The sequence below is a fragment of the Patella vulgata genome, chromosome 6 (genome assembly GCF_932274485.2).
Source record: "Patella vulgata chromosome 6, xgPatVulg1.2, whole genome shotgun sequence".
NCBI classification, from domain to species: domain Eukaryota; kingdom Metazoa; phylum Mollusca; class Gastropoda; family Patellidae; genus Patella; species Patella vulgata.
In genome coordinates, this window is record NC_065884.2 from 62,215,949 (window position 1) to 62,288,037 (window position 72,089).

General features: G+C 36.4%; 3 protein-coding genes and 1 long non-coding RNA gene across 14 annotated transcripts; all 4 read left to right on the forward strand.

The window, feature by feature from the left end:
* The first annotated feature begins 406 nt into the window (after positions 1–406).
* On the forward strand, positions 407–16,170 carry LOC126825641 (cell cycle control protein 50A). Of its 10 annotated transcripts, none has more exons than XM_050555377.2 (10): positions 407–488; positions 1,983–2,116; positions 2,910–3,050; positions 3,686–3,890; positions 4,633–4,734; positions 5,418–5,639; positions 6,009–6,174; positions 9,499–9,526; positions 11,291–11,358; positions 14,067–16,170. In XM_050555377.2, exons 1-9 carry the CDS (start codon positions 425–427, stop codon positions 11,312–11,314), a joined length of 1,086 nt encoding a protein of 361 aa, XP_050411334.1. In that variant the 5' UTR covers positions 407–424; the 3' UTR covers positions 11,315–11,358; positions 14,067–16,170. The 10 variants fall into 10 exon arrangements, with proteins under 10 accessions (XP_050411334.1, XP_050411335.1, XP_050411330.1 ...); XM_050555378.2 differs by having other exon boundaries at positions 11,291–11,342; XM_050555373.2 differs by lacking the exon at positions 11,291–11,358 and adding an exon at positions 11,503–11,521.
* A 4,038-nt stretch (positions 16,171–20,208) lies between these two features.
* On the forward strand, positions 20,209–35,552 carry LOC126825652 (uncharacterized). Of its 2 annotated transcripts, none has more exons than XR_007682084.2 (4): positions 20,209–20,588; positions 29,896–30,048; positions 31,124–31,537; positions 32,703–35,552. It is a non-coding gene; the product is annotated as an uncharacterized LOC126825652 (long non-coding RNA). The 2 variants fall into 2 exon arrangements; XR_007682085.2 differs by lacking the exon at positions 20,209–20,588 and adding an exon at positions 27,868–28,121.
* Positions 35,553–37,554: 2,002 nt separating this feature from the next.
* LOC126825649 (PHD finger protein 23) lies at positions 37,555–49,164 on the forward strand. Its single transcript, XM_050555396.2, has 5 exons — positions 37,555–37,968; positions 38,235–38,284; positions 40,303–40,404; positions 46,068–46,185; positions 47,304–49,164. The coding sequence occupies exons 1-5, from the start codon at positions 37,929–37,931 to the stop codon at positions 47,525–47,527; spliced, it is 534 nt and encodes a 177-aa protein (XP_050411353.1). The 5' UTR covers positions 37,555–37,928; the 3' UTR covers positions 47,528–49,164.
* Positions 49,165–59,939: 10,775 nt separating this feature from the next.
* LOC126825642 (aggrecan core protein) lies at positions 59,940–67,661 on the forward strand. The gene is made up of 5 exons (XM_050555386.2): positions 59,940–61,199; positions 61,713–61,800; positions 63,086–63,274; positions 64,572–64,707; positions 66,193–67,661. Exons 1-5 carry the CDS (start codon positions 60,825–60,827, stop codon positions 66,404–66,406), a joined length of 1,002 nt encoding a protein of 333 aa, XP_050411343.1. The 5' UTR covers positions 59,940–60,824; the 3' UTR covers positions 66,407–67,661.
* The last annotated feature ends 4,428 nt before the right edge of the window (positions 67,662–72,089 follow it).

Consider the following 72,089-nt stretch of genomic DNA (forward strand, 5'->3'; position numbering starts at 1 on the left):
CCCCCCCCCACAACACACACACACACACACCCTCCGAAGACAAAACATAGGCATACCCACCCATAAACGCATTAGTAACTTAATTCGTATTGCAAAATTTTTATGTTATTTGAAACCAAATTTCATCAATTTCCAGGGAGCTCGCATAGATAATACCGTACGTTATTATCTATGGTGAGTTATAAGACGCTGGCTCGCTAACCGGGGGGTCTCGGTTTCGCTCCCGGTGTTTGCCGAGAAAAGTCCTCGGATTTTCCGGCGTGCATTCACTTTGTCAGTGGTGTAGTGGGTCTCGGACTCTCCTCTGGTATTGCGGAGAAAATAGACCCACTAGCCATGTATTGTAGTAGTGTGAACCCAACAGGTAAATATTTAGATTTGTCTCCTCTTGGTAATAAGAGGGCGCCACTGTAATGTTTTGACGATGGCGCCTGGAACACCATCAGGTAGTCCCCCGGGCGAAAAAACTAAAAACAGACGACCTAAAGGTGATTATTTTTAATCAAATTCCACATAGAATTAACAATTAACGTTTCTTCTATATTTGAATCAGGTATTTGATCGATAAGTGCTAAAGATAGTCGTTTCAAATGGTCAAAATTGACACGGAACTAGCTCGCCTCGGTTGTGGATTGGCATTTTGCAATAATAATAATCAACCAACTTACATGTAATCAAGACTATTTCGTAATTAAATAAATACATAGATCTACAAGCTTGATTATGAATAAATAATATTGAATGACCTATCACTTTGAAAAATTGAATCAACGTTTTTGGTTGTTTGATTAAAAAACAACATTTGGCACTCAGTTCAGCTCTGAACGTAGGTCTCATTACACTCGACCTCTACGTTCAGGGACTGTCCTATTGGATCCTTGTCGAAAATCTAATCGTTTCCCAGTCAATTTTACTGGGCAACTTTTTACCGCTAACCGGTCGCGTGTCAGTCCCTGTGAACGCCTGAACAATATAAATGAACATCTTAGGGAGAAAATAAGACCTTGCTTACCTGGCTAGAGTCAGTATGAGTGACACAACACGCTGTTAAAAAATATGTCTCCGTCTTCTAACCGACTTGGCGGACATCATTGAAAGGGTAACGCACAAATTTAAGAACTTGGCCATATAAGATGAAACGAAATTTAGGTAAGTCTGGGAGAAAAAAAATGAAATCTTTGAAAAGTTGAGAATCTTCAGTGATTTATTGCTTTGCCTAGCTAAATTACAATAATTTACAATCAAATTCTTTCAAAAATCCCAATTTTTTCGGTCCAGCGTGTTGTGTCGCTCATACTGACTCTAGCCAGGTAAGCAAGGTCTTATTTTCTCTCTAAGATGTTCATTTATATTGTTCAGGCGTTCACAGGGACTGACACGCGACCGGTTAGCAGTAAAAAGTTAACCCAGTAAAATTGACTGGGAAGCGATTAGATTTTCGACAAGGATTCAATAGGACAGTCCCTGAACGTAGACGTCGAGTGGAATGAGACCTACGTTCAGAGCTGATCTAGGCGTTCCCTAATTCAGTCATTGTTTTGTTTGGGGTTTTTTCTCTTTACAACGAACGATGACAGAAAGTGTCAGCATCATGATGGACATGTATTATATAATAACAATTAACAATGTAGCTCTGTACTTTGGAACCTTAAAGATAGATAAAAAAAAATCACATATAAATAAACTGATTTACATTCAATTTTAAACATTTTTATTTTAATTTTTATGCAATTATCTATGTTCTGTGAAATACTGTAGCCACTGTAGGCCTACCCAGAAAAATTTAGACAAAGACCAGTGCGAGCAAGTTAATTTTTTGCTAGAAATTAATATAATAATGTAAGGCGACTTGAACTAATACATTTTGATATATATATTATATAATTTTTTTTCCCTTTGATATCCTTAAATTACATTTAGGTATGTTCAACAGTAACACTTTATTATCAACGACCGTAGTATTTTTTTTTTATTTATTCCAGACACAAAGTTTAAACAGCAGAAACTACCTGCTTGGCAGCCAATTTTAACAGCCAACACTGTTTTACCAGCATTTTTTGCTATTGGAGTTGCCTTCATTCCCTTGGGTGTTGCCTTATTGGTTACATCTAATAACGTAAGTTTTTATAGAGTCCACATTACGACACATTGAGCATCTTTCATTGAAGTTGGATTTTAGTCACATTGTCAAATTAAAAGATTTATTTTTATTTCATGCCATACAAAATTGATTGAGGCATATTGTTTCCAGAATAACACGTATCATAAACCCTTCACGGAACCTTGTAACTTGTACTTACATCACTCTAGTAAAGTAGTTGTGTTGTGCCTTTTGCTAATTAGAAATTTCTCAGATTTAGTTCCACAAGCCCAATACTACATGGTTACAAATATACAGTAGCCAATCACAGAGGCCAGAGGACTTTTATTTCAGCAAATTCATAACAAATAATGAATGTTACCGAACTTTCTCTATTAATTTTGTAGACACAGCATCCTTAACCTTAGCAAACAAGACACCAACTCTTCAGTGCCACATTTGCTCAGTGGATTGGCTATGGCTCTTATTCATTAACCAGGAGGTTCCAGGAGTTGGTCGAGATTTTTAAGCATGGTTTCCCTTTGCAGAGGTGCAAGACAAAAAGCAGGTCCCCTGTGTGTTGGCATGCATGTACAAAAAACCCTTACAGATAAGAGTTGGAAAAGAGGACATGTAGAAACACTGCTGGCTGGGCGTTTTTTTTTCTTTCATAATGTGTATACCTGTTAGTGTAGCCCTGTAGGAGAGTAAGGCATTAGACCCCATTTAATTTTTTCCTTGAGCGTGGAAAATCTGGGTTTTTTTTAACAGATTCGATCATGACTTTGAGTGATTGTCTGATGTTTTATATAAATTTATTTATTTACAGATAACTGAGTTTGTTCTTGATTACACAAATTGTGAAAATTCTCAACAGCCCAATGAGACATGTGCTGAATTTTTTGAAAATGTAAACAACACTGGTAAAATCTGCCAGTGCCAAAAACAGGTGGATTTACCTGAATTTAAGGTAAGTTTAGAAATTTTTTCAAGGTGTTCACATCGAAATCCTTGTATCAAATTTTTGCCAAAATTTTGTCTCACTTGATCAAGATCAGTGCATTTGGAATTTAATGAAGTTTTGCAGAAATTCTGCTGTGCAGGAAGCATTTCCCTCTCAGCGCATGGCATATACATGCACCTGTTTAAATTAGCCCAATTGGAGCAGAAAGTAGGTTATTAAACCTCATTTCATTTTTGGTTTCTTCATTTTCCTTCTACTAGGGGGTTTGGATGGCGGAATGGTTAGCACGTGCGCGCTGTATCATAAAGCCTGTCATTGAGTCAACTGGCGTGGTTTCGAATCCCTGGTTGTACGTGACAAGGAGTAGGGTCGCCTGTCCAACCTCGTGGGTTTTCTGTGGGTCCTCTGGTTTCCTCCAACTGCTAAAGACCCCTACGTGCAATTGAGTTATTGAAATAAAAAATTAAAACTATATGTTAGCCCCAAAATGACCTATTTTGTGTCAAGTGGACGTTAAACCCCATTTCTCTCTCTCTCTTTCCTTCTACTGTCACAGAGCTCTTATTACAAGTGAAATATTGATTTAAGGACATAAACAAGATGTTAGTTTTGAAGTGGATGTTATTATTATATTTTTTCAGGGTCAGGTGTATATGTATTATGGTTTAACCAACTTTTATCAGAATCATCGTCGTTATGTTAAATCTCGCGATGATAATCAACTTAATGGTCAGAGTGTCGGTGTCAGCAGTTTAAACACTGACTGTGATCCATATCGTACTGTCAAGGGAAATGACTCTGAAGGTTATGCACCATGTGGAGCTATAGCTAATAGTTTATTTAATGGTGAGTATTTATGTTACTTTTTGGCATGGTTTCCCCTTGTCACTGGTGCCTGGCAAGGAACATTGTCTAGTTGTTCTGATGGGACCAAAAAACAGGTCACATGTACATGTTAGCATGCAAGTAAAACAACCCTTGCCTGTTTGGACACAAACGACAAGGGACAACTCATTGTAACCCAGATATCATTTAAATTTGTATATCTAGCACTAATTTCTTTCACATTCGTTTAATATCAAATCTTTGTTTAAAAAATCGTTTAAAATCACCAAAAATCATCTAATTTGTACTTGTGTCCAGTTTAAAGCTGACTGATTAATTTTGATAATGAGTGTCCAATTTACAAGTATTTGATTTCCTGACCACTGTTCACAAATTAAACACTTGTAAATTGGACACTCATTATCAAAATTGAATGGTCCGCTTTAAACTGGACAGAAGTACAAATTAAACGATTTATGGAGATTTTAAACAGTTTTGACAAATTTTTAAACAAAAATTGGATATTAAACGAATGTGAAAGATACACAAGATTAAATGATACCTGGGTTACAGTGACTGCTGTTTAACGGTATGATGGAGACCTAAATCAAGCCAGAGAATAAACGGATTAACAAAACAATACAGGAATGTATATTCCATTAGAAAACGAGGTATGTCCGTCTTCATAAGCCCTAATCAGGCAGATATGTAGAAGAGTCGTTAAACCCCATATTATTTCTATATTCCACTTCCTTTATTTCAGATACTTTCACAATGACCTTTAACCAAACTGTTCAAGTAAATCTGCTGAAGACAGGAATTGCTTGGGTATCAGATAAGAGTGTCAAGTTTAAAAATCCAAGTAGTAAGTCTATTTATATTTTGAATTGTGCAGCAGGCATCAGAGCAAATGTGCCAAATGGCTCAATATTTTATAATGTTAAACAAGTGCAAGGAGTAAAAAGACCGGTTGCCCCGTAAACAAAGTATAACATACTTTTTTAACTCACTTGAGAATCAAAAGAAATTTTATGTCCAGCCCAACCATTCGTAATCCCTGATAGTCAAAATATGCAGTGGTACAGAGAAGATTCTTGTATTAAGCCATTGTGGCTCTGTGAGTAAGGCTTTTGTTCACAAATACCAGGAGGTCCCAGGTTCCATCCCATGTACATGTTTTGGCCGAGAAAGACATATTGGATTTTGCAGCATTGCCCCCCCCCATCATAGTTGTAGGAGGGAGGTCATGGAAAGAAACAGCATCCAGTTGTATGGATCTAATGATAAATCAAGGTCCTGCGTAGCCTACACATTAGCATTTACTTAAAAGAAACCTTGACTGTTGGAATTAGGGAAAGAGTTACCCAAAATGCTATCGTCATGGCAAACTTTTCCTCACAGCAGTGTTAGGTGTATGCCCATGTTCCTTATCCCGCTTTGTGGAGAATGGAAGATGGGAAATCCCATTTCATTTCAATTCCAGCCCTTCTCCATATAAAAATATCTAGTTATTTTTGGTATATTTTGAACACGGTTTCCTCCTTGCAGATTGGGACCATATGCATAAACCACCCAACTGGGCACGACCTGTGTGGGAGCTGGACGTCAATGTGACTAGTAACAATGGCTATAAAAACGAAGATTTGATCGTATGGATGAGAACAGCTGCTCTGCCATCATTCCGTAAACTCTACCGACGTATTGATCACTCACAGGCAGAATTCAAAGATGGTCTTCAAGCAGGAACTTACAACATAACCATAGATTATTGTAAGTACTGTGAAAAACGAACTCATGAATAGTAACGTCAAACATGAACTCATGAATAGTAACATCGAACATGAACTCGTGAATAGTAATATCGAACATGAACTCATGAATAGTAACGTCAAACATGAACTCATGAATATTAATGTCAAACAAAAGCTCATGAAGTAACATCAAACATGAACTCGTGAATAATAACATGGGGGGTGTCCATCAAGTGGGCACAAAACCACACCCAACTTTTCGATAGTAAAATTTTGCGTTGAATGTATTGCAATAGTCGTCTTCAGTAGACTAAAGTAGAACATTAAACACCATTTTATTTTTATTTCTGTCGTGTAGATATATGATTTTATTATTTATATATTACAGCCTATCCCGTGACGGCTTTCCAGGGTACTAAAAGTATTATCCTCACTACAACATCATGGCTTGGAGGGAAAAACCCATTTCTTGGTATCGCATACCTCGTAGTGGGTAGTCTGTGTATTATACTAGGTGTTATCTTCTCCGTTATTCAACTTAAATGGGGCAAAAGGTCAGTATGAATATTCATATATTTTACATCTACTGATTGGCATATTGAAATGTATTTAGGGTCATGATTTTATCAAAAGAATGGCCCATATTTAAAAAAGGTATCAATTACAATGAATGGTTGGAAAATAGCCATGTATTCACTTTTCCCAGTAGGTTTTAGTTAGTGACCATCATTTAGTACCCGACTCAATACAATACATGAATTGTTTTCAGTTCACACACAAATAATGTGTGGACTAATCGGTAAGCTCCATTTCATGGAGTTACAAGACAGTCCTTTTATGGGGTTATTTGAAGTTTGCAGGACAGAGGACATGACAAGGAACGGTGTGTAGTAGTTTGGATGGAACAGAAAACCGTGGTCCTTTGTACCCATTAATGTGCACGTAAATTCCCACTGACAGATGTAAATCAAAATAAAAGTAGACTGTAGCACCATTGTCTGGATAATTTCCCCCATAGAACACAGCATGGCGTATGTCTGTCTTCACTAGCCCTGTTGGAACGGTAAAGTACCATGTTAATCCCGACTACTTTTCATTTTGTGTTCGGTGTTATCCAGGTTACCAATTAGTAAGTTTGTTTCATATGCTGATGTTTGACCTGCCTATACCACCATCATTTTCCCCCTAATATTTGTACTGCAACGATGAATCGATGAACCGCCATGTTTTGAAAATCCACAATGCGCGATACAATCAATGCCCATATCGCGATTCGTTATCCAAATAATAATTTCACAAAAATAGACTGACATTTCTTTAAATGCGTAAATAAGTGCATGAGAAAAATAACTTTTTTACTTTCAGCGAGTTTTAAGGCCTTTTTGACACATAAGTAGCTTATTATAACTATTTCGTCAAGATTAAAATGTCAGTCTGGTTATGTAAGTCGAGCTGGAAATTAAGTTGCGTTCAAATTACACACTTGAATAATATGCAGAAAATAACCCCATACAACTTCAACATATTAATATATATATATATGTGTGTGTGTGTGTGTCAGTAATATGCGATTTTTGATAATATTACTGTATAAGAATGACGATTTGTTCATACTGCATACATTGATCAGCACATTTTCAATGTATATTAATATATGATATTAAAATCTTCGTAACGTTATTTCCATTGCTGTTCCGTAATCTATGACTGACCTAACAACAAGAAAGCTTTTCATTGGCTAAAATTGTTGTGGCAATACAAGCCATCCAGCTGAAATTTGTTTCATAATGAATTCACCAAATTCAAGTCTCATGATCGACAAAAGCAATATTGAGATCGAAATGCCCCATACCAAGTATATAAGTCACACGTAAAGTATGGGAGTTTTAAGGATTTCCCGTTAAGCATGACAGCAATGAAATCTGTTTAGTTGACCGAGAAAACACCACATTTAAAGTAAATGATAAAAGTAGGCCTTCGAATTTTCACAGTGAGAGACTTGTCAAAATTTAACAACATTTTTTAAATTGATTTCCTATATCGCGATATTAATCGTAGACTATGAATCGTGATGTGCATCGTATCGTGGCCTGGCGTATCGTTGCAGCCCTACCTAATATTGACAGTTATTTTTAGAAGCTATGTTGTTTTCTACACTAACTGTGTTATTATGTACATAGAATTAAAGCTGAATTTGATAAAAACATCTACGAGGGAGGCTATAGAATGTAATAAAGATAGCCACAAGCAAGTACTAACAAATATTCATAGGCTTTATTAACCCTTCTATATATAATCAAATCCGTGGTGGTTGTGTGCTTACATGAACAGATCCTCCTCCTTTTTTTTGCATCAAACTAAACAGGTTTTGTCCTTTGCAGTTACACCAGCTTTTGACTAAAATCTTCCGCATGGATTACAAAAACACAATTTTGCTTGTATTAAAAATAACTTTATTAAAGGTAAAACCTTCATACTAATTTATAAGGGGGGGATGGCCCAATGGTTAGCATGTGCGTGCTGTATCATAAGGTCTGCCATTGAGTCAACTGGCGTGGTTTCAATTCCCCAGTTGTATGTGACAAGGAGTAGGATCGCCTGTCCAACCTCATGGGTTTTCTGCAGGTCCTCCGGTTTCCTCCCACTGCTAAAGACCCTTATGCGCAACCATGTGTTAGTCCCGAAATGACCTAGTTTGTCTCGAGCGGGCGTTAAACCCCATTTCACTCTCTCCCTTTCATACTAATGTATCAATAACTATTGATTTACAACAATTTTATATACAGTTGTTTGATGAATACATGTAGGTAAACTATGATGATATATGATGTAAAGATATATGTAGGACTATAAATAAGAGAGAAAACATAATTTTAACAATTTACGATTTGATTGAAGTATAATTATTGAGACGTTAATCTGCCTTGGGCTTTTAATAAAAATACATAAATAAATAGAAATCTGGAACAATCAATCAATCCAAACCAGTGGTCTTAATCCTTTAAACTCACCATTATCAGGGTATATCTCAAATCGACCAAAGTATTGTGTTAATGTGATATTAAGCCAAATTCCATATAGAACATAAACATTCTCTCTAATACAGCAGCCATAGAACCGGTTTGACTCCATCTTGATTGAACAACATCCCTGTGTGGGTTCCAGCAATCTTCATCAAATTGAGGCAATAAACAGCTGATTCCATTCACAAACGAACTATCCACAAAAAGAAAAAATAGAACCCTGCATGGTACTAGCACCACAGGGCAATAATAACTCTTAGTAACATTGGCACAAAGCATTCTACATACCAAGTTTTTTTTTGCAAAGTGTGTTTTGTAATCCATTTGGTGGATGCAGTAGGTTATCGGGAGTTTTAAAATTAAAAGATTTTAGTCCACAACTTCTATTCTTCTCTGAATATATTTTGTCTGAACTTGGGTTACATGGAGTTATGTCCCTTTTAATTTATTATATTTGGTTCACTTCTAGACAGGTGTTGGCACTCTTCTTTTCAGGAGTATGTGAACCATGTTCAGGGCCCTTAAGATACAATCGAACTTTTAAGAAATACTGCAATTCGATTGGCTGACCAGTAAAATCAATTTGCATATATCCAATGAAGTTGCAGTATTTCTTAAAATTTCGGTTGTAACTTAGTTTAAGTTTTCGTGAATAAGGGCCCTGCACATGATCAGCCAATCATTATCAAAATTTGCGACAAAATACAAAACATTTTTTACCTTGCCGTGAAAAGAACAAGAGACACATACATGTATTAAGACATGTGTATACTGAAATCATGAAACAAATTCGTCTTCTACTATTATTTTGGGGATGGTTTATGGATTGTTTTTGTATTCGTATTTGTTTTTCAGAGTTGGTGATTTTGGGAAAACATTTGCGGTAAAAAAAAATATTAATTCCGAATGTGCCCCAAAGTTTGTCTAAAAGGGTCATGTGGTATAGAATATGGATTGGTGATTCCCAGCAGCCCTAAATTTTGATACCCTTTTTGGTATAAAATCCAATCAAGTATCAAAGCTTATAACACCTATGAATGAATGTATTAATTTGTCAATTAATATTAAATAATTTACTTATTTTGTTATAGCAGGACTTCCAGAATAAGTTTGTTCTTAATTCCTCATTTTCAAATTAACCACTCTCCCCTCGTCCCTGGGAATCACTGACACGTTTACCAGCAAGCCATGTTGCCTCTATTGACCATAGAGTTAAATTCATCAACTGCCTCTTTTAGACAAATGATATAATACTTAATTGTGATAACTGATAATTCTAACAGTACATGTTCATGTTTACTTAATATGCATTTTGAATCACTACAGTTCTATTTAAAAATACCTGAGGGGAGGGAATTGGGGTGGAGCACCAACAGTTCTGTTTAAAAAACCTGATGGTGGAGGTTGTCCCAACCAGAAAATTAGATTATTTTATATATTTATCAACCCTTTTTTCACACTATTTTTTAAAACATGAAAGGCAATACCAACTCGAGCATTTAATGATTTTAGACCAGGTTCAGAATCCTTCAGGTATTTTTAATTCGAACATTGCTAAATGAATAATATTACACTATGGCCTTACTATATTTTTATTGACTGTGACTAAAACTATAACACAGAGTTGTGTGGATAGAATACAATACTACATATAACCTAGAGCAGTCAGTGAATGCCAACCTAATATAGTGAAGCTCTAGTGTATTAGCACATGTTATCAGAATATTAAAATAGCAGGAATTTAGTGCATAATAATTATACAATATATCATGAAATTGTGTCTTTGAAATGTGAAGATGCAGTATTGACATCCTAATACATTGTACCTTGACGTAGGTAATTGACCTCATGTTATATTGCATTTCTGCAAAATGTGAATATATAGTATTATGGCATATGCTAGGTATCGTGACTGCTTTATCTAACCAGATATTACAAAGGGATGTTTGTTAGTGGTGGGCAAATCTTGTTCCGGATTGAACCAGTCATACATAACTGTAGCACTTGTTACAAACCTTCTTTACCAGACATTATTAAGTGTTCTCTCAGAAATTAATATGCAGCTATTGTACTCAAGATGTCAGATGAAAGTTGTCCGACCCTGCATTAACTATAGTATTATCATATTTCAAGAACATATATTTGGAGAAAATCATAACATATTAATCTTAACCAAATTTGTTGAAAATAGATTCATAGAATTAGAACTGTAAATCTATCGAGAGCATCTTATTTGCCACCTACATTGACTGTAAGATGGAATGAAAACATGATCAAAGTATGTTTGTTATATAAAAATGATCCCTGTGTGCCATGGGATTTCCCAGGGCAGTTCCCCTTGTTAGTTGAGCAGGACGAAGGGAACAGCACCTAGTCATTTGGATGAGGCAAAAGAAGAGACACTATACTTGTTGGTGTGCACATACAAGAATCCTTAACAGTTGAAATTTGATGAAGAGTATGCAGGAATGCTGCTGCCTGGACAAAATGTCCCTCGGATCACACTGCATAGTATATATACTATACTTCACTGTCCTGATCAGTACAACAAGTTAGGATGTTAACACCCATTGTATTTTCATTTCATTTCCAAACAATGACAGTTCTGAGGAATTTAAAATGTTTGCATTACGATTTTTTTTTACAGCATGATACACGTATCAAGATATGATGCTCATTCTGTATCAGAATGACAACTAGTAAATAACTTAATAGGTTCATTGAATTACTTATTTGCATTTTTGATCGTATTATAAATTAACTCTGTTCGATCCAAGTTTACATTTAGCCTTTATTTTTTCTTTAGTATTTGATGCGTTTGGTTTAATTTTTTCTTTTGAAATTTTCTGTTAATTTTAGAAATCAGGCTTGGTAAAAGGTAGGACAATCAAGATGCACGGAAGATTTGTCTTGGAAATTTTTCTTTTTAATCTTTTTGCTTCCTGTACAAACAATTTTGATGTGTCTTTTGAAAGATTTACAGCACAATTTGAAACAAATCTGTTAGTTCTGACTTCATGTGTCTCTTTGTCATTTTCTAAGATCATTTTCAGCATGATTTAATAAAACAGCCCTCTTATTTTTGACGCTCTGTAATTTTTTTAGATAGATCCTATATGCATTTTTTTTTTCAACTTCTAGCATTTTGAGCGATTTTTTTTCTGCTGTGTAAAATCAACCTTGTTTTTATAGGACAGACTTATGGTACATCGTCGGGCAAATATGTACAAACTTATGAATTTATTTTTGCTTTAAATGGATTTGGTCATCGAATCATTACATGTACCTAAAGTTATGGAAACATATATGCTTTATATTGACCCAGTACCTTAAATTATTAATTATTTTTGCATTATTTGCATTTTGTCTTCGACCCAATACCTAATAGTTACATATTGCCCAAATTCAGGTTTGATGGGATTTTTTTATGATATATGGTCATATAAGTCTCATCGCCCCAGTCTGTCGGTTCATAATTAACAAGTTACAAGAACACTTTACCAATGACATGTATCATGGAACTTTACATATGTTTTCATAATGAGATGAAAAATTCTATTGAATTTAGCAATTTCTAATTATGATTTTCAGACCTATTGCCTTTGATCACTTCATAAAATCTGTTGAATTCCAACAACAAAGGTTTTGCCAAAACTCAATTATTTTATATCTTTTTTTTTTATCCATGTGTTAATATTTAAACCATTAGGAAATACCAGTGTCTTAAAATTTGGGAAAAACAATCTGGTACTATAGCATGTAGCCAAGAATTTTCAGGATTTTTTTTCAAACTTGATTCCAACATGTCAGGGGTTAGTGACTGTGGACCTGACATGGAAAATGTGCTTAGTCGATCAATCAGATGTGATGACAACCTGATGTCTACCCTTGACTTTTGGAATCCAACACAGTAGTAGGTAGAAACATCTACCTGTTTGTATAAAAATCTAGAATGTTTCTGCAAATTTTTATTTTTTGTTTGTTTTGTTTTTTTGTTAAATGTGGTTTTTTTTTTATTCTACTAACCTTTTTTATTCTAACAAATTAGTTTCAATATTGTGTATAGTTAGAGGGTAATAATTGACACGATTTGTGATGTAAAAGGCACAAAACATTATATAATTTATAAAGTTATAAATCTGAACTTTTAAAATTATACTGTATAGTTTGTAATTATTTAAATGAAATTGGTGGTCCTATGTAAAATCCCTGCTCTCTATAACTGTTTTAATGGATAGCATACCTTTTAATTCGTTTTGGGTTATCGTATGAATAAGTGGTCAAGTGATCCTAATGTTTTACTGGGGATATTGCAACCACCATCAATGTTATTGTGGACTTAATTCCATGTTGTATAGAACTTTTCATATACATGTACACGTAATCTGTGGGGTTTTTTTATCTTTTGCTGCCTCTGCTCTATTCCCCTGCAAGTAAACAAATTACACAGATTAAATATGAGACTTGTCCAATGTTAGTCCCTAAATGACAGTGGACATTTAAATCCATTTAAATCAATGAATTAAGGTTGTAAAAATTTATCAACAAATAGTCAACTTTTGGTTTGATTCATTCCAATTCTTTTTTTTTTTTTTTTTTTCTTCTTGTTTTTGGTTGACATCTTTGTTTTTACTGTATCAGGAGAATTATTCCCGTGAAATGAATAAATAGAGGTATGTTATCCATTAAAAGAGCTAGGTCATTAATAATATTTTATCCACAACATCAAACTTAAAGATATTGTAAACTTGTATACACAGGACACGGTTTTATAGAATACAATTTCTGTTTATTAGTGAGCCCTTCGACCAGGATTATCAACCAAATGGTGCCTTGATGTACAAGTTCATGTAACAAATGTTTTGTAAATAATCAGAGACATTCCACTAATTACCTGTCCAACCTGGTGGGTTTTCTCCGGGTCCTCCGGTTTCCTCCCACTGCTAAAGACCCCTACGCGCAAGCGAATTATTGAAATGAAATTAAACCATATGTTAATCTCAAAATGACCTAGTTTGTGTCGAGTGGACGTTGAACCCCATCTCTCTCTCCAATAATTACCTTGAAAAATTATAGTGTATCTAAATTGCGCCAGTTCCATCCACAACTGCATGTACCATTTGCTTGGTAGAGACTCAGAGGCTAAAGGATTGTGTTTAAAAGTTCGCTCAGTAATAATTAGTAACTATATTCCTTAGAATCGCGTCCTGGTTAATTCAGTTCAATTATTAAGATAGATTTGTGTAAACTTATGATCATTAAAAAGGAAATGAGCTACCGTGTACAAAAAGAAATGTCATTGTTGTATTTAGATATAACAGTGTGAGACACGATCAGCTTTCTCTTCATAGAGCACTTGAATATTAATTGATCTATCCATATGTTTTATGTATATAAAAAGAAATATTTTGATTATTTTTCAGATCAGTCGATATGGTGAATATTACTAGCAGAGAAGCATACTAAAGAAAAATATCAACCCTGATCCTATTAAGAAACATGTTGAGTATATCTGTGATACCAAATTATATCCTTCAGGCTTCAAAATCTCAATTGTTAAGCCTAGCTTATGTCGCCCTACGACTCGACAACACTGACGGCGACTCGAAATCGACGACTAGTTTATGATAAATGATCGGTCGTGACTACCTGAGTAGCCTGAGCGCTCTTACGACTGGTGTAAGTCGGACGGCAACCAGTCGCCTCCAGTTTCTCGGAATCACATGTTCTACTCTTACGACTGGAGACGACTGGCAGGTTATCACTTGACAGTCAAGTGACCAATTGTGGCTTCGATTCTGTAACTGACGCCAGGCGACATGAGCGCGCTTGCGACTATGATCAACTGGTTGCTCGTGGTTGCGTCCAGTCGTGGATAAATTCAGTCATAGCGACATAAGCTCTCAGTTGCCGTTAGCCGCCGTCAGTTTTAACACGTCGTAGGGCGAGATAAGCAAGGCTTTAGCCACCGCGTCAAGATTTTCATTTTTTTTTTAAATTTATTGAGAGCGCCTGATACTCATTCTCAGTCAGCTGGCAAGATCACCTAACAGATAAGTTTTATATGAGCAGTTGAAAATTCAATAACCCATAATTTATTTCACATTTGAAGGAGGACTTTAATTATTGTGCATTTTGCCAACACTATTATATTTGTTGTTATTGTTGATTAATTTATATCAATGTATATAATTGTAATTATTGATTATGTATGTAAATGTGAACGATATACATTGTATTTGTATGTTTTCCTCATCGAATGTATGCATCTACGCTTTTTAAAAATAATTTCCTTTGATGTTTTTCACTAAATTCTTTTCACGGTGTGTGACTTTTGGGTTGTACAATGCCCCTATTAATTTTCAAGGTTGGCCGATAGTAAGGTTTTATTGGATTTGTTTTTTGAAACAATATTTTTATTTAGGATATCTGAATGGGATTGGATGTGATGTTCTACCTTGCCCAAAAAACCTTTAAGATAATTTGATTTGATGTGCCATTGTATTCATGGCAGATTTAATCTATGTATTTTGGTTTCTGCAATGCCCCTACCTAATTTCGAAATGATTATTTTTTACATTGAATTCATTTAATCTATGCTTTTGTTGGTAAAGTTGTCCATCACTCGTGTCTAAATATTTTTTTATGTTCTTATTTGGATTCCCATCACAGTTAATTTATTCTTTTTGGGTTCTGCATTAGGCCATTAGATTTTCAGAAACAATGGATTAAAAAAACAAGCATAAGAAAACGATATACTTGTTGAACGAAAATGGAAAATGTTATGTCTGAGTGCATTATTGAATAGTGTTTAACTTTACCTAAATCCATTTCTCCCCAAAAAATAGTTTAATTGTTTTGAGTAAATAGTGCAATACCAATTCATGTATAGTGTCTGTGTATTTCAAAATATTATTAATGGTGCGACATGATCTTTGATCAACTTCATAGTTTTTTGTTTAATATGTATTTCCCTTCTCAGCAACTATATATTATGTCACAAGTTTGTATTGTCTGTATTTTTAGCGCAGTTTTTTTTATAAGCTCAGGTCGGTCGGTGCACGCTCTAGAGGATAAAGTTATTGTCCGATTGACTTTAAATTTATACACAGTGTACATGTATATGGTCTTGAGGCGAAGAAGGCTATTAGTTTCCAGCAATCTCTGCCAGGGCTATGACGCTTGAGCCCTTTGATAAATCTTGTGGTCGCTTATGTTTTTCATGTTGTCCCTCTTCTCGTAGCACTATGACCTCACCTCAGTAAGGATATACCTGGATGACTCAGACTATAGACCTGCATGACCTGGACTGAACCCCATGTCCACATTTTTAATTAAGAAAAATTGTAATCTATCCTTACCAAAAGTAGCATAGTGGACAAAGGGGAAGTTCGAGATGTTCTTGAATTTAATTAAAATGTTTTACAATAACTATTCATATTTATTTTATTCTAACTACTATCCATTCATTTCTTATTCTTTGTATATCTTCTTTTTTTTTTAAATATAAAGTCATTCCATACAGTATCAGATTTGTTTTTATTACAAAACGCTGTAGGGTCTACACGTCTAGCTGATTACGTGACGTTTAATCCTACATCTGTAGACATATTGAGTTCAGGGGGCACTAAATAATCGTCATCATCTACCAAATAAGCATCGTTTCCAGCGCGCTACTTAACGACTTAAAGTTGCGGTCATGAACGGCTGATTCCAGTTACAAACAAACTATCCAGAAGAAAGAAGAGAACATGGTAAAAAGAACAACCTAGAAAGGGTTATTAAAATGTTGACAACTCACAACATGTTTACAGTACTGGCTAGCTGTAGTTTAATTTATAACCAGTGTCAACTCACCAGATAATACAGCGTATGATTAAGCTACAAGATTTATGAAGACATTTTAATTTAGGGTGGAGCTGTTTTTCCTTAGGACTTGTATATCATCTACTTAAAGAATACGTACTTCTCTCGAATATCCAGTCGTAGACTAAATGAGACAAATCCGATTGGTCATGTTATATTAAATAACACTTTGGACTGCCCCTGATCCACTATCGAGCTATATGAAATAATCTGCGGTTACGATTTAAAAGCCCCCAACCCAAACTTTCTTATTTTGGGGCGTTAAAAATATAAGAAAGAAAAACAAAAAGATTTATGGGATACGGTTACACCACCTTAAAAGAGTAGCAGAGGCTGGACATACCTCTCAATTCCACCTAAGTACTGCTGTTGTGCGGAGATACTTAAATATTGTTTTCGTCAATTTTAAGGTTCCAAAGAATATCGGGACCCCGGTGGCTAAGTGGGTAAGACGCTGGCGTGTTCGATCCCTGCATTGGCCGAGAAAGTTCATTGGGATTTTCCGACGTGGTTTCCCCTTGTCAGTGGTGCAGGAAGGAGGGCGTGACAAGGACAGCTGTCTAGTCGTTCGGATGGTACGAAAAACCGAGGCTCCGTGCATACATTGGCCTGCACGTAAAAGATCCCTTGGTAGTTGGAATTCGATATAAGAGTAGACCATAGTGCCGAAGCAAAATTTCCCTCAGTAACCTGTATGGGCGTATTCCCGTTTTCATTAGCCCAGTCCGAGCAGAACAGCAGGACGTTAAACCCCATTTCATTTCATTTCCAAAGAATATGTCCATACGCACTGTACAATTCATTAATATTATTTATATTATTGTATTGTTGTAGGAGTATTTACACCAGAAACCAATAAGTCAGTACTCATGGCATTGATCTGTTTCACCAATAAACAAAAAAAATCTCCTTCGGTAAATAAGTTGTTGAGTTTAAATACCGGTAAACCTATCGACGTACTACGAGTCTATTTGCTTGTCAGGCTCGTGACTCACAATAATCAATTTTTCACCGATTGTATCGAAATCTACCCCGCTGTTGCAGATTTATGTATCTGAACATCTCTCCTATACTCTTCGAAAGCAATGCAAACAGCTTGTTTTTGTTTTTGGGTGTTCGAAAGTATCTTTTAAGTATTTGTAACTCTTATAATAATCTTCTGAAACAAATGTAGTCTGTTTTCATGTGTGGTTGGTGACAATTTTCCATGCTCCACGCTATATTTGTGTCTGGATATCAGCCTATCATTCCTGGATAATTGTGGGTAAATGTCTCCGTTACATGTAAGTATTTGTAACGCTGTGATACTCTTTCGAAAAAGTACAGTCTATTTTCAAGGCAATGTGTGGTTGGCGACAAATTCCTAACTCCGCGTCATATTTTGGTCTGGATATTCATGTCTATAATCCCTGGTTAATCATGGGGAAAAGTTCCAGTTACGTGTATTTGTAACGCTGTGATACTCGAAAGAAAAAGTACTCTGTTTTCATGTGTGGTGGACGACAAGTTGCTTAACCCCGCGTTATTTTTGAGTCTGGATATTTATGTCTATAATCCCTGGGTAATCATGGGTAAACGTCTATGAAAGAGCTAAATTTGCCTATTGCAGGTCTTTCTTAGGTCTGAAATGTTATATTAATTGGACATGACACGACCATAATCAACTCTCTATTCCATCTGATTGTTCCGATTTTCATTAGATTTGAATCCGGTCTGCGGTTGATGAATAACCGTAAAACTGGATAACCGAGACTTTATTATCGTAACAATGACAACCGAGGTTACAGTGTTATTAAAATGAGTATTTTCAGCATATCCCGTTACATTATCTTTTTTTAGACTATTATAACGAGAACTGCCAGCTCATTATCTAATCTTCCATAATGTATCTTTAAGAATTTAGAACTCTTTCGAAAAAGTACAGTGTGTTTCCATGAGCGGTTAGCAAAAGTTTCCTAAATCCGTGTTATAATTGTGTCACGGTATGTATGTCTATAGCCCCGTTGAAATTAGGAAATGTTCGTGATAGCCGTGTTTATCATGAAACAGTCACACAGCCAAACAATGGAGAACAAATCCGTATTTGAGGAAAGTAAATTTTGGCGACCATTTTGGAATGATCTGATATTTCGATAAATTTTGGCGATTTATCTATAATGTATACCTTTTGAAATCCACTGCCACTCCTTTAAACCCACACTGATCCGCAGTGAATATTTGCTTGGCCGCGACAATCACTGATAAGGATGACATTGATGCGGCTTAATGAGCTAGAAATATTAACTTTATTCCTGCGACATATTAAATTCTAAAACATTTTTTGTATATATTGGAAAAATAAATAAAGGCGTTTGACGTATTTGTAGTTAAAAATTATTTCCGATTTAGTGTAAATGGGTATTAAAATGACTAAAATGCAGCATTCTCTCCGAAGCAGTTATGTCTTATGTAAACAATGTACGCGCCATTCAACCAATGATTTACACCGCGTGCTGTGACAGCACGTGTTAAGGCAGTCCTCTATAACAGAGATATCATACGAGACTCGTAATTCTCTGTGAAACAGATTGCTTTTAACCGCCAAGGTGTCGGAGCATCACCAACATATACCCAGCTTGAAAAGCACACTTATTAACCAAAGATTAATGGAAGTTACTACTATATTGACATTTGGATCATCTCAGTTTCTGTATTTTTCAAACCCCTATTGTTAAATGTATGTGCTTATACAATCAAAGGTGATTTTATTTAAAAATAATTTGATCAAAAAATTATTCAGACCAATTAAGTGGTACTTTTTTTATGGACCGGAATTTATGACATAATTCGAACTCTTAATCTTGTAATGTGTATGCTAATATGTCGTGATTTTTTCTCCATACATTGTACCTCCCAATAATAATTTGACTCCAAAAATCATCAGGCTGGCGAAAGCTACATAATCCAAACTCTCATTAAGGTAAATAATATTTCTATTTATGTTAACATTTATCTTTTAATTCAATCGTTTGAAGTTATGGCACTTCTGAACAGTGCCGGACTGGGCCCACCTGTCCACCTGTCTGTGACAGGTGGGCCTAAGCTCATTAAAAAAAAAGTGGGCCTAAGCCTATAAAGAAAAAGGAAAAAAGAGAAAGAAAAAAAAAGAGAGGACAGGACACAGGACAGGAGAAAGAAAAGATAGGAAAAAAATGACTGACAAACAACACAAAAAAAAGAAGCGTACTAGAATTCTCAAATTTATCTAATGATAGTGCTCTTAGGTCATTCTGTTATCTAATTGTATCAGGAAATCAAAAATTTTCCTTATTCAGCTTTGGTCTGAAATGCTTGGAAAATGGGTTTGCGGTTGTCAATTTTCAAAATTTTCCTGTGGGGAGAACACAGCCAGACCCCCCCCCCCCCCACGGACGCTCGCGCGCCTACGGCGTGGGCCTTGTTCAATGACCTGACAGGTGCGCACTGCTTCTGAAATCGTGACGCGTGGTTACTTCGCGAACAATATCAATTTTACTGATGACGAGAACGGTCCCCGTACGGATAATTGACAAATCTGGTTCAAATTCGAACAAGCCCGCGATCTTATTGATCTCGTGTCAACAACAAATTTCATCAATATCCAATGAATAATGACAGACACAATCTGTTTATGACGCATGCTCAGATAGTAAGTGCAGAAAGACCGCACTACACGAAAAAGAAAATCTACACGATAAAGCTGCGGACAAGACAGAACACATAGACGTTGTGAACTTGTGTCACTGTTTGGGTCTATGTTGGTGATATGATCGTGCCTGGATGAACAAGTCCACACTATGTTGACAGACTTTGTATGAGTTTATTGTTGAGATATAAAAGTGACAATTTATTTTCAACTAAACCTAGTAACGTGTAGCGGTATTTAATAGCATCTTATAATAAAGCGGAATTACAATAGAGATATAGGAAGTTACAAGACCATAAGTAACGACATCATATTATATTATAAAAGGCGCTGGATATATTAATAGTTTAATGTGTTTTTGGCTATCCATGTAAGACAGTTTTAACTGAAGGAAAATAACATAAAGCTTATTATGGTATGTATAATTTTTCTACATATATTTAAAACTGGAACAGGTGCGTATTGAAGCTGATTTAGCTGGAGGTACAAGATCCCATATAGTATAAGGGTACGGGGACCGTGCTATATGCAAACAATCCGATAAGACAAACAGTTCAGGGCATGTTATGATACACGCTTCATTCGAAATGAAAAAAATACGGTCTACTGTTATTTTGACGTCCAACTGTCAGGGTTCTTTAAAAGGCACGCTCAGTGCACGACCTTGATTTTTGGTCCCATCCGAACAACTAGGCCCTTTTCCTTGCCAGTTGAAACCACGCCAGAAAAATTCCGAGGAACTTTATATAAATCCAAACCGGGATCGATCTTGGAATGGGAAAACTGCAAAACACACACGTCGACAATATCAGCTAGAATAATACTGGATAGGTTTAACGTACAGTAAATATAAATTAGAGTCATTATTTTGGGACTTCCTCTAATTTCTATCCTGTTCGTGGCAGTGCTCAATTTTCAAAGAAAACTATAAAAATCAAAACAGAAGCTTTAATTTTCTTTTAGCTTCATTTTTTTTATATCCGCTGAGATAGAACAATGCATATATAGAGATTTTTGTATACACGTGCGGAGGGGCAGGGCGAGACAAGGTATCTTGGAGTGCTGGCATGGGGTGGGTACAGCGGAGTAGCGATATTCTGTCGTCTGAAACGCACTGCATTCCCTTTAATCCTGCAATAGAGCCCATATCTTCCCGTTCCATTGACTAATTAAATATAATACACTCCAGTTCTATATAAATAGCTTACACCACTTTACATTGTATTTACCTATGTTGTATACCATATTACACGCACGTCTTCCTGTTTCATTGACTTATTCATCTATTTATATATATATGGAAATTTCTTACAATTAGTTACATTATTATACCGCGTTACAAAGTTTAAAGGAGCCAAACTCCCAATTCAATATTTTTCATAATATTTGAAATTACCAACACGACTTAGAATTCAGTATTAGTCGTGTACTCAATCGTTTAATAATGATAAATTATCCTTTAAGAAGTGACTAATACAAAAACGTCTAGAATTGGCTAATAAGGGGTAAACGGCTGTCGTTCAATTTGGACAATTCACGTATTGCACCGAACGTAATTGATTAAACATACTTTATGTAAGAGCATAATCTGCCATTGCAGATCTTTCTTTAGGCCTAAAATGTTATCTAAATTATTAATTGAACATTAATTAACTTATCCAGACCATAATCAACTCTCGATGCAATCGTTAGCCTGCGATATTTGGCGGATTGGAATACATTTTTTGAAAAATAATTAAATCGATAAATGGATAATCAAGACTATGTTTTTATCGTATCGACTTTAGTAATGATGATCGAGGCTAGCCTAAAATTCAAAAGCTACTATCTCGGTTCAGAGTGGAGCAATTTGACTGCAATTTTCAGCACATTCTATTTACGTTGTCTTTTTGTTTTAACTATTGCAGCGAGAACGGTCAACTTTTTGTCTAATCTCCTATAATGCCTGTTTAATATAATTTACAATAATTTTTTTTAAAAAAGTTGAATATAAATCATTTTATATAAATTCATATTACATTAATATTTTCTTTTAGACCCACTTTCCAGATAATAGGGTGGGTTGGATGGCCGAATGGTTAGCACGTGTGCGCTGTATCATTGAGTCAACTGGCGATTCCCCGGTTGTACGTGACAAGTAGTAGGGTCGCCTGTCCAACCTCGTGGGTTTTCTCCGGGTCCTCCGGTTTCCTCGCACTGCTAAAGACCCTTACGCTCAAGCGAATTATTGAAATAAAATTGATCCATGTGTTAGTCCCGAAATGTCGTGGTTGGTGTCGAGTGGAGTTACCCCCCCCCCCCTCTCTCTCTCTCTCTCTCTCTCTCTCTCTCTCCAAATAGGGGGGTTGGGATGGCCTAGTGGTCTAGAGTGCCGCGCTTAGACCTCTGGCTGGCCGGTCACCTCTGGCTTGCGGCTGTGGTTTCGAGCCCTGGTGTGAGCGTATGTGGCATGGAGATAGGGGCGCCTTCTCAACCTCGTGGGTTTCCTCCGGGCACTCCGGTTTCCTCCCACTGCTAAAGACCTCTACGCGCAAGCGAATTATTGAAATAAAATTAAACCATATGTTAGTCCCGAAATGACCTAGTTGTGTCGAGTGGATGTTAAACCCCATTTCTCTCTCTCTCTCTCTCTCTCTCTCTCCAAATAATACATGCCATACACCCTTTAACCGTGTTCTTTAATTACACCATATACACTATGGTTAACATTTTTATAACGGATCCTAAAGATTAACTGTGTTATATTATATATCCCACGTATATTTACATATCTGTCATGATATACACACTATAATTAACAGGACGACCACGAACAGGGGTTTATTATGTGAGGTTTAATGGTCGAGGACTAGACATTAAGTAATATATTGAAACAACACGAGTGACGTAGTGAGTAAGACGCTGACTCTCTAGCCTGATAAGGACAGCTGTCTAGTCGTTCGAATGGGACGAAAAACCGAGGCCCCGTGTACACAGTGGCATGTACGTAAATGGTCCATTGGCAGTGGGAGTTCGCTATAAGAGTAGGCCGTAGCGCCGCTATGCGGGCAAAATTTTCCTCATAGCACACTGTATGGCGAATGTCTTCATTATCCCAGTCGGAGCAGAAAAGTAGGACGTTAAACCCTATTCCATTTCATATAATTTGATAAAATCTGACATGATAAATAAAATGTGGCACATCAACCCATCGCGAAATGATTAGCTGTCATATTAATTGACTCTGATATCAGCTACTGCATGTTTCGCTAACCTGAAGGTTTCGTGTTCGATCCCGGTGGTTCCGTCTGGTGCAGGATGGAGGGTGAGGCAGGAGACAACATATAGTCGCTCGGATGGTCCCTTGTAAACATTGGCGTGCACGTAACTTGGAAGATGGAATTCGAAATAAAAGTAGGTGTGACACTACGGTATTTTTAAATAGATGAAGGAACTTCCAAAAACAGCCCGTGACACTAGGATGACACTTATCTAGTCAGGACTTTCACGCTGCAAATAAAACCTCAAGGATCATTGACTCTGGAACACTGTGTAGTTCAAACTATTTTTATATATCAAATACAGGAAACTACAACATCTATGATAGTACATTAGGAGTTATTATAATATCTACAATCTGAGTTTAAGAAGCCTAACACTCGGATCTAATGGCTGAAACACTATAGTCTCTATCCCAGCCTCAGCTATTAGGGCGGACAATTACCATTTTTGGGTAAGTGTTTCGTATGGGAACCGTTTAACATCAACATTATTCTATTTAATTGGACTAATCTGTGCAAGAAATGACTGGACGTTAGTACCCTACTTTCAGCAATTGATGGTGGCAGAAAATGTCCGTGAGTTAGTCTAAGAAACTTGATTCTTACAAAATACCTACTCAGCCTATTTCTCGTTGTCACCCATTTGTTTAACTACTTCAATATATTAAACAGAGCACCTTTCCTAGAACCAAAATAAGCCCTAGCGTATTACATGGGCAGCAGTGAAGCGACTGGGAAAAATTTCTCTCATGCCCGTTAGTCCAGTCGGTGCAGAACAGAGAGAGAGAAATGAGGTTTAACGTCCACTCGACACAAATTAGGTCATTTCGGGACTAACACATGGTTCATTTTTTTTATTTCTATAATTCGCTTGCGCGTAGGGGTCTTTAGCAGTGGGAGGAAACCGGAGGACCCGGAGAAAACCCACGAGGTTGGACAGGCGATCCTACTCCTTGTCACATACAACCGGGGAATCGAAACCCCACCAGTTGACTCAATGACAGAGCGTATGTGTGGAAACCTTGTTGAAAATCGTCGGTCTCCACCTTTAACGAGTACACATCAAATATATTCCGAACTAAGACGTAATAAAATCCGTATCCACCATTATTTACAATAATAGGATTGTATAATCAGATCATCCGTGCGGAACACGACAAGGCTAGTTTTTAGATACGTCCACCATAATCTAGCCCATTTCTTTATCCCTTTTTTATAGTTTTCTAAAAAAAATTACATAAAAGTGAATACCGCGCCCTATAATAGCCTAAATGTCAGCCATCTTAAAAGTGGAAACATTTGTTTAGTGATGAAGGATGGGTGTAACTTCGTTTTTCTTCGCTCGATTTCTTTGCATACAAATTTTGATAATAAATTGTTTAGAATAATACGGGGTAAATATAGAATCCGTGTCCTTTTCAAGCGGAATCTGCAAATAGACATATTAAGATAATTACATAACCATTACTGAATTATTGAATTATTATCGGGGTTTCGTCTCTACAATGATTATCTTGTCGTCTTCAAGCCTTTAAGGACATTGGTACATTCAGAAAGAACTTTAATAATCCAAATAGTTGGGCTGAATTAAGAAAATAAGCATTGAGTCCAAAACATTTGAAGAATAGATTCTATTTGGTGCATTCTAAGTTATATTCTGGGCGAGAAACACAAGTTAAAGAGGCAGGTTTTTCTTTATGCCTTAAATAATATATAAATTATTATTTAGACTTTTATTAACTTACCAAGACCATAATCAACTCTCGATGATATCGGATGCTCGAGATCTTCAATAGATCTAAATACGATTGACAGTAAATGATTTAATTCAAAAATGTAACTTCACAACGACAGCAATGACAACCGGGACTACAATGTTCTTCTAACAGCGATAACTCGGCTCAGAATGAAGTAATTTGAATGAAATTTTCAACACATTCCCTTTTCATTATCTATTTTGTAACTATTACAGCGAGAACTGTCAACTCTTTATCTATATTTTGCATAAGGCATCTTTAAATAAATTAGAAATATTGAAAAATCATGGTACGAATCCCTGCCAATCTTTTTTGAAAGATAATCACTAATATAATAAAAGGTTCCACGAGAAACATTTTGCCAAAAGTCGATCAAGTTACGAACCCCAGTCAATCGTATCAATTCAGAAGCTTTCGTCGCGATTTAAGGGTGACCGTCATATTTTCAAATCTAAATAAGAATCTCTCGGTCATCTAATAGAACTTTTGATCCTGTACCCAATGGGAAATGTGCCCTTCACCCCTCTCAAATATGGTGGAGGGGGGGGGGGGTATTTCCCACTTTTCGCCCACTTGGATCTGGTACTGATTAATATCTATCTATATCCGGCACCTGGTATGATATAACAGACATGAAATGAAATGAAATGGGGTTTAACGTCCTACTGTTCTGTCCCGAACTGGGCTAATGAAGACGGGCCATACAGTGTGCTTTGAGGGAAATTTTGCCCGGGCAGCGGCACTATGGCCTAATTTTAATCGAATTCCAACTGCCAAGGGATCTTTCACGTGTACGCCAATGTATACACAGAACCTCGGTTTTTCGTCTCATCCGAATGACTATAGACAGCTGTCCTGGTCAGGCCCTCCGTCCTGCATCACTGACAAGGGGCAACCACGCCGGAAAATCTGGATGAACTTTCTCGGCCAGTGCTAATTAATATCTATCTATAGATATCCGTTAGGCCCTCCATCGTACATCGCTGACAAGGGGAGACCACCCCGGAAAATCTGGATGAACTTTCTTGGCCAGTGCAGAGATCGAACAACCGGCCTCCAGGCTAGCGAGAGATACGGTACTAATTAATATCTATCTATAGATATCCGTCAGGCCCTCCATCGTACATTACTGACAAGGGGCGACAAACCCGGAAAATCTGGATGAACTTTCTCGGCCAGTGCAGGGATCGAACACCCTACCTCCAGACTAGCGAGAGATCCGGTACTAATTAATATCTATCTATAGATATCCGGCATCTGGTATGATATAAGAGATATAGATATCTGGTATATATGATATAACAGCTATTGATCCTATCATTAGCTGGGTTTATAATACAATATCATCAAACTTGTTAATATTGATAATTAGAATGACGTAACGCTATATTAATCAATATTGTTGATTCAGGTGTGGTTTCTCTATTATTGAAATCGAAACGAGTGAATAGAAATAAATATCTCTCTATTTGTAGACAAATTAATGTAATTTTATTTTTGTGTGCTTACGTGTGTGCAGTGCAGGGTAGGTGGATTTTGCAAGATAGACGCGTTTCCGCCTTTCCTTCTTCGATTTACAGCTCAGACGCGTTCGTTGATATGTATTCTAATATGTAGTAGTCTTACACTGGTTGAACACGCCTTTTCTTCGCATTGCATCTCAGTCCCCCAGGAATTGAAAATTCCAACGTTCTTCCTGAGACTTGAAATCGAAGGCCAGATATATAGACTTCAAATGGGGTTAACGACTGACAGACCTTGTGATCTAAAGTACACACGTTATACCACTCGACCACCCGACCGCCATACTAAACTGGTATGTAAGTAATGATTAATGATTAAATAAATAATTACTAGTTTACTGGTCCATATGTTGTGTATTATACAGGTCTATATCGTCAGAGTTCAACTCAAGTTCACTATTCTATTTACATTCAATAAGCTTTATTATACAGCGCATTAGGCCTAGTATATGGTTTGACCACACATAGTTAGGGTGGTTGGTGTTCTGTTTACCTTGCGGTAAGATTGCATTTATTTTAGCTGTTTAGATGCAATTTACCTGCATAGCTTAGTACATGCATATGCATGTTAATCCATTTCAATCATATTTCATATATGTCTCATAATGTGAGATCAGGTTGTCGTTTCGGTAATTACAAATGGCGCTGCATTCGGTACATTTCGCGATGGAGCTAAGTCTATTTGTTAAGGCCAGCTCAATTGTCGGCAAGGTCGAAAGGCGGGGGACAATAACGAATTTTGTTCCCTGTTGACGGGGTTTGAACCTGAAAAACACTTGAGTATATCTCGCTACAAATTCTATTGTCATCTTGAAAACACGTGGCGGAAGTCCAGAGGGTCATAATTATCGTAAACGCGCTAAGTATAATGAACGCATCTTTCCTTCACAGACAATATTATTATGATTATCGCCTGTCAGTAAACTGTTTCCACAATACGTCATAAATATATACGCTAATGAGTGAGACACAACCATACTGCACAACATATCAAATAATATCACTGATTATGATATATTTAAATCAGTTTCTATGGCAACCGGTAAATAATGCCGTACATTGAATAACAAACCGTAAAATTAGAAAGCGGAGTTCAAATAGACAAAAGGGTGTGATTCATGACTGTAATAATATATCTGCAGAAGCCGAAAGGAAGGGCTTTACCGGAATTCGGTTAATCATTAATTTTAACCTCTGTACTGAAGGTTTACAGGATATGATTCTACGGAATAATATTAGTTTGTTAATGATCGAGCAACGTTTTAACTACGATCTACGATTCTTTTTTTCAAGCATATATGATATAACTTTTGTGTTTAAAAATGATTGGATATTATATACATACAAACCACAATAACAACAGAAAATGTGTCAGTTATGTGAAGAGGCATTGAGTGTTCTAGAATGGGTAAGCATTGGGAGTGTGTGTGTGTGTAGGGGGGGGGGGGTATTAAACCCATCTTTACATAAAACAGTTACTGAATGCCTAACGATTATCAAAATTGTAATAATAATAATAATAACATTGCAATTAGCATACATCTTTGTTTTAATTAATTCCTGCTATAATTCCATTATTACTTTGAAACATTGCCTTACATTACGTCCCTCGTACTTCATTTTAAAAGCAAGCAATCAAAGCCGCATTGAGAATGTAACCGTAAAAAATACTCTAGGTTAGTCTCAAAATGACTTGAGTAACATGTTAACAAGTTAAACCCTATTCCATAATATTAAATGATTAAAGGGGCATTATGGAAGATTAGATAAAGAAACCACAGTTCTCGCTAAAAAAAAACAGTAGTTAAAAATAGATAATGAAAAGGGAATATATTGAAAATTTCAGTCAAATTAGTTCATTCTGAGCCGAGTTATCGGCGATACAGAGAGAGAGAGAGAGAGAGAGAGAGAGTTTAACGTCCACTCGACACAAACTAGGTCATTTCGGGACTAACGTATGGTTTAATTTTATTTCAATAATTCGCTTGCGCGTAAGGGGGTTTAGCAGTGAGGGGAAACCGGAGGACCCGAAGAAAACCTACGAGGTTGGACAGGCGACCCTACTTCTTGTCACGTACAACCGGGGAATCGAAACCACCCCAGTTGACTCAATTACAAACTTTATGATACAACGCGCACACGCTAACCATTCAGCCATCCAACCCAATTATTGTGATTGAAACCTAACAAATTACCTGAAATCAATGAGGAAATTGAACGTTTGACGATATCCATTGAAAAACAAGCTTCCAAGGGCCCTAATACAACCAACTTTCAAGGATCCGAATTTAACAAACTTTGAAGATCCTACTAATACAACAAGCTTACCAGGAATAATAATTTACAGAGTACCAGCTATTCCTTATTCGTGGAAATTTGTGGAGTACCAGCTATTCCTAATTCGAGGAAATTTGATCACCACCATATGTACAGTGTTATAGAGCCTATTAACATCCGTGAAAATATGTGATTGTTTTAGACGAGAATTGATCACGTAAAGTCCACCTTTCTCTATTCAGAAATAATCATTAACTGTTTGATAAAGGTTAGAAAAGAAAAGTTTGTTAAAAGTTTGTGAATAGGTTTGAACTGTCACGAAGTGTGGTACACTGAGACACAAACTTGTAGTTAAATTAAAACTGGATTAGTGAGAGTTAAAAAAAATCACTGTAAAGTTTGTTACATAAATTTGGGGAGTTGTTTGATTCGGTAAGTTGACCGAAGGGGTTGAAACACCAAGTTTAAATAGTTGATGTAAAGATTACGTCTATATATACTCCGCCGAAATCCTGTTCCTCAAAGCACGTAGTAAAACGTAATAAATGTGTACATTGCTTTGTGTGTGACAGGTCATCAATTCATGGTGACTTTGCGCTTTTGTCCAGACGGTTATGTTAAAAGGGTATGTCATAAAGAAATGATGAGTTTGACTGGATAACAGAGAATGTAAATAACGGACGAGGGAATGTTGCGTACATGAATTAAATAACTAATTGACTTTTATCGTATGAACCAGGGGATTACATTGTGTACAGTCGGCTGACTCCGGTTATTAATATTTCGTTTTAGTTTGTAGCTCTAGCCATTTTAACAAATGACGTAAGACTGAACGAAATGATAATTTATATATTAGTAGGCTACATCATGAGTTAATTAACACAATTTACCATTCCATTATCCAGGAGCAGTAAGAAAAGAAACCTAACAAATTACCTGAAATCAATGAGGAACGTTTGACGATATCCATTGATTGTTATGAAAAACAGTAACCATGGTTTTAATCATTCATATTGCGGTTGCCTTGGTAACTATCATCCTAAATACAGTAAATGCGGGTGAGTTATTTATTTTTTGACATGTCAATTAAAACCCGTTCGATTTATGAATCTTGGTTCATGTTGTCGGCAGTGCAGCCTGTGGGGCTAACAAGGAAAGGGTCTAAACAATCGAGGTAAAAGTTTCAATAAGAGAGAGAGAGAAAACCCACGAGGTTAGACAGGCGACCCTACTCCTTGTCACGTACAATCGGGGATTCGGCCATCCAACCCCAAAAGTTTCAGTTGGCAGAAATGCAAGCGGATAAGCGGAATTTGACTCTAAAAATCCCACCACGGTTTGGGTTTCTTTTCGGGGTTTTGTTTTGGTTTTGTGATGGCCAGTAAAGTTCCTCGGGTTTTTCCAGCGTGGTTTCCTGGAAATGAAATGAAATGGGGTTTAACGTCCTACTGTTCTGCTCCGACTGGGCTAATGAAGACGGGCATACGCTATACATTGTGCTATGAGGGAAATTTTGCCCGGACAGCGGCACTACTATCGAATTCCAATTGCCAAGGGATCTTTTATGTGCACACCAATGTGTACCGGGGACCTCGGTTTTACGTACCATACTACCATCCGAACGACTAGACGACTGTCCTTGTCAAGCCCCCCCCCCCCTGCACCACAGACAAGGGGAAATAACGCTGAAAAATCTGGATGAAATTTCTTGGCCAACACCGGGAGCGAACCCGCGACATTGAGTAAGGCCTGGCAAGGAACAGTGTTTAGTCGTCCAGGGGAGACCGAAACCCGAAGTCCCATGTATAACTTGGAGTGAACGACGCACGTAAAAGAACGGTTGATAGGTGGAATTCGAAATAAGAGTAGATTATTGCCGCTGTCAGGGCAAAATTCCTCTTATAGCACACAGCTATGCCCGGTTGGTGCACCACAGTCGGAAGTTTTATCAGATTGCATTTAATTTTATTTCCTTGAATCTAACCCTGGGCTTCCGTTCGTTCACATCCTAGAACGCAGCAAAGGGCAATGGGGGCACCCAGCACTGGTCAATTCCTCCTCCACTGGCAAATAGGACGTGATAACCAAGACCCAAATAATTACTTTTTAAAATGATTTTATTATTTATTACAGATTCGTGTCCCGAAAATTGGCTAGAAAACAACAATAAATGTTACTTGGTTTCTACGTCACAATCGACGTATGACGATGCTTTGCAAAGGTGTAACGAACAAGCGGCAGTGTTTCCGGATGTCAAAACAAACCAATCAGTGATACGTTTACAAGCTACGCTAAACATAATCAATAATTTTCAAATATGGACAGAATTTCGAATTTTCAAAAACCTGTCCGAAGCTTTTATATTGGACAGAGATAATTCTTCCCACGTGACAGACTGTATGGGATGTAACCAATTAAAAGAAGCCTTTCTGGCCTCTGTTGATACGTCATCGTGTATTTCAATCAGAAATTTAACGGATAGTGGATCCGAGTTTTTGCTGTCTCTCTGTAATACAACCCATAACTATATATGTGAAAAGAATGCAGGTATATTATGTTCATTTTTATTATTGGGGTTAGGATATATTTATAACAGCCAAGAAATAACAGAGGTTTTGGTGGTATATTTTTTCCAGGCAGAGTTGTCTTCCCTTGTAGTTCACATTAGCTTGTTAGGGTTAGGATATATTTATAACAGCCAAGAAATCACAGAGGTTTTGGTGGTATAATTCTCCCAAGCAGAGTTGTCTTCCCTTGTAGTTCACATTAGCTTCTACTAAAAACAATTATGGTATGGTATTAGGTGGAGACAACGGAAACTTTGGGGCTAGGTCGGGGGGGGGGGGGAGGATGGACTAGAACTATACCCGCGAATTTGATCAAATCAAAAGCCCATTTATGTGCAAACATGTAGAGGAGTGAGCCAAAACTTCGCAAGTTTGTCTTGGGGGGGGGGGGGGGGAGGGCGTTATTTCTATGAATGTAGGTGAGAAAATTATACTCTGCGCCATCAGGGGTGGGGGATCCGAAGTCCTTGCCCCCCCCCCCCGGACACCCAGCTGTTCTAGATTGATTAGTTTCTGGATGATATGGTCCCTAGATCTAAACCTGAAATTATCTAGTGGTATTAACGACCCTTTTCACTGGTCGTTTTGATCGATGGCGGACTGACGGGTGGAGAAGATTCTTAATCATTTTTCCTGTAGACCAGGGGAGTCAAACCATTTCGATTCAGGAGCCACAGGAACTAAATTTTTACATCAAGTGGACCGGATATAAACAAAAATTCTAAAAACAAAGCCAAAGAAAACGATAATTTATGATTTCCACTTAGATATCTCTGACATTCAGCACAGAAGTCATAGTTTTTCTGCAACCCGAAAACGATAATACATGATTTCTCCCGCTAGTTTCTAAGAATTAATGACACGTCAGTTTGTTGAAATTTGTTCCAGTTCCACGGGCCACATTTAAACCCTTGGTGGGTCGGATCTGGTCCGCATGTTTGACACACCTGCTGTAGACCTTCGTTGGTTTCAATGATTTGGGTTAAAGGAAAATAAAGGTTTCTAAGGGTTTCCAACAAATATATATGGGACGGCCCCTTTAAGAGCTACTATATAAAATTATATAAGTTGTAGGTGGTGTACTTTCATAATAGACAGAATCTAGCACGACATCTTATGTTGTTTCATTTCTCCTTTTCTTTCAGAGCCGTCGATTGGTTTAGAATATAAAGACATAGCTGCCATCGCATGTGCGTCATTTTTATTCGTCAGTTTTGTTGTTGCCATGCTGGTCGCCACAATTAAAACACCTAACCAGACGGACGCGGACAAATTGATACAACAAGATGGCCGATATTAAACAGAAAGAAGCCTAGTGACGCAGACATGTGACGACGCGTACGTGGTATTAACATTTTTTAATAAATAAACATTGGCAAAGGAGGATAAAGGAGTCGTTTTGTGGTCATTACCGATTGTTTAATGAAAATCAAGTAAATTAGATCTTTGCCATTGCCCATACTACACTCTCTGATGAAGACGATGAATGACTGACGGTCACTTGAAAGTGAACTGGTAGTTCGAGAGTAAACCAACTAGGAACTGTTTTTGTTTGTTTTTTTGTTTTATGATTTAAAGCAACAGATTCATTTTCGTATCAGGTATCAAACTAAAACAATATATCTGTTTTAATTCAAATTTCTACATTTAAAATTGAAACTTTCGATGTGTTGCAAGTTTAAACAATTCTATTAGCTTATTCAGTTGAGTTTTATTAACAAGATCTGCTTCATTACTTATCTGACATATAGCATCATCGTCACAAAAATCAACAGAAAAAAGTCGACAAGAACTGGCTATATTCACTACCAGGTTCGGATTTACCTACTATGCCTATTGAAAAATACGGCCTTGACTACAGTCATTTAAAAGTTTCTTTGGTAGATAGATGTGATTTCCAAACCGATCACGTGTAGCATAAATGATTGGTGATAATTATGATAATGGTAATCAGGGTGATTATGCTTAGTAACGGAAGGGAAAGCACCGCCAGTTTAGTTTTTGTCTTAATAACTTAAAGTCCGGATTTTGAATAATTACAAAATCAAACCTGAACAGTATGACCTAATGGTTCTCGGAAAGACTGTTGTTGACTTTTAAATCATTGTTGATTCCCCACTAATATTATGACCAATACACATGTTGTGGCACATGAACTACGAAAATGCCCTTATCAACAAAAACACCACATAAGCCCTGACTGAGTATGAATGTACAGATAAATAATGAGTATGAATGTACAGATATACAATTATAATGTTAACTGAGTATCAATGTACAGATATTTAATTATAATGTTAACTGATTGTGAATGTACAGATATATAATTATAATGTAAACTGGGTATGAATGTACAGATATATAATTATACAGTAATGTTAACTGAGTATCAATGTACAGATATTTAATTATAATGTTAACTGAGTGTGAATGTGCAGATATATAATTATAATGTTAACTGGGTATGAATGTACAGATATATAATTATAATGTTAACTGAGTGTGAATGTACAGATATATAATTATAATGTTAACTGAGTATCAATGTACAGATATATAATTATAAATGTTAAAAAAGTATAAATGTACAGATTTATATAATTTTAAATGTTGACTGGGTATCGATGTACTAACACTTGTGATGAATAATTTAAAGAGTAGTTATCATTCTCACCAAAATAATAATAACAACCTTAGACCCACTCAGCTTGCGAGTTCTCTTTGTCTGTGGTGCAGGATGGGGGACCTAGCTAGGAACAGTGGCTAGCCCTGCGGTTGGCACGAATAGGCGAGGTCCCGTGTTCACGTTGGAGTGCACGTAAAAGATCCCTTGCCAGTTGAAATTCGACGAAGAGTAGGCGGAAATACCACTGTCTGCTAGAAATGTCCCTCGGGGTACAAAATCACACTGTACACAGAGGACTACCTACTTCGAGAATAAATATCTGCCCTGAACGGCAGCCATATCCAATATATAGTATACTTTTTTGTAATGCGGTTCTACTCCGTTTCAAATCTGTCATACACACAAAGACTATCTAAACCTTCTAAAAAAAAATTTTAATGGCAGTGGAATGAATATATCTAAACATTATCGAAGTATATACTTAGTTTTTTCGACTAAAATTTCGATTTATAAATTAAAATGTCGGTCAACAAGCTTAGTGTCTGTTCTCCGGTGAAGTAGACAGCGTGCGTTTAGTATGACGAGCACATTGGTGTATGTCCTTCATCAAACCGATTTGTGCAGAAAAGCAGGATATAAAACACCATTTCATTTCATTTCGTTAACTTTCTTGCAAATCACTGAAGCATTGTAGGGGCACAAATCGAAAGTAGAAAGGTGTTACCTTATATATCCTGGCCAAAGGGAAGAGGTGGTGTCAAATCCAGACAACAAAGGTTAAGTTATCTCGTGACTAATTAATGCCATTCCTGCTCCTCCCTAGTTACCTGTTCTACCCCAGTTGATACTTATATACACGTCTCCTTTTTGATACTCTTTTATTATTTGTTGTATGTAATAAAATAAATTGTTAGTATCCATAACATGTCTCTTTAACATTATATTATATATCTTAATATATTTAAATTGCTGTGTTGATGACTAATTGGGGGCCGCGTTGGTCTGGTGAGTGAGGCGTCCTGGCCGAGAAAGTATCTCGGCAATTTTCGGTGTGGTTTGGTGCAAGGCGGAGGGCGGGGGTCCTGCCACGGTACACGTAACAGAGCCATTCGAAATAAGAGTAGGTTGCACCGCCAGTGTCCAGGCAAAAGTTCTCTCATAGCGCACTTTATGGCGTACGCCCGTCTTCATTAGCCCAGTCGTTGCTGAAAAGTAGGACGTTAAACCCTATTTCTTTTCGTTTTATTTGATTATTTGTAATCGTTAAATTTATATATTGTTTTATTGTTGTGTATATAAATATAATTTTTAAATTTTACTTTTGTTTTGCCGTTGTGTATAAAAATATTTTACATTAAAATAAAGTACATCTAATGTTGGAGTGTTTTATGGATTGGTTTGAGGTGACGTAATTGGTGAAGCCTAATTTGATTATGGCTATGGGCCTTATAATAAGGTCCATGGTATGACATTCTGCCCACCAAGAACTATAAACGCAAAAAAGGATACCCGTTTATTCATCTTAAATAACCTTCATTAAAGAGCGGGAGAGAAATGGGTTTTAACATCCTCTCGACACGAACTAGGTCATTTGGTGACTAACATATGGTTACATAAATTTACAGAACTTTTAAATAGTGTGACCCCTAAAGAAACCTTGCATAAGTCATTGAAAACGTACTTATTTTTGCAAAGTAGACGACGTGCTCGCATTAAACAAAGGTAGACAACTCCATGTTAACTTTTTAGGAAAAAAAATCGATTCGTTCACAGAGAGATATACTGGTTCTATCACCTAACAGAGTTTACGCATTTGTCGAAAGACCCCAAGCAATGTTGCAAATATAAAAGAAATGAAATGAAATGGGGTTTAACGTACTACTTTTCTGCACCAACCGGGAAAATGACATACGCTACTCTTCGTCGAAGTCTAACACTGCTATGGGATCTTTTACGTGCACGCCGACATGTTAACCACTAGACTATGCTCCTTGCCTGGCCCCTCGCATTGCACCACTGAGAGGGGGTGGGGGCAGTGCCGGATTATGGCTCTGCTGGCCCTAAGGCACCCATTTTGATAGGTGGCCTAAAAATACAGATATGTTGGGCTCATTGACAAAAAGGAATTAAGTTAAATTCAGAACATTGACAGTACTGTATTTACTGTGAGTGGAATGCAAACCCAATATGACACTACAGGCCATTTTTTCACAACACTCTCAACATAATCACTGTTCATAATCATTAATCATAACAGAGTATTTAACAATGGAACTGGAAATATTACTCACACTTCTACTACTGACTATAGATTTACGAACGGCTGACCAGGCTGAGGATTGTCTTTTTACAGAACCGCCATCGGAATTTTCACCTTGGCTTCCCTAGTCATATCAGCTTGTTTTCGACAATGTTTCACTCGTTATGTTGGTCTATGCATGTTTATAATTACGTGAAATACATCTAATGTCAATTGCGAAATCAATGAAAATTTTAAAAAAATATGAAATTACTTACGAGATTCCTTCCCACAACAAATGTAAACAAACCTCACGTGTGTAAAGGGACGAAACATCATGTCAACCCGTTGCCAGAGTATGGAAAGCTTTTTAAGGACAAACGCGTAGATGAAGAAGGATGCAATTTATTTACATAAAAATAAAGGCAAACACTTTTGTCACCACCTGATAATTATCAAAAAAGTTTTACTTTATTATTTTGTGGCCTGGATTTTTGGCTGGCCCTAAGGCACGTGCCTTTTTTGCCTTATGGTTAATCCAGCACTGGGTGGGGATGGGTGGTTTGTCAGGCTGAAAAATTCCGAGGAACTTTTTCGGCCAACACTGGGATAATTTGATTTCCGTCGTGAGCCATGCAGCTCTCGAGGCTGTTCGTTTTTTCTTTCATTATTCGATCTTAAATTGTCATAAATGGGCTACAAAACTATCAATCTGAAAGGAGACTTGTTTTTCCCGAATTCACAGTTATTTTGACGGCTGATAAAAGACATTAATATAATTGATCATTTTGAATAAATTTCAGATTCAAAATGGTAACATCAATTAACTTTCTCTGAAATTTAAAATTAACAGGTGTACCAAGCGGAATTTATGTAATTTTTAAAGCATGGACTTTCATAATTTTAGCGCTCTGGAGAAAGAATAATCGGTGGCCAGCAAATAACTGATTTGAATAAGATAACGGGATTATGGATGAATAGACCACATTATAAACACGGAACGACTTGACGATCATAAATAACAAAACAAACACAACTCTTTATCTATAAAACGCGACTGGATAATCCAAACTACAACAACGCGCACCTGCTTAAGCTCCGCCCTCATTCCCATAGTTCCGCTAACGTTGGATTCATTCTCCATCAAAATGGCTTCTCTGTTGTTCAGCTGGGTGACGAAATATCCAGGCTTACGGTTCCGAAGGTGCAGATCAGAGTTTGGAAAATATTTTAAGATCTGCAATGGATTTATTTAAAGCGTTTAGTGTAACTAAAGTTTGCTTTGAAACAAATCCAAGTGGTGAAAATTGCAGAAATGTAACACCTCTAGGATGACCTTGGCTGACGTCACGAGTAGTGACCTATGCAAATGAGCAGGGTTACGACCTCAACTGAGCGAACTCCGACATTACGAGATCGCCATCGTTCCTCTAACATCAAGAGTGATTTTGTAGACAGTGTTATGCCATTTACTGGTGGATTATAGATTTGTTTTTATGAGATTTGATGGAAATGGCTACAAATATTACTCAGGAACAGTTCAAAGGTAGAATTTATTTCCGATTTTGTGATAGGAAGCCGTTTACTGTCTGTGAACGTCAGTTTTAAGCCAGTGCGGCGTGAAATGATCGGAATTGTAAGTCGACATCGACATTGAAAACTTACAACAGAGCGGTCTAGAGAAATCTAAGACGTTTGTTTTAATTTATTTATTTCAAAATCATGTGGTATTATGTAAAAGTCAATTCATACAACTATACAGCAAATTGTGTTTAATTCTAAAAAAAAATATTTGTTTTTTTTTCACTCCAGCTCCAATTGTTAAAAAAGGAAAACGTTCTGTTTCAAAGTCGGACATTGAGGTAAGTCATCCACTCCTTGATTGTTTTAATTAATTAGAGTTCGTTTTGACAATATTTCAGAGATTTAATTGAAATAAAGTTAGTTTTCGTTGTATCAAATTGACCTAATTTACAGTCAAACAATCACTTGTATAATTTGACTTTCAGCCGACCGATTTTCATAATTCAGCATTCTTCGTGTACTCATGTCTATTCGCTACATTCTGGCAAATTTTCGTGCAATTTGGTCGGTTAGTTTTTGAGAAAACAGCAATTAATTGAAGAGGCTATCTCAATGATACTAACAAGACAGCAGACGGTTAGACCAATATGGCGTACTGCACGACCAGTCAGTCTTCTGTCATTAGATTAGTCAGTCGGTGGCTCGTTTCGCCAGCCCAGCTGAGATGTGCGAAATGTTCAGTTTCAACTTCTTAACATACAAATGCTATATTGTGTTAAAAATTTATAACTGTTCATGGAATTCCCTTTTTATGAAAACAAATGTTTATGCCTAGATGAGAAAAACAAACCTAAGTCGGTGGATGTTGTGAAATACCTCGCACAAAGAACGAAGCCATTATTAAAACCAGTCTATTATCGATGTTCTGGCCGATCGGGAGTAATAAAAAAAAGATATCTACACGATAGTTTATTAATACGAAATTTAAAACTGACTACATTTATGTCATGTATAAGAACGTTCAACTTTTAACAAGAACATAATAAAGACGTCCATCGACTAATACACGACGGTTCTCTGTTGAAATTCTCGTTCGTTTGAAACGATATTTTGTAAAACTTTTTGTGAAAGTATTTTGAATCCGATTTGCATCGAGTGAACTTCAATATCTCATGAAAGAGATGTCACAATTTTTGACGAATTTCCATGTAAAGATTTGTCGTGAACGGTAAAGAAATTTGGAGATATTTTTGTCGTTTATCCAACGAAGATGGCGGATGTTTAAGGATTTGTGAATATTTAATTAGGTGACGTCAAATATACAAACATATGGTGTCAAAGGTCATGTAATTTAACGGGTTTGGGTGAGGGGCTCAATCTAGCGGAACCAATCTCGGAAAATACACGTTCCTTCGCAGTACGATACTACTCTAGTAACGGTATAATACCAAACAGACCGTGACTATGCTTGGTCTGTCATGAAAATCTCAGTATTTTTCTGTGACAAAAGACTGGGCTCACATTGGCCTGCATTGAAGATAAACTTGATAAAGTAAACATTGTATAGTATATCAAGTTCATGTTACAGAAGACTTTTTGATATTTCTATTTATAAGCTTGTCATGATGAAACATAAAGAGTTTTTGGGTAGGGGGTATTTAGTCAGAATTCAGATAAAGAATGATTTATAATATATTAAAATATTTCTATGAATAAATAGGCAGGCCTAGCTGTGTATTATTATTATTATTATTATCTATATACTGACAAGTCAGCTGGCTACATGCAAATTATTAACATTCACATGATTTTATTTTTCATAATCATTTACATTTTGCGATCAATATCTAATATTTCACGATTTAATAAACGTGAAAACATAGTAATATACTCTAATTAATTATGTATTTAACAAAGTCAAAATATCAATGGTGGATAATCTCCTGCTTTGCATTCAGTTAGATTACAAAGAGACCTATTATTAAATTGCCTTCGACAACAAAATGGCTTGTTTTCACATGCTTTCTGTATTATCTGCTCCTGAGAATGCTGAATACTGTTAAGTTTCTATACATCTTACATGTATCTCTCTTTGTAGTTTGTAAATACCTGGTACTGAACAGAATTGAACCATTGTTGGCCTGATATGTCTTTAATAAAGTGGAATTAAAAATCCCCCAAATTACTATAAAACAAAGTCAAGAAAGAATATTGTAAAAAAATCTCTTCTAAATTTTTTTACTATAATTAGGTTGTCATATGTGTTATGTTCCTTCAGTTTTTAAACATTTCTTTTTCAGAAGTTTATCTATTTAATGAAATTATGATTTTTTTTTTTTAAATTCTGTGTTTACAGATGAGAAGTTCACCACATAAGAAGAAACGAACAAGTGAAGATTTTCTCGAGTTTTGTTCAATGGTTTTATCCTATACACAGTATAATTCTGATTCATCAGAGGTTAGTTAGTTCGTTAAACTGTCAACTAAATACATGTACGACCAATTCAATCCTTGAGTGGCATTTAGCGATTGAGCACATTATAAAACACAACACAATTTGTATGGAAATACTATCACTGGTTTATACACATATATCACAGTGTTTCCACAAGTATTCTCTTATCGTTTTGTATTGTAACAACATAAATTTTTAACCAAGTACGAACAATCTAAAATTTAAAGTCCTAAAAAACAAAAAACGGTATAGGCAATATAGGGTAATGAGCAAATGGACAAACTAAATACATGACAAACAGTGGTAACGGGTGTCCAGAAGAGTAAGCTTACCCTTTAGTTTACTGTATATTGTCCATTCTTAAGTGTTTTTCCGTGTAGGCCTACATATATGAATATTCTTTTGCAATCCTTCCGCTTTTTTTTGCTAATCACTTTGTAACTATTTCACTTTGTATAACATGTAATTTTCTGCTATATTACCTCGTTGAAAGCGTTCGTTAAATAAAGCTATTTCACACACATACTAATTATCATTTGTGCTTGAAAACGATAAGAAAATACTTGTCGAAACATCGTGCTGTATATCTATAAACCAGAGATTGTTTTCCATAGAAATTGTGTTGTGTTTTTTTTACATGTAAGCCAAGGCCATTCAAAAAAATATTCTGGTTCTCAGATAATTCTACATCACGTCAAAAGGGCTAAATCTATTTGTTAAGGCCAGCTCAATTTTTGTCAAGGTCACTAAGATGTAAATAAGGTTAGGGCACGTGATTATTGGCGAGATTGTACATGTAGGTTAGGGTAAGCATTGGGTCTAGGGTTAGGGTTGGGATTATCATTAGCCCTGTTTACATCTCGTGACCTACACGTATGACGAAAAATTGAGCTGGCTTTATCATTTAGTACTAACCACGTCAAAAGGGCTGCATGACCTGTTTTATTTCAAAGAATAACAAATAGTAACAATCTCATACAATCCATGGCTCATTTATCAAGTACATAAGGGTGATAAATGTCTATGACAAAAATAAACGACACATTCCTACATGTATAAACAATATGATGAGATGAATTTAGTTCCTTGAAATTTGATGTGTATGGAGAAGTCATTTAGTTACAGTATATTTGTAGTAACATTCTGACAAAATAAAAACACAAAAATAAAAACTTCCCTTTCAGATTTTTGGTATGGTCTAATTAACACTAATACACTTCACACTTTCATATAATTAATTAATGACTTAAAATGGAATCTGATTTACAAAACTTTTACAGTTAATCTTCACTGCGTTCCCTTGTTTGTATCATCTGTAGATGGTGGCGAATGTTTCAAAAATTTTAATTCGTAATACATGTACATGTTGGTTATGGTCGAGGACAGGACATTAGTAATATATTGACACTGCATGAGGGCGTCGTTAGCCCGAGTGTTGTTTCAGTATATTAAGCAAACTCTTAAGATCGAGACCATTAAACAACTTCAAACACAGACACTATCCTTCGCTTTCATTTCAATGAAATCACTCCCATCCAATATTTCATCTTGAATAAATAATGTATGATTGCCATGTTGCTGGTACCACCATTTGAAATAATAGTATGCCAACGTCAAAGGATGACTTTACATCTGTATTTTAATTCTAAATACTGAACGGAACAGAATATTTTTTTGATTGATATTCCTTTGAGAAATTGTGGGGCTGGGTGATCAAATGGTTAATGCGCGCGTGTTTCATCATTAGGGCTGTCATTCAGTCAAGTGGCGTGATTTCAATTCCCCGCTTGTACGTGACAAGGAGTAGGGTCGCCTCTACAACCTTGTGGGTTTTCTCCAGGTCCTCTGGATTTCCTCCCACTGCTAAAGACCCTTACACACAAGCATACTAATGATAATGAAATTGAACCATGTGTTAGTCCCGAAATGCACTAGTTTGTGTCAAGTGGACCTTAAACTTAAACCCTCTCTCTCTCCCTTTGAGAAATTCATTTTCCACCATATTTAAGATCCTCAAATGATGATCAGTATTTTCAAAGTAAAGAATGGACGAATTCTTTATATGGGTATAACACATATGATTATCAGATACTTGATTGTCACGGTACTTGTTGATGGCCGGTAAATATTGATGGCGTCGAATGGCCAAATCAGGCATTGATATCTCAGAGATAATTGATTGAGAAAATTGTTGATTGCCATTATACTTATCTACCAATACATACATGTATGCTATATGTGTGTTGGTTATTTCTATGGGAGTCACAGACTCACAGTAACATGTATATGGAACTGGCTCACTTTCTAACCGGAAGGTCTTGGATTTGCACCTGGTGTTGTCCGAGACAGTTTCTCTGGGCTGGACTTGTCATTGGGGCAGGACACAGGGTCTGGTAACGAACAGTATCTGGTTGTTTATATGGGATGGGAAAAAGAAGTAAGTCCAATGTATACGTTGGTAGCTCGAAGTTTAAAATGTCAGAGTTCAGGTGCAGCTTGAACTAAAATTTGTTATTTCCAGGTCTAGCTGAAATTTTAGTTTCTAATCCTAATTCCAAAATTTTATTTTAAAAAGTCCAAAAATACTTGTATATATATATGGGAAATTTTATCACAATTATATTATAATACACCTTGTTATATCATACTCACATGTATTCTAATATTGAGACATAACTCTTTTCAACATTTGGACATAATTAACGGATTGAGATATTATAACTGATTTTATGTTCTCTAACATTGTGATTGAGATATTATAACTGATATTATGCTCTCTAACGTTGAGATTGAAATATATATAACTGATTTTATGTTTTCTAACATTGAGATTAAGATACTCTAACTGTTTTTATGTTCTCTAACATTGAGATTGAGATATATTACTGATTTTATGTTCAAACATTATGCAGATAACTGATTTTATGTTAAAGTAAAACACAGGGCCCTTATTCACGAAAACTTAAACTAAGATACAATCGAAATTTTAAGAAATACTGCAATTCGATTGGCTGACCAATATGCAAATTGGATATATGCAAATTAATTTTACTGGTCAGCCAATCGAATTGCAGTATTTCTTAAAATTTTGATTGTATCTTAGTTTAAGTTTTTGTGAATAAGGGCCCAGAATTGACATCAGTAAACCAGACCCTGTGTCCAGTAAATCTACGAAATATAAATTAAATTGTATTGAGCTTGTTGACATCACTGATCGAAATAACACATAATTTGATCAAACATTTCGCCCCATTAAATTAAATTTAGAATTGGATGTATACTGGTACATGTATCAATATATAATATAATATGATTATTCACTGCACCATATGTGACCTATACATGAATTATATTTAATAAGATATAACATCTCTAGTACTGACTGACAGGCCTGGATATAATCATTTTTACATATTTGTTGCACCTAAAAAAATGTTGTGAAGAGTTTTATTTGGACAAATCTGTACAGGATAGGATCTATAGTAGTTCAGCTCTGAGGAGAGGTTGTGTTAGAGCTGAGCTAGAGCTACATTAGTTCAGCTCTGAGGAGTGAGGAGACTTTATGTTCAGAGCTGAGCTATAGCTATAGTGGCTCAGTAAGTGTGGTGTTGATTCAATCAACAGTGTTTGATCCTGAAGGTGACCGAGAAGGATTGGTTTTCCTCTTGTCAGTCCGTGGTGATCCTGCAGGAAGGAGGGCAGAGCAAGGAAAAACTGTGATCATTGACAGGAGGTTAAGGATCATTCCTTGACAGTTGGATATAGAAATGGGCTATAGTGCTGCTGCCTGGACAAAATTTCTCATGTATGCCCCCTCCTTATCTGGGTTGTTGCAGAAAACTAAGATGTTAAACCCCATTTCATTTGAGACATAAATTTAAATGGTATAGTTAGGCCGACATGTACTAACTGAACAAAAAACTCATTCATGCATTATACCAATACAGATATTTTACCAGGTCTGGCTAGCCTGGTAAGTTTCAAATACTATTTATAAAATATGCTTTAACCGCAATGATGCAATTTATCGTGAAAGAGCAGTTCACCCACTAAATAAACATTGATACCGGTAGATACAAATATTTCCTAACCTTTTACACCATGAACTCTGAACTCACCCCGTGCATGTAAGGTGAAGGTCGTCACAACGTGACACGCTATTTTTAGCAGCCATTATGGTTACTGACAATCCCAGATTCATCGATTCATTCAATTTGAATAATGCAGCATTTCTCAAAATATTTTTTTTCCTTACCTCCCAGAATTATAAGTCTGGAAATAGGGGGAAATACCTTGGTATGAAAACATCACGAATATTTTGCTGATGATGACACAATTTGATTCCAATTAGATAAGTCGAACAATGTAACAATACGTGGTATGACTGTTTTGGCAACATGCCACATTGCTTGAAGCTGTCAATAAAAGTCACATGGCTCAGTTGTGTGGGCGTGTTTTCTTGTGATTGACATGCCACAGTGGCGGATACAACGGATGTGGGAGTGTATTAACCGAAGATGACTTCAAACGTATTTATACTGTCAGTTTTGTAATAACCATAATTACTGGCTTCCTTTGACCATTTCCCGTTTAGATCGTCAGCAGAAGATGCCTAATGCAGTCAAATCTTCAATTCATCATATCTTTGTTATGGACTGGTATTTCTTTTATGAGATATAACTCTCAAAATAATGTAGTTTGCATTAAAACAAAAAAAAAAAGGAAAAAAAAGTTACAACCTTTTATTGTTTGAATGAAAAGATTAGACATAGTTAAAGAAATATGAAACTATTTATTCCCTAATGCAATATATTAACATCTAAATAATAGAATGTTGATAGACTGATCCTACTACAATAACAGCCACTGTCTGTCTGTAACCATGACTGCAAATATGGTCTTCTATCAACTTGGTGTAGACCTAATCTAGTTACAAGGTATATACTTTGTTCATCCTCTTAGACCCACTACATGTATATTGAAGAAACTTTATATACCCCAATTTAGTTTAAATGTACTAATTAATTATGGATTCTGCAAGGAATTAATCTGTCTTTTGTAGGTCTTTTTTTTTGGGGGGGGGGCTTCAAATGTTACAGTATATAAATGAGAAATTAAGCATTTATAACTCACCATACAATATATGTTGAAAACCACAGTTTTGTAGTCTGTCATAACTCACAGTAAGTTAACAGACCAAAGTCTATTATTCCTTAATAAGTTGTACACACACATAAAACACATAAGTGTACTGTATATTACAAGTCCATTCTCCATATAGCTTTATACACACTTTCCTCTGCCGTAAATTAAAAGTGTACTGTGTATTACAAGTGTATTCTCTTTACATTTGTCCACTGTATATTACAAGCGTTTTCTTTTAACATGGCCCAATGAATATTACAAATGTATTACCTTTACATTGGTCCACTGTAAATTACAAGTGTATTCTTTTATCATTGGTCCACTGTAAATTACAAATGTATTTTCTTTACATTTGTCCACTGTATATTACAAGTGTATTCTTTTAACATTAGTCCACTGTAAATTACAAGTGTACTGTGTAGTGTATTGGTCTACTGTATATTACATGTGTATTCAATAGATACATACATATTACATAAACCACATAGATACTTATTATATATTCAATTTTATATTTTCAGATGTTGCGAGCAGAATATAATACAAGTCCGTTAGATAGTACTGGTACAGGAGATAGTTATTTATCAGAGACATCAAATTTATCCTATAGTAGTCAAGAACATAATTCATCCTTTGATGGTAAATATGATAATATTTTATGAATATTTTACTCTTACACATTCTTGATCAAAGGAACCATTGCTGCTCATTGATTTAGGTGCCAGCTCATTATTAAAGCAAGAGGTCCATGGTGCAATCGCAGTGTTTTCCATAGTGTTTTCTCTCCTTTTCAGTGGTGCAGGACGGAGGGCTTGGGCAAGGGATTGTGTCTTGTCGTTGAAAAATTGAGATCATATGTTACATTTTGGCATGCATTTAAGAACCCATGACCGTTTAAATTCGACAAAGAGTAGACAGAAATACCACTGTCCAGGCAAAATTCACCGAGTATTGCTCATACGTCACCATGAAAAAATAAAATAACCGTATGGTTGAAGTATTGTGTTGATGAGACAATAAACTCCAATGCTGCAAGAAGAAGAGCATGTGAAGGAACAATGTCTTCACATTCGGATGGGACAAAAAAACCCAAGGAGCCAGGTGTACACGTAAAAGAACTCTTTTAAATGCTGTATGGTAGTCTCAGAATGACTGAAATAATCTGTTCATCTGATTTTAAAACTTTTTCCATTCGGATGGGATGAAAAATCGATGTCCCATATACAGGGATTGGGTAGAAGAACGGTATGTACAGGTTAATGCGTGCACGTTGGATCATAAGGTCTGTCATTATTAAGTCAAATGCCGTGCTTTGATTCCCAGTTTGTATGTGACAAGGAGTAGGGAAATCTGTCCAACCTTGTGGGATTTCTCCAGGTCCCCTGGTTCCCCCCCCCCCCCCCCCCACACACACACACCCTGACTCCATCACCACCACCACTTCTACAGACCCCAAAGTGCAAGCGAATTACTGAAATAAAATTAAACCATATCTTGGTCAAGAAATGACAGTTTGTGTGTCGAGTGGATATTAAACCCCATTTCTTTCTTTCAAGATAACAGAAATATTGTGTTCATCAGATTTTAAACCAAATTCAGTTCGATTTATTTGTTTGTGTGTCGAGTGGATATTAAACCCCATTTCTTTCTTTCAAGATAACAGAAATATTGTGTTCATCAGATTTTAAACCAAATTCAGTTCGATTTATTTGTTCTTGCTTTTATTTTAACACTTTGAATTTTAATTTTTTTTACAGAGGATGACTCCATGGATCTTGTTACATGTTTTTGTTCGAAGCCGTACGCAGGTCGGCCAATGATCGAGTGTTCAGACTGTTCCGTATGGATTCATCTATCTTGTGCTAAAATACGTAAAACAAACATCCCAGATAATTTCACGTGCCAGCGATGTAGAGACGCTCGTTTGACGACACGTAAATCGTCGCGGACAAGAGTTGAAAATAAGAGAATCGTGGAGTAGTAGATTTAGAGACCATTTGTTAGACCGATGACAAAATCATTGCATTGTGATAGTACCGGGACCGTGTGTTTGAAACATGGTAGTACAGTTTGTTGACACGCAGTGGTATCCAGGGTGTGAAATAAACGTAGACCAAGGCTGACATAAACAGAAGTGAGCCCCGTAAAACAGTTCTCCATGACATCCATCAGGCCTATGTATATTCTATTGACTATCATAGAGCCTTAGTTCTAATGGAGGACAACCTTGACATTGGCATCTTGACAGTGAAATAAATGTGAACAGTAGTGGGCCTTAAAATACTTCTCTGTGACACCCATCAGGCCTATGTATATTTTATTGGCTTTCATTCTACAATGTATATTATATAGCCTCAGTTCTGATGGAGGACACCCTTGACATTGGCGTCTGCTCTTATATCACATGTGAAATAAATGTATACTGAGACTGATGTAAACAGAAGCCGGCCTTAAAACAGTTCTCCATTTTGTCATTTATGTCACAGAGATATATGTTTTGATGGAACACCATTTACATTGGTGTCTGGTCTTACATAATGAGTTTACATAATGAGTTTCAAACTCTGGTAATGTCACCGATCCATCATGTGGCGGTACCGTGCAGACCTTGTCGTAAAAGGTGATTGATTAATCTTCTGCCCTTATATTCATTTCTTGGAGAGCATTCGTCCAATCACTTCAGACATTGTAAACTATGTAGGCTGTGACCTTCACCTTCTCGCGTCTGCTCACCTTCAGATGAAATATGGGAGAGTGACCTAACCCTTTTCTCACCTTGTAATTTCTTATGGCTAGGTTTGTTGTACCAAGATGGGTTAGAAGCAAAACTTGATTGTTTTTGTGATATGTTTGTGCCTCGAAAGTTCTCCACAGATTTTTCTCATTGCATTTGAACCATTAACTGCCGACAAAAGATCCAATATTTATAAAAGGTTACAAGTCTATATCTTTATGTGTCATCTAAGTTATTAAATCATGTATGTGTATGGAAAATATATACACATTGTAACCGCTCAGAATGTACATTTTATTTATTTTCTTGGTCAGTCATTATTTTTTAATCCCCATCGAGTGCCTGGAGAGTTTTTTGTCGAGCACCTCAGAGTTGAAAATTGTTCCTCATAATAATTAAGTTACATATTTTTTTTTTATGATAAACTAATATACAGTGTATGCTACTTAAAAAGAAATCCTGGCTGTATAGTCTCTAAATCTTGTACTCTAAGTACACTTGCCTTATGAATAAAAGAAATCGCTCTCCTTATTATGATGTAAGAGTATTTTTAGAAGAGAAAATTTTGAAATTTAAGACAGCTTTTTTCAGCTCATCAGCCAATGTAAAAAAAAACAATGATTGCATTATTTAAGTTAATTTTATGTACTTGTGAAATTGTTAAGCAATAAACTTAATAAATGGCTACTCTGAACCAGTTAAAATAATCTGGTTCATTGTTAGTAGAATTTAGCATGTTGCTGTAAGTTTTTGAAAGCTAAAGGTAGATAACTCCAAATATGGTTTTGTCTAAATTAGATTCAGTGACAAAAAACAAATTTCCGATCTGAGACTATGACTATATGCATTTTCAATTGTTCAGTTGCAATACGTTTTTTTTGTTTTTTTTGGGGGGGAGGGGAGGGGGGCGGGTCTTGTTTGCTATTCCCAAAAGCTTGTTGGGTCCAAATTATTTTTTTTGAAATTTTAAGCAAAGATTATGTTTAATTATCAATACCATGAAGAACTAAAAATTAATTTCAGTTTGCCTGAAAATTCTTCAGACCCAAAGAACAAAAATTTGATTTGATATGGCCTAAAGAGCAGATTGTTGAGTATAATATTTTAAACACCCATTGATTGCCCTGGTGATTAACCTCCTAAAATTATCTCCCCTAGAATTAAAAGAAGTGCTGTCAAAGCTGCTGATCATGAATTAGGAGATTTTTAATCGGTTGCAAACTACCGTGATGTCAAAAGTTCAATCTCTAAAAGGAATATCAATCTAAACATGATTAATAAATTCCATTCAATATTTATAAAGATTTGATCAATTTATTTTCTCGCTAATGTTTAGTATCCTCTATAGAGGATATCAACAAGCCATCAATACCAACATGTCGTACAAGTGATGAGTCAAATATCTCAATGGTCTTTTTTAAATCCAAATGAATCCAAGCTAAGAGCTAATCTATCCTTGATATTTTGGTTTGTTGTTTCTTAATTAAATGTTAAATAATCAATTTGAGTATATGTTAGCATAGACTAGGCCGTGAAATATTGATATTGTCTGAAACATGCATTCTATGAATGCAGAGGTGCTTATTAATTAGGCCCAGTATGGAATGTTTGTTTTCAGTTTAAGCGGATTGATGATGACCCTAAAATTTCCACGCATATGGTTACTTAGTGTTTATGTCACATGTAAATGTCATGTATAAACACGGCCGAATTAAGACCGACAGAGGGCCTAAGCACTTAAAAAGATTTGAGGACCCCATATATAATTCAAAATATAAACAATATTAAACCACAAACAACCGCCAAGCACGTGATTAGAGTTTTTCTGAGATTTTATTCAGGTCATTATTGATTGTGTCGAAACAGGTAACAGTAGGTAAAGACAAAAACAACGAAAACTAATTGAAAGTTCTCAATTTTCAGATTAAATATTTTAAATTTGGCATCTAACAAAGCAGATATTCTGTGGTGCCCCCATGACCATGATGTCCTTGTTTTGCTTAATGGTTAAAATGAAATGAAATGGGGTTTAACGTCCCACTGTTCTGCTCCTATACTGGGCTAATGAAGACGGGGATTAATGGTTAACCCTGCACTGTGTACCGTATAAACTTAAAGTAGTGTTTATAACAATGCCACGTGCATGTATCAGCCTACAGTAGTGTTTATAACAATGTCACGTGCGTGTATAAGCCAACTATTGTGTTTATAACAATGTCACGTACGTGCCAACTGCAGTGTTTATAACAATGTCACGTACGTGCCAACTGCAGTGTTTATAACAATGTCACGTGCATGTATAAGCTTACGGTAGTGTTTATAACAATGTCACGTGCATATATAAGCCAATGTCCGGTATAAAATTACGGAAATGTGTGCAACAATGCCACGTACATGTATGTTTGTAACAATGTCATATATAAGTGTATTTATAATAATATAATATCTAGTGCTATATTTTATTTGTATTGTTATGAAAACATTCCAGAAAACTGTCAAAATACAGAAATTGTTCCACAAATTGGTTCCCACAAAATAATTGTTAAGAATAATGACCAAGTATTTTACTTGTACATTAAATCAAATCTGTGTTTTAATAATTTGTTATGATGGTATTGATGTTTAATGTCTCTGTCAATTAATTAAAACCAATATCAAATCACCAAATAAGACATATTTGAACATACGAAATGTTTTGTAAATTCTGTGTTCAGATGGCAGGGAGCACAGTATTCAAGTTGTAGGGTATTACAATGTAACTTGCTCAGGATGGTGCCCGCTAAACACGTATGTCAACAGTGGTTTGCAGGTAAAAAAACTTTTGCCAATTAAAACCCGATGGGAAGTAGGTTGAAACATCGCTGTCCCCACGCTGCATAAAAACATTAAAATGTGTTTTGTCGCAAAAATGACCATCAGATGGGACCTTAAACATTCTCTTCCAAAACCGTATTAGGATCAATATGGGCTTGTGCAAATTCTCCCCTGAACACAGGGGGCAAGATCAACTGAAAAGTACAGTCCCAAATCCTTCTGTTCGCCGGTGTGTTAGGGTACATTGTCACTGTTTTGGTACATCAATCAAATATTCCCCCTCATTCTGCTATGAATTATTGGTGGACAGAGCTGAAGGCCACAGTTAAAATGTCCTAGAATAAGGTCATAACAAACATGGATATTTTAGAAATTATCTTTACACAAAAGATTAACATATTTATTAGGTATTTAGTAATTGAACATAATTAACAAAGGGTAAAATTTTCTGGATACACAATTACTTGATTTATTACTATTCAATAATTCGATGAAAATAGCCAGTATTTTATCAAACAATTGATGCAACTAAGATAACGGTATCCTTGTTGTACACTAATAATTTCAGTTATTGTGCATACATAATATTATACGACGGTGGAGATAATGTTTATAGTAATGTTTGTATGTATATTTATAAGAAAAGATTGGTAGAATTATAAAATAATATTCCGTCCATTGTTTGTAATATGTATATATTTATATATTCATAATGTGTAATGACGTCATATTAACATGTACATGTACTATAAAGATATAGAATACAAACCTTGTTCACGATATCGTAAAGACTATATGTTACTGTCTTGGCCTCGATGTTCCATTTACCTAGATAGAAAGAAGACCTTTACAAAACTATAGGTTACCGCCGCGGCCTCGATGTTCCACGTTCCTAGATAGAAATAAGACCTTTACAAGACTATAGGTTACCGCTTCGGCCTCGATGTTCCACGTTCTTAGATAGAAATAAGACATTTATAACACTATGTTATCGCCTTGGCATCGATGTGCCACGTTCCAAGATAAAAAATTAAGACGTTTACAAGACTATAGGTTACTGCCATGGCCTCGGACGTTCAATGTTCCTGAATGAAAAATAAAATCTTTACAAGACTATATGTTACCGCATATGTTCCATGATTCTAGATAGAAATAAGACCTTTACAAGACTGTATGTTACCGCCTTGGCCTCGATGTTTCATGTTCCTAGATAGAAATAAAAAGAGGGCGTAGTAAAATTAATAGAACATAAGATGAACTTATTGGCGTGAGGGTTTGTTGATTGTTATAAAACTTAGACCATATGGTTTTTGGCTTGACTACTTTTTTTTTTATTGTGTATGGGTTGAATCATGAATATCAAAATTTGCATTTTATTCTGGAGTAAAGTAACTACTTATTTACCACTGGCTTCCCAAATCCTGAACTTTATTTTAAACTAAATAAAGAGTGTTTGTTACTGTGAATAGATTATTAAATTGATGGCGTATATTCAAGTTATAATACATGTAAATAATGTATAAATGTGAAGATTTTTGTTTGAATTGAAACAAATGTTTACTTTTGCTACACATATCATGTTTATAATAATTGTTTTATTACTTTATGTACGGTACGCTGATTGTTTTATTAATTTATGTACGGTACAATGTAAGATAACAATGTATATTAACTGTTGAACTAAAAAGTAAATAAAACTTCTTTACAAAAAATATAAAATCCAAAACAGAGAGAGAGAGAAATTGGGTTTAACGTACACTCGACACAAACTGGGTCATTTCGGGACTAACATATCCGAAACACCAGGCTGTCCTGTTTCGTAGCCTCGATGGCTAACTGACTAAGACGCTGACTCGATAGCCAGGAGGTCGAGTGTTTGCACCCGGTGATGGCTGAGAAAGTTCATCGGGATTTTTAGGCGTGGTTCCCCCTTACCAGTGGCGCAGGACCGAGGGCCTGACAAGGACAGCTGTGCTGTCGTTAGGCTGGGACGAAAAACCGAGGCCCCGCGCACACATTGACATACACGTAAAAGATCACTTGGCATTTGAAATTAGATATAATAGTAGGCCGTAGTGCCACTGTTCGGACCAAATCCAAAATAGCGACCAAATTTCTTTAAAATGGCCAATTTGTCAAATAGTCATTTCACTGTTTGATATGACAAATTGAAAGGATTCTCAGTGTTGCTGAACTTACAATTGACCTAAACAAAGAGTAAGGCGAAAATTCAAAATGGCGGCCAGAATCTCCGTAAACAGATAATCGTCAATTTTCTGTTTCATATAGCTTATAATAATATCTCTTTTATAAGGTTTTCAGAGTCACCGAACTTACCCCCCCCCCCCCCCCCCCCCACAAAAAAAAAAGAATGTTGAAAATGTTGCTAAAGATAATGCTAAAATTGACACATTCTTTAGAAATGAAATGAAATGAAATGGAGTTTAACGTCCTACTGTTCTGCTCCTAACCTGGGCTAATGAAGACGGGCATACGCCATACAGTGTGCTATGAGGGAAATTTTGCCCGGACAGCGGCACTACGGCCTACTCTTATATCGAATTCCAACTGCCAAGGGATCTTTTACGTGCACGCCAATGTGTACACGGGACCTCGGTTTTTCGTCCCATCCGAACGACTAGACAGCTTTCCTTGTCAGCCCCTCCGTCCTGCATCACTGACAAGGGAGAACCACGCCGGAAAATCTGGATGAACTTTCTCGGCCAATGCAGGGATCGGACACCAGACCTCCAGGCTAGCGAGCTAGCGTCTTACCAACTTAGCCACGTGATCCCCCCACATTCTTTAGAGAATATATCTGGCTTATCCGACCATCCACCCCCAACCCATAAACAATACAATGGTGAATCTGGCATTAATTATACTGGATCTCATAGATCACAAGACATTCCACCAAAATAGTGAGACATTTTAATTTCATCTCCTTTGCCTTTGCACCATTTTTAGCGTATTGAGAATTATTTATGATGCATCCAGTTGTTTAGAATTTAAGTTGTCCTATTCGTTCAGAAATGATAATGTGGTCCATTTTTACATTAAAGGCTATGCCAGGCAACTTTTGTCAGTGCTGCATTTCAATAAGTTGAAAGTTTAAAAAGAATCGTTGCGAAGATAATTTGAAAGGCATTTACGACTAGGAATCACAAAAAGATTGAGAAAATATAGACACACAACATGCTCTTATATGTAGTGGACACTCATTCCCTACACTTTGAGTAAGGTTCCGGGACGTCCCTTATGAAAAAGTCCTATAGTAGCCGGGAAGGGATAACGTTTTACCCACAACAAATTGCAAAAAGAACCAATGCAGTTTGGATCAATTATACACATGTCAGACAACATCATATTCAAAAATTCAGACAAGTCGAAATAATGTAATTAACATTAGCCAATAAAACAGTCTTCAGGAAGTTTCGGAGAGCGATATATCATAACCAATGTGTGTTTTAGTGGTGGGAGAATAACTACTTTTTATAGAGGCGAAATGTGCCGAAAAAACGAATTTGAAGAAAAAAATAGCCGAAAAAACGAATTTGAAGAAAAAAAAAATAACAGAAAATGTATTTTTCACATGGCCGGCTAATGGCTGCCAAATTTGATAATAGAATCTCGTAATATGTGACTTTAAATTCATGTCACACGTCATATCCAACATAAATAAACCACAATTATGAAAGAAATTCCAAATTGCCGCCAAAATGAAATCCAAAATGGCGGAATTTAAATTAATCGTAATAAAATAGTATTTTCTCCATATAATCAGCGAAAATATCAGAAGATATGACCTTTACTATGTCTTTTATATAGTTTTTGATATCTCTGAATTTAAAGATAAATTCCGAAAACCCAACATGGTAGCAATTCAAAATGGACTCAAAACTGCCGGTTTTTTACGCCCACATTGAAATGTGGTCGTATATTGTCGTCGCCCCCGTCGGTCCGGCGTCTACAATTGCTTGTGTACACTCTAGAAGCTAAAGTTAATATCTGATTGACTTTAAATTTATACACAGTGTTTAAGGTCATGAGACGAAGAAGCCTAGAGGCTAAAGTTAAAATCCGAATGAATTTAATTTTATACATAGTGTTTAGAGTCATGAGACAAAAAATCCTATTGATTTTCAACGACATCCGATAATTACTGCCAGAGTTATGGCCCTTGATCTCTTTGAAAAATCTTTGTGGGCGCTCTAAAGGCTAAAGTTAATATCCGATTTATACAGTGTTTAAGATCATGGGACGAAGAAGCCTATTGATTTTCAACGATATCCGATAATTACTGCCAGAGTTATGGCTCTTGATCACTTTGAAATATTTTGTGGACGCTCTCGAAGCTAAAGTTAATATCCGATCGACTTTAAATTTATACACAGTGTTTAAGATTATGAGACGAAGAGGTCTATTGATTTTCACTAATTTCCAATAACTCCTACCAGAGTTATGGCCCTTGATCACTTTGGAAAATATTGTGGGTGCACTAGAGGCTAAAATTAATATCCGATTGACTTGAAATTTATACACAGTGTTTATGGTCATCAGTCGAAGAAGCATATTGATTTTCAACGATTTCCGATAATTACTGCGGGAGTCATTGCCCTCGATCGCTTTGAAAAATCTTTGTGGACGCTTTAGAGACCATAGTTATCATCTGATTGATTTTATTTATACACCATATATTTACGTCTATATATAATCGTTTCAATCGACTTTAGGTTGGATCTTGAGACGAACAAGTACACGTGCATTGATTTTCAGTGATTTTTGATAACTTCAGCAGCTAAATCAATGATATGAAATGTTTTGTATACTAAACGTTAGTATGGGCCAAACAAATTCTAATGATTTTCTGATAATCAGATTTTAGTAAATTAAAAATATGCAACAACCCTTGTTGGCTGCCGGACGATTTAGCTGATGTGAGTGTTAATTCGCGTAGAAAAAAATGGTGTTAAACGTGTTACAAATTAACAACTGGTAAATTAGTCGAGTATTTTACAGCTACAAGAAAGTTTACATTTAATCGAAAATTCCAATAAACAATTTATTTTTAAGTTGAAGGGAGAGTCCTGCAGGTGGTAGACCATATTAAATGCAGTTTAAATGTGTATTTTCATAAACTTTGTATGCAGAGAGATTATTATACTGAAGGTCCGTCTGGATAGAAAATAGGATTTTGTGTGAAACAGGTGTCCTGGAAACAAATGGGTTTACTAACATCAAATTTCTGGTTCTACAAATTGTATTTATCCCTTCTAAGCTAATTGATGTGCGGAACAAACCTTTCAGTGTCATCGAAAATTCCAATAAATATTTTATTTTTAGAGATCAATTTTAAATTCATGGACTACGAAAACCCTATTATATGATATATCACAAACCTTACCTTGCGCGATGCTCACCCATCATAACTAGAAATTCATTTGTCGTTAAATTTTGGCGGACATTTTCGAAATCGGACACAACCTCAACCGAAATGACGTCACAGAAGTTATATAATTTCAGAATTGTCTTTAGTGACAAATTTTGCCTCAGAAACAACCCGTCACCAAATATCGTTTCGATTGTGACACCCCTAGCTAAATGTTCACTGAGTTGGAACCCTGCCTCCCCGACGTTCAACATTCTAAATTTGACAGTTTACTTAAGAATTTTGTTGAGTTTGTGGCCGCCGCAGCTGTACTGAGTGCATTTATTTATGCCAAATGAATAACTTAAGAAGACCACATACGTAATTTGGCTAAAATTACTCTGAACATGATTTGGCAGTAAACTTACAAAATAATTCTTGAAAAAAAAATGCCGAAACGTTGCTTTTTCCAGAATAATCTGTTGATTTGGAAAATATATGATTCATTCAACAACAAGTATCATATAGCAGCAGATGTAGAATTTTCTTGCTAACATAATAATCTGTTCAGGAGTTATGAAGGTTTCCCTGACGCGCCAAATTTCAATGAAATGACGGCGGCCATTTTTAAAGATGGCCACCAAAACGGAATTTAGCAAAGTGACCCGGAAGTCAATCAATCAAATTTCAACACTGAAAATCATGGTTGAATTTATTCATCAAATTGGTAATGATGCTCCAAAATCCGAGGTCTGTCTCATGAACTATATGCCCGTCGTCATTAGCCCAGTTTGGGCAGAAAAGTAGGACGTTAAACCCCATTTCATTTCATTTGTCTTGTTCTGTTATTTTGAGAGGGATTGGATGACCTGTCAACTGGCGTGGTTTTGGTTCCCCGGTTTTGCGTGACGAGGAGTAGTGTCGCCTGTCCAACCTCGTGGGTTTTCTCCGGGCCCTCGGGTTTCCTTCCACTGCTATTTGTTCAAGCAAATTGTTGAAATAAAATAGAACTATATGTTAGTCCCGAAATGACCTAGTTTATGTTGAGTGGACGTTAAACCCATCTCTCTCTCTCTCTCTGCCACTATGTCACATACCCCTGTTCGTTGACTCGAAATTGAGGGATGTGACTACAGTGTCACCTATCCAAGAGTATTCCGAGACACTAAATCGGCTATGTGACACTATGCCAGACGGTGGGACATTAGACCGGATGTGACTCCTTTAAGCATTGGATATAAGAAGCCCATCTTTTTTACAGCAAGATAACAGCATCAATGTTGATTTAAATTGACCGATAAGTCTTGTTTCCAACGTCGAAGACTGTGGATGATGTTGCCACACTAGCACTAGTGCTACAGCTTTACACAATTAACAACTTTTTGTATTTTAATGTCACATCATTATTTTTTTTTTCAATGAATAATTTAGAACAAATGATGTTTTTTCTAGCCCACAGAAGCTAATGTAATCATTTTTCCTGTTAATAGGCTTTTGTAAATTTACTTAGTAAACTACAATAACTGTGGTAATGGCCGCGAGGTTATAATAACAATACATTTTTCAGTATTCCTGGATAATTAATGAGGGTGTTTTGTATTAATTGTTTATTCAAGAATTGAGGAAAACAGACCTTGATTCGTTAAGACTTGATCCAACCCTACGAATCTTCGCGATCACTTAGATTAACCTTTGTTCGTTAAGACTTGATCCAACCCTACGAACCTTCGCGATCACTAAGATTAAAGTATTTGTTCGTCATTTCATTTTTCTTTTTAGAGAATATCAATTTTTTCACGATTAAATCCATGCTAAAATCTACTCTAATTGATATTTTAAAGTTTGATTTAAAAACATAATCTCAATATCAATAATTTGTAATGAATATGCATAATGAACAAAGGAAAAAATATACCGATTGCGGAAGTAATTAAAACCTCTATATTAATCCTATATTAATTTTGTTCTATTCTATATTGTTTTAATAGGAGTCCCGATTTTACCTGCAGAGATGGTATATAGGTTGGGATAATAAAACCATAAAATCTGTGGTTAAAAAGCTGTAGTAGAGTTGGAATGTATTTAAAATGGGACAGTACTCAAACGACAAAAAGAAAACAATGATGGACACAACTCACCAAATAGGGCCAAAACTATTTTTAGTCCTTCTCCCCCTTTCTCTTTTCCCCCTTTTGCATGGCGATCTTTGTCGCCATTTTGGTGTATAATTGAAGAAAAAGGTTTGAATATACATTTTCTGCCAGGTTTTGGTGAATATTCATGATTTTGAGGCGGAAGGATACAAGAGTTGTGAGGTTGGTTACGTTGAAATGTAGGGCCGGAAATTGCATGTTTACTTGTCTCCACTTCCAGCTTGTGTATCTCAAGTTTTTCATGATGAACCTCATACGTGCTTTTAGGTAAGAGGTTGCCACTTGTTACTTCATCTGTGGTAGAAAGCATTCTACCCAACGAAAATTTGAGAAAAAGTTAGAGCCAGCCTAAGAGACGAAAATTAACAATGGGGAAATCTTTGGTGATCTGTGGCCTAATAAACCCGTAGACTGGACTAACAAGGCTCAAACGACTGACATTCAATTTGGACTGCTTACGTATTTCACCGAACATAACTGATTAGAAATTTAAAACATAAATGTACACGAGTTTATCTTCATTCGTATTACACTGATATACATTTTCGTATACTTAAGGTTACAAAGAATATAGCTATACATCCTTTAAACCCCAATTCAATCAGAACACACCGTTTTGTTTTGCTCGCCATTATACCCAACAGATAAACAAAACTTAATCCATATCGTGATTCAAATCTTAAATCGAAGAACTCCGCAGGAATTTTTAACAATGTTTAATTTTTGATTATTTTTTTCCCTTTTAATTGTTTTTCTATGTTCAGCATTCAAAATGAAACTTAATAAGAGCATTATGAAAATCTATCGATCTGTATGAGACCTGATCGATAACTCAAGTGTAGTGTGGTTATCGATCGATAAACTTCGCCGGAGAGTTCCGCACGAAGTTGAACTATAAGCAAACTATAGACGCACTACATTAAATACCCATTATTTCACAATTAATTCTTTCTGTGTTCTGAAAGCACAGAACTAGCACAGTTAACTTTCGAGAATTATAAGAGGTGCAGTGTCAGTATGACATTTTCCAATAATTATCTTTTAGAATATGTGTCTATTTTATTTAAAAATCTTAGCGTGTCATAATTTATAATTAAGTCGGTAGGTTTCGGTCAACACTGATATTTTACCCAAAGAAAAAACTTTTTTTAAGTCCCAGACTGGAAAATTGTGATTTATATGCTGGTTATCAATATAAACTTTAAAAAAAAGTTGCATTGTCTATTCCTATTATATTATATGCTATTGTGTCTCAAATATAATTTTTATTTGTGGATACATGTATAGGACTATTGGAATAGTAAGAAGCTTACAAAGTTTGTCAATAAACTGGGATTTTATTGTGTTACTCAAGTGTGCCGATTGTTCTCGGCGTCGTATTTTATTGTATTCGGATTACACAGTTTCTAAACAACCTCCGTTGTTTGGTCTGGAGAACAACTGGAGAAGCATTGTGAAACCTAAGTATATTATTGAATTTCTAAGTAAAATGATGGTTCTGGTCTCTGATATCCCAAAGGAAAGAGGATTTGATTCTGGATATTGCTGAAGCAGTGTGAAGCCAAAGAATATTACAGATTGCGCTTATTACTGAATTCGATGTCGAAGCACTTGTTCTATTGTTTTATATTTCAAAAGAAAAGAGATCGATTCTGAATATAAGAATAATTGCTGAAGCAGTCTGCAGCCAAAAACCGCGATTTTGTTATTTTTTTCAATAGTTACTTGTGATAGTTCCAGATAGCTAACAGCTTCGAAATCTCTTAGATATTTGTTTTTTTCTTTCTTCTTATTGGTGCTTTGTGTACTGCGTTTTCTCCTATTTTGTAGCAGTTTTCCAGAAATTTTGATTAAGTGAATATTATCTTTTAACACTAATAGATCGAACTTAGACGGTCTCGATATATTCTTTTTGAGAGAAATAAACATTAAAGTCTAAGTGCGTTATTTGCATTTCTCGGAAAATGCCAAATTTTTGGACGTTTTACTCAGATTGATTATTTAACATTTACTTAAGAAAACAAAATACAAGTATCAACGATAGATAATCTACCGACTTGGATTCATTTGGATGAAAAGAGGCCCATCAAAAGAGTTTAGCGAATTTTGCAAAGTTTTCAATTCATCATCTATTTGTGAATACTGAACGAAGCTGAATCACTTTCGGATTGATATGACTTTTGGAGATTCAGCGTTCACAATATTGTAGATGAAATTAACAACCCCTCAAATGAGACCCGGTGACTTTAAAATGGTCAATATATACAACATTTTCGTCTTTATTCAGGTCGTTTTATTTCCGGGAACATTTCTAATGGCGTCAGTGAAAGCGTCATCATGTATTCGTCAAGCAGATAATTCATTTTTACAAAATGGCCGGCGTCTTTCTGGCCACGTTTACACGTCAATTCACATCTTAGGCGTTGTTCGGTGTGCAAAGATATGTTACGCCGCGACAAAATGTAAATCATTTAATTACCAGAAAGGGAAGGCACTCTGTGAATTGAGTGATGAGGATACTACTGGTGGAAATGTTAGTATTGAGAATGACTTTATTTTTGGCAACAGTTTCGATGTACCGCAGGTAGGCTTAAGCGACTTTTTGGCGTTGTTATTTATTTTTTATTTGGGGGGGGGGGGGGGGCGTCTTTTAGGGTTCTGTTATCGGTTTAATCAATAATGTCCTATTGTTAGCTACGCGTCGACTTCACAGAAGTGATATTAGGTGTTCTAAAAAGAGAAAGTTTACCCTATTTTGAATCTGAAATTACAGAACTCCGTCTTTATTGCTCTTTGTTTCGATATGATAAAGGGCGGGGTTAGGGTATTCATTTCTAAACTTCCCTTATTTCAGTGTGTTTCGCATTGATTGTCAATGCGATATCGGCTACAGTTTTTGAAGTATTATTTTTAAATTAGGTCTGAAGCATCATGAGACGAAAAAACCGGTCAATAATTGGACAAGAGTTATGCCCCTTTTCCCGACAACCTTGTGAAAGTGATATCGGCTATGGTTGTTAACGGATTTGTTCAATATTTCGGAGAGCACTAGGGTCTCGAGGATGTTCATTATTTCAAGCAAATGGTTTTATTGCAGACTGTGTCAGGGGCTTGTACTGGTCATACGTGTCTACCAGCGGAAACGTGTTTACCGTTGTCATCTGGTTACAAGTGTCTACCAACAGGTAATATCAACTTTTTCATAGTTTAAAGATGCATTATGTAAGAGCTGAATCTGTTTATCGCAGGCCTTTCTGTTGATTTAAAATGTAATATTAGTTAATAATTAACCATTTATTCACATGAAAAGCCTATAATCAACTATATAGAGCATCGGATGGCCGAGATGTAAATGGATTGTCAATAATTGATCTAGACCTAGTCTCGATTGTCAAGTACCGTTGCTACGATGATAATAATTTGAATGGAATTTTAATATATTCCTTTTTCTTTATATATTTTTAAAGCAAGAACGCCCATTTCTTTATCGAAATATTACATAATGCATCTTTAATCCACGGTAAAATTACGCATATCAGTAAATTAACTTCTAAGTAATATAGCAAACCCGAAGTGTCAACCGTAGATAATCTCCCGTCTTGAAATTCCCCACAAACAGCATTACAAAACGACAATGCGACTAAAATTTTTCGTCTATTAGTCTAAAACGTCCGCTTCCACCGATGGTTATATCTCTGACCAGTTGTCTTATTTTATTACGCTCATCGCACGCATAGGTCTCTTTCCTGTGGGAGGCAACCGGAGTACCCGGAGTAAACCCTCGAGGGTGAGAATGCACCCCCATCTCCACGCCCACACCAGGGATCGACACGGCGATATGATGGTTAGAGATACACATCTTCTTGGTGGCACTGGCTTGTTCATAGCATCTACATACTGAACGACATTGGACCATTTGGGAACTGGTATTTATTTTGAAGATTCAACTTTCATTCAGTCTGATTAAAACACAGATCCTATTTCGTTTCTTTTTTTATAGTTCAAAATTTCGTTTTACCTGTCTTTACTACACTAGGATCTGGAAGAGTTCTTATATTACCGGCCTTCTGGTTGAAGTGAGTTATTGGTAAACCACTAGAAACGTCAACGCTGATAGATTAATCAATGGCTGACGCGACCTTCCAGTACAACCGGTCAGATCTTCATGTAGTGTAGGCCATCGAAAGTATAAAAAAACGAAACGAAATATAGATCTGCGGCCCGTTTCACGAAATTTTAACTAAGATAAAATCCAAATTTTAGTAATTTGATTGGTTAATATTAGATTGATTTTAGTGCTTAGCCAATCAAAATTGAAGTATCTACTAAAATTTGGATTTTATCTTTAGTTAAAATTTCGTGAAACAGGGCCCTGTATTTTAATCAGATTGACTTTTCATAATATTTTAGTTTCCAATGGATTCAGAATCATTGAAATTACGATCAGCAACGTTATTATTTAACTTTTAGAAGGTGAAGTAGAAGTAAATTGCGGACCACCACCTGCAGTTGATGGTACTTCTGTAGTATATGATTCTACCACCACGTCTGACACTGCCTTGTACAAATGTACACCACCTTCCCTTAAGTACAGCGGGCTGGATATAATTAACTGTACGAACAGTGCAGTGTGGACCACACAGGGAATACAATGCCGCAGTAAGTCCATACTGACTTATTTTAAAATGATTAAGATCAGGGGCCTGTTTCACGAAATTTTAACTAAGATAATAATCCAAATTTTAGTAATTTGATTGGATAATATTAGATTGATTTTAGTGCTTAGCCAATCAAAATTGAAGTATCTACTAAAATTTGGATTTTATCTTTAGTTAAGATTTCGAGAAACAGGGCCCAGATCTTATTCAATTCGCAGTACAAGCATAATTCAGTTCTATGATATACACTAAGCTAGTTCATCGACATTTTAATGCCAAAATCGACCATTGGTCGAAAATATTTATTCCGTTCCGATTAAACAAAATTAAAGATAGCCACGCAAAGCGTTGAATACGCCCGCGCATCAGTTAATTCTATGATCCTTAAAGAAATCTTATCTCTAGGGTTATTTCTACGATCTCACCTTTTTGTGGCAGCAGACTTTAAACACCTACCCAAACTACCACCGGCGATAGAGTTAACGGCCTTAATGAATGTCAATGTGACTAAAACACAACGTTATCATAGATAAAGGCATACTAAACTTAGGCTGTCTGTGTATAGTTAGCCCCGCTTAAGATAAGACACTAAGCTAGTTGACCAACATTTTAATTTCTAAATCGACGATTTTAGTCGAAAAAACAAAGTATACTTCGAGAATTTTAAGTATTTAATCTGCTTCCATTTAATGGAATTGAAAAGGTTTATTTAGTCTTTGTATGTATGACAAATGTGAAACGGAGTAGAACCGCTTTACAAAACAATATACTAATTTTTGGATATGGCGACTATTTAGGGCAGAGATCTATTCTCGAAACATGAAGTAAATGGTTCTCTGTGTGCAGAATGAGTTAAAGGCCCATCAAAAGTCAGAAATCTGGAAAGACTGTTGGTGCGATGGAGGAGATACTCGCTTGAATGTTCTGGAATTAAATTCTCTCAATTCCAAAATTAGTGTCTATCGAGTGAATGGGGCAATTTTGGAGACTGCATAAAAATCTCTCAACCAATCAGGATAACCGAAACATATTACTTAAAATACGTCACGATTCTACTCACACCACCTCAGCTGTAAGGGCCGGCAGAACTGTGACGGGGCTGAATTCCATATGACTTGATTGCAATTCTGTCAATTCGGGACGTTCCGAACTGACAATCGAGTACCACCCCTGGTAAAGCACGTAGGTGTGGTGTTATTAGACACATACGAAAATTGAAAGAAAAAGCCTGGACTACAAGGTGGAATTTTTAATGTTATATTACTTTAAATTTATCTATCGTGTACATTTATTTACAGATATAGAAATATATACATCCCGAATGACGCAGGCAGACGGTAAAACCACGTGTGAGAGTCATGGCGGCAATCTATTAACTATTACGTCATCAGAGGACATGGCGGTAGTGACTGATTTCCTCGAGACAAATAATGTGTACGTAGTAGAACTAACAATCTATATAATATAGTCTTGTATTTTCCGAGTTTTCCAATATTCAGTAGGGATGGCATATCTTTGAAACACGTACTTATTAGCCTTGATCCTTGCTACACCAGGTCATAGTCTTGCTACACCCGGTCAGAGCCTTACTACCCTACACCCAATCCTTACTACCCTAGACCTAATCCTTGCTAAACTATGCCATGTCCTTATAACTCTATGCCATATACTTACTACCCTTGACCTAATCCTTGCTAAACTATGCCATGTCCTTATAACTCTATGCCATATCCTTACTACCCTAGACCTAATACTTGCTAAACTATGCCATGTCCTTATAACCCTAGACCTAATCCTTGCTACCCTAGACCCAATCCTTATTACCTTAGACCTAATCCTTGCTACACTGGTCATATCCTTACTACTCTAGACCTAGGCCCTAATCCCCCCCCCCCCTACACTAGATCATATCCATACTACCCTAGACCTTATCCTTGCTATATTGGGGGGGGATGGCCGAATGCTTAGCACGTGCGTGCTGTATCATAAGGCCTGTCATTGAGTCAACTGGCGTGGTTTCGAATCCCCGGTTGTACGTGACAAGGAGTAGGATCGCTTGTCCAGCCTCGTGGGTTTTCTCCGGGTTCTCCGGTTTCCTCCCACTGCTACGCGGAAGCGAATTGTTGAAATAAAATTGAACCATGTGTGAGTGCCGAAATGACCTAGTTTGTGTCGAGTGGACGTTAACCCCCTCTCTCTCTCTCTCTCTCTCTCTCTCTTTCTCTCTCTCTCCTTCTCTCTCTCTCTCTTTGCTATATTAGGTCATATCCTTACTGCCCTAGATCTAATCATTGCTACACTGGGTCATATACTTAATACCCTAGACCTAACTCTTGCTACACTAGGTCATATTCTTACTACCCTAGATCTTATACTTGCTACATCAGGTCATATCCTTACTACCCTAGCTACACTAGGTCATGCCCTTACTACCCTAGATCTAATACTTTCTACACTATGTCATGTCCTTACTACCCTAGACGTAATCCTAGCTACACTATGCCATGTTCTTTCTTTTCACTTCTTCCATTTACTTTATTCACTTTATTATCGAACCACGTCGGAGCCTTAGTGACTAGGTGACAAGTCACTGATTCACTGACTCGGCGGTCAAGGGTTCGATCCTTGTGTTGACCAATAAAATTCTTCTGCGTTTTCCTTCCTAGTTTTCCCTTGTCAGTGGTTCTGGACGAAAGGAACTGCCAAGAAAAGTATCCAGTTGATCGGATGGGACGAAAACTCGATCGAGATTTGGGACCAATGGCAGCATGTAACAAATCCCCTGACAGTTAAATATCGAAATAGTTAAACCAACCTCCATCAGGTTTTATTCCATGGCGTCCACTCCGCTACATCTGAATTTTCAGAGAGACTTTCGTTGTGTTAACGCTCAACACTCGTTTGTTTATTTTATTTCAGAATAGAACATGTTTGGATTGGATTAGAGTATGATATGTCACGTGGAGATTTTGTGTGGTCGAATGGTCGTGATTTTGACAACGAAGATGTTTGGGGTGATAATGACCCGGACGACCCAGTGAATAAACCCTGTATTGTGAAAAGAAGGGATAGCCGAGCACTGGACGATAAAAGTTGTTCCGAACTGTACTACACATTATGTTCATTATTTTAAGTTCATCGGGATTTTCCATGTTATTGGCATTGGTGCAGGACAAGGGGGGGGGGGGGTGCATAGCAAAACGTCTAATACTTCGGATGGCACGTAAAGTCGAGGTCCGGTGTACACGTTGGCTTGAACTTCAAAGAACCTCCATGATAGCACACTCCATGATATACGCCTGTCTTTGTTAGCCCGGATGACGCAGAGAAGGGCTCTTTTATGTGCTCACCTACGTGTACGTGGGACCTCGGTTTTTCGTCCCATCGTTGTAGCTTGTCAGTCCTGCAACACTGAGACGGGGAAATCACGCCGGAAAAAAACCCCACTAACTTTTCTAAGCCAACGTCTTACTCGTCGAGCCACCGCTGCTCACCACATCCATAAATTATAGAATAGAATCGTGAATCGACCCATCGCGGCCCCCCCAATCAATTAATTCGAGAATCGACCCATCGCGGCTTACCCATCCGTTAATTCTAGAGTCGACCCATCGCGGCTCCCCAATCCATTAATTCTAGAATCGGCCCATCGCCCCCCCCCCCCCCCACGTCCGTTAATTCTAGAGTAGACTCATCGCGGCTCCCCCATCCATTAATTCTAGAATCGCCCCATCGCCCCCCCCCCCCTTCATTAATTCTAGAGTCGACTCATCGCGGCTCCCCCATCCATTAATTCTAGAATCGACCCATCGCGGCTCCCCCATCCTTTAATTCTAGAATCGACCTATCGTGTCTCCTCCATCCATTAATTCTAGAATCGACCTATCGCGTCTCCTCCATCCATTAATTCTAGAATCGACCTATCGCAGCTTCCCCATCCATTAATTCTAGAATAAAATGGCATGGGGCTTAAAGTCTCGTGAATACAATAATGCAGTCATATTGAAACTAACATGTGTAATTTCATTTCTATAGTTGTGTGTGCAATGTATAGGTGGTGTTCGGGGGAATTTCATCGGGGCAGTGGCGTTTCCACCTACTCTGTTTCGAATTCTAACTGCCAAAGGTTCGCTTACGTATTTGCCAGTGCTACTACCGATGGACGTTTTGATTCTGAACAACCCCAGGGATTATTTTGGCTTACTCTAGTCTCCAAATGACGACAGTAATGGGTTGGGGAAGTTAGAAAGATTTAGGCAACCAACTTCCCATTAATTTTATTAATGTCCTGTCACTATTCGAATTCAATACTTTATTTTGATGTACATCAAAGAGGATTAGCTCTGTATACCTGAATGTTTTCCTCAACAATCATAAACTTTGGCACTATGAAATATTCCGTTATGTTTTTCTTTTATAATTATATTTATACTGTACACCTTGATGGGGCATTTGTGTTTAATATAAGAAATGAAATTGGGGTTTAACGTCCTACTGTTCTTCTCCGACTGAGCTAATGAGGACGTGCATACGACATACAGTGGGCAATGAGGGACATTTTACCCGGGAAGCGACACTATGGCCTACAGTTATATCAAATTCCAACTGCCAAGGGATCTTCTACGCGCACCCCAATGTATACACGGGACCTCGGTTTTTCGTATCATTCGAACGACTAGAGAGTTGTCCTTGTCAGGCCCTCCGTCCTGCATCACTGACAAGGAGTAACCACGTCTGAAAATCCGTGCCGTGATCGAACTCGTGACCTTCAGGATAGTGAGCCAGCGTCTTACCCACTTAGCCACCGTGGCGCCCCTTTAATTAAAGAAAATTAGGGTAACACACAGCGTTCTTAATATATTTCTTCAAGAGGATGCTTATATAGGCCTATATACTTGTAGGATGGTTCCGATCTCTATGATTATATCGCAAACTGGATGCAACTTAGAGATTAATGAATCTGTTCCGGACGTTTGATCACAATGCGAAATCACCGAAATCAACGAATTTTCGGTGTGTGGGGTGGGGTGTGTGCAATATTGCCCAATTTTAACAACTGATACACCTTGTCGTTGTTGTGAAAAATGAAAGTTGTAAAACATAACTGGTTTTCTATTTGGCGTGACTTGATTATGCATTTTCATCGCGTGTTCATCGTGTGCAAGATTTGAGACAAAGGGCTGAGAACTAACCGAACATTTAATTTAATTAGTTAAAAGCCTACGTGTATCTTTATGTTTTCAACACGTAACCACACAGTTGGAAAACAAAATGAAAGCAACCGACCTTAAAATGTTAAAGTTAAATGCTAGTTTATATTCATACTGGTTTAATATTAGTACAGACCAAGTGGACAGGTTACGTCCCTGGAAGAATTCCCTTTTCCGTTTTCATATCTGAAATGAAATGAAATGAAATAGGGTTTAACGTCCTACTGTTCTGCTCCTAAACCGGGCTAATTAAGTTGGGAATACGCCATACCGTGTGCGATGATGGAAATTTTCCCTGGGCAGCGGCGCTACGGCTTACTCTTATATCGAATTCCAACTGCCAATGGATCTTTTACGTGCACGCCAATGTGTACAAGGGACCTCGGTTTTTCGTCCCATCCGAACGACTAGACAGCTGTCCTTGTCAGCCTCACTCACTCTAGAATATCTGATGACACTTCGCAGATTAAAGCTTCCTGTCTTGAAAATATACCTGTCGGAAGTTGTCGTAAAGCTGTGTTTAGAACATATGATGTCAGTTCTCTGTTAAATTTGAAGTAACGCGTAGCCCCCCCCCCCCACACACACACACACTCTCTCTCTCTCTCTCTCTTCCAAGCTCGTGGGTTTCCCCGGGTCCTCCAACCATGTGTTAGTCCCGAAATGACATAGTTTGTGTCGAGTGGACGCTAAATCCCCCCTCTCTCTCTCTCTCTCTCTCTCCGACTTCCGTCTGTCTATTTACCGTAAGTGTTCGTAACACGTGTTGTTGACGCCTGTAATCCCCTGACTATTTGTCTAGCAATAAGATCATATCTCCAAACAATCAGATTAGCGTCGGATTAAGGTGTTGAGATTATCGATTACTTCTATTACACTTTTCCCTGGTGGATTTCTACAGGTAGACGAACAGGTAAATATACTATGTTACAGGGTTGTCATGGCGTCGGGTGCTTAGTAGTTAAAATATTACACTATAAAGGTTGGGGCAAAATAAATGTTAGACCACAATCGTGAGATCTCTCTAGTCTTATATCCACGTCTGTATACAGTCAGCAAGTTGGGACTAACATCTATCTGAATATCAGCTAGCTTAACTACAGCTTGGGACTAACATCTTAAAACAAGTAAGTGTTAGTCCTACTTTCAATGTTTCAATCTGAAGAAAAAAGGTATGTCTGTTGTCAGGGCAAGTGGGGAGGGGGCGTTCACACGGAATATTCATCTAACTGGAATTCTAGATTAGGGTTAGGGTCAAGTTTAAAATTTGGAGGGGGATTTACAAACCCTAACCCTTTTGGTGTTTAAATCTCCGTGTGGAAATTTCAGCCCTTCAACCTGTCTGAAAATAAATCCATACTTTATTAAGTTTTGTGGCGTCCTTTATTCATGAAGCAAAACTTCACGGTACATTCGAGGACCATACATATAACCTTTATTTAAAAAAAACTTATATTGTTTGAAATTGATTGTGTAGCTCCAAAATAACACCGGGCAGTGTATGATTAATCTGTCTATAACACCTGGTTACCATAGTGATCCGCCATCTTAATTCAGAGTTAGAAGCAAAATTCAAACTATTGTTCTAGTGATTTGATCCCCTATTCAACCTAATCCGTATTATATAAAAAAAAAAGAATAATTTACTCACTTTTGTTTGAAATTTCATACTTCTTTACCTTGAACGTGATTGGGCGTTGTTAAGACTTGTTTAAAATATCTCGAGATAATGAACACCTTTAAATGAGAGAGCGGAAGAGAGAATGCGGTATAACGTCCACCCGACAAAAACTAGTGAATTCTAGGACTAACATAGTACAATTTATTAGTTCAATAATTAGCCTGCGCCTATGGGGTCTTTAACAGTGGGAGGAAACCGGAGGACCCGGAGAAAATCCAAGAAATCAGGCAGCCGTCCCTACTCCTTGTCGCCTTCATGCGCGGCGTATTAGACTAATCGACTGCCCATGTATAAATTAGAAACCATATCGACAATTAATGTTATTTAAATTTCATTATAATTTTGATAAGGAAAGTAAAACGGTGTTTAAATATGTTGCCTAAATACAACCAATGCATTCAGTTTTAAATTCCATATATATATCTTTTAGTTTGGACTTTATTTAATAATCTCCCAAAATCTTAATGTAGTTTCCTTTAGAAATCTATACCTACAAACCAGAAGGCGCTATACAGCACCCTATCTTCTAATTTGAACGTTCAGAAATTAAAAACAAAAATTTAGAAAGACGCAAAGGACACAGTTTATGAGCTGAAATTTGTCATAATCTTTAAATATAGAATCCTTACATACAGAATTATTAGGTACAGATTCCTTGGATACAGAATTATTAAATACAGAGTCTTTACATTTAATGAAAAAAATCTAATTAGTTAATTTGCCATAGAATAGAATACCGTTAAATAAAGTATATATTTACTTATTAAATAATATATAAATCTTATACGATGTTATGTCACAATACTTACATAATCTTATTATTTATATAGATTCTATACACACAGTCTGTTCATTTTAAATCTATATTGCAATTACGTCTAGTTATATCTATATGTATACATAATCAATTCTGTATATATAGGTAGACCTACAATCTGTTTAGTTTAAAGTCTTCAACGTAGGACATAGCCAATAATTTCAACAACCTAGACTGATTTGACAATACCATGGCATTAATAAAACGCTAATTACTGGAATTAAAAAAATTGAATTATATTGCACTGACAAGAATAAGATACTACCCCGAAAATAAAGGGCAAATATTGGCTATATTATAAATCTAGATATCTGATCAAAAGAATAAAACAATGGCGATATTGGTAACAAAAACATAATAGTAATTAGCCGATAAATAAGTAATTGTTATATCATTAAATAACCAAGTTCCATACATTTACAAATGGCGGTTGTTTCCATGGTTATCCTGGTAACTATGCTACTGACTACGTGTTTCAACTCATATAATATTCATAACGCAAACATTGGTTAAAGTTTAACGACGCCATCTTAGATTTTAGCGAGATAACTCCCAACTCTTCCCACGTGATGTTGCACGATATCGTTAGTTACCATATTTACAACAAAATAGATTAACGATGTTTGCTTTCAAACTGTAATTTTGTTTTAAAAAAATATATAAATTCAAATGGTGGTTGTTGCCCCGTACAAACAATCATGGGTAGTTCATCATGGGTAGTGTGGATGTGAAATAGCTTTAGTTAACGTCCGCTTCCAACGAAATGATATTACTGACAAAAAGCTCATCCTGTGTTGGCTAGTCGTTAAGAAGTAAAAAAAAACCCAACAATCTGACTTGGAAGTCAAAATTCGATGAAGAATGGGCGGAAACGTCACTGTTCGAAAAAAGCTCTTTTTCCTCGAATTCCGCACGTGACCATCGTAAACAAATATCCCTATGCTAGTCTCAAACTGACTGTTGTGTTGACAAGACACTGAACGTCATTCCGTTCTTTTTTCTTTTTTTTTTAAATTGTTATTCAATTGGATGAGAAAACACAAGTCTTGAGTAAACAGATCGCAATCAACGATTTCAGTTCACATCATATGAATAACATGATTCATTG

Excerpts from the sequence above, each read along its gene's own strand:
- LOC126825641 (XM_050555373.2), top strand. The coding sequence starts at position 425 with ATGGCGCCTGGAACACCATCAGGTAGTCCCCCGGGCGAAAAAACTAAA. Across the intron at positions 2,117-2,909 it reads TATTGGTTACATCTAATAAC|ATAACTGAGTTTGTTCTTGA; the intron begins GTAAGTTTTTAT and ends ATTTATTTACAG. Across the intron at positions 4,735-5,417 it reads CAAGTTTAAAAATCCAAGTA|ATTGGGACCATATGCATAAA; the intron begins GTAAGTCTATTT and ends TCCTCCTTGCAG.
- LOC126825649 (XM_050555396.2), top strand. The coding sequence starts at position 37,929 with ATGGAAATGGCTACAAATATTACTCAGGAACAGTTCAAAG. Across the intron at positions 40,405-46,067 it reads ATAATTCTGATTCATCAGAG|ATGTTGCGAGCAGAATATAA; the intron begins GTTAGTTAGTTC and ends TTATATTTTCAG. Across the intron at positions 46,186-47,303 it reads ACATAATTCATCCTTTGATG|AGGATGACTCCATGGATCTT; the intron begins GTAAATATGATA and ends TTTTTTTTACAG.
- LOC126825642 (XM_050555386.2), top strand. The coding sequence starts at position 60,825 with ATGAAATTAACAACCCCTCAAATGAGACCCGGTGACTTTAAAATGGTC. Across the intron at positions 63,275-64,571 it reads ACAGGGAATACAATGCCGCA|ATATAGAAATATATACATCC; the intron begins GTAAGTCCATAC and ends ATTTATTTACAG. Across the intron at positions 64,708-66,192 it reads TTCCTCGAGACAAATAATGT|AATAGAACATGTTTGGATTG; the intron begins GTACGTAGTAGA and ends ATTTTATTTCAG.